Raw genomic sequence first — 71,491 nt, 5'->3', positions numbered from 1 at the left:
AACATCAGCTGGCTATAGGAGCATTGACCTCTATATGGAAAATGGATTAGGGGAGTCTTTTTCAAATGTTTTTTCTGGTCAGGACTGATAGTCAAGAAATATAGCTCAGATACAGTACAGTAGGCACTTACATATTTATATAGAACTTAACAAGAAGTTTTATGAAGCAATGCCACGTTTACTCTGTGCAATATGCTACCATATTTTTTATTTAATCCTGTTCTATTTCAAGTTCAAATTCTCATTATGGTCTGCTAAAATGATTTCATGCCCCTGAAATGTTTGCACCCTATGGCTTAGAAAGCACTGGGTTGCAATGACCTGTAGCAGTTTCTCCATTCCAGAAAGTCTGTTCCCAATGGTAGAATTCTAAGACACCACAAATAAGAATGTGTCACAGTGATGATGCATCTAGTGGGAGATGGCTTTATTGCCTTGAAAAGAACAAAGAAAATCGCCATTCTATCTTCAGTTTTTCACAGAATTCCTACTCAAAGTTGCCCTTTTTTAGGTTTAGCCTGATTTGGAGAATGTGGTGGGGAGCAGATTAGAGCTCCTAAAGCACTGATGTACAGGAGTGATTTTAAAATGAGGTTCATCACAGTCAGTGTTGGGACAACAGGCCTGAGCGCTCCAGAGCCAGCCTGAAGAGGAAAACCAGTCTCCTGTGCCTGCTGCAGATCTCTGGGCCTCTCCTCTGGGTCCTTGCTGCCACTAGCATCAACTTCTCATCCTCAGCAAAAGCATATCTTAGTGCCCTGGTTACATGCAGAGCTCAACCAAGGACACCCTGGGCCGGCCTCTATCTCCAGATGCCAGGCGTCACCGGGGCCATGCAATCCATTTGCAATTGGATTTTGTCTCACTGTTTCAAACTGAGTCTGAGTCTGTGGTCCTCCCCACCTCAAAACCTGTATGATTCTATTTTAAAAACTGAGTTCTGTGTTCTCTAAAATTATCTTTCCCCTCCCAGTTCACCATCTGTCATTCTCCTGGTATCTGAACTGCACAGCCAAGTTAGATGAGTAGAAGGTGGTAATCAATATAATTTAGCTGTGATTTGGAGTCAAATCCTCAAGCCCTGACTTCATCCAGACATCATCTTGCTATAAAATTCTTAAGAGTGATAAATGCCAAAAGACAAGCCCAGGTAGGTGGGCATGCAACCAGTGAGGGCTCCAAAGTGGAGGCTTGGAGAATATACAGGGAGCCATCATTTTCTTATTTATTCATTGTCATTCTTTCAAAAAATTCATATCAGCATCTATGGTATGTCAAGCAGGGAGGAGAGAAGAGTGAACAATGCAGAACCTCTGTCCTGGTGAAGGGTGTGTTCTGGTGGGGGAACCAGAAAATAAATGAGCAAATATATGAATACCAACAAAGGGAATGGTGGTGGGTGCTATGAGGGAAGTAAACCCAGCCCAGGCACCTCTCAGGCCGTTGTGTGTGCGTGTGCGTGTGTGTGTGTGTGTTTGTGTGTACATGGGAACACTATTTTAGTTAGTGGTGACAGTGAGGGCTCTTTGAGGAGGTGACATTTGAGGAGAAAGCTGAGTGGGTCTGAGCCAAGGAAATACCAGGAGGAAGCACCTGGTGAAAGGAAGGGTAGGCACAGGCCTCGAGCCTATGAGGGAGCCTCCATATGCCCGGGCTAGGTGCAGGCCTAGGGCCTCCAACCACAGCAAGAAGGCTGCCTCGTCTGCCCTCTACCCTTCTCCAGCCCAGCCCATGCCAAACCTTGGCCATCTTATTGACACAAAGACTCAGTGTTTTTTTTTTTTTTTGAGAGGGCATCTCTCATATTTATTGATCAAATGGTTGTTAACAACAATAAAATTCAGTATAGGGGGGTCAATGCTCAATGTACAATCATTAATCCATCTCAAGCCTAATTCTCGTCAAAAGACTCAGTGTTTTTTAAAAATTATTTTTAATTGTCATAAAATACATGTACCAGCTTGACCATTTTTAAGCATACAGTTCAGTGGCCTTAAGTGCTTTCACATTATTGTGCACTGAAGTCCAAAGAACTCTTTCTGTCTTGCAAAACTGAAACTCTATATACATTAAACAACTCTCCAGCCCACCTCCCCCAGCCCCTTCTAACCATCCTTCTGCTTCCTGTTTCTCTGAATTTGACTACTGTAGGTGCTGCATATAAGTGGACATATATGACAAATACTGTTCTACAGTATTTGTCCCTTTGTGACTGGCTTATTTCAATTTAGCATAACATCCTCAAGTTTCATCCATGTTGTAGCAGGTGTCAGAATTTCCTTCCTTTTTAAGGCTGAATAATATTCCAAATTGTATGCATATACCACTAGTATTCATCCACTCATCCACAGAGGGATGCTGGCATGCTTCCACTTACGGCTGTTGTGAATAACGTTCCCAAGAACCAGAGTCCCTGCTCTCAGTTCTTTTGGGTATACAGCTGGGAGCGTGCCTATGGCTTTAGCTCACTTTTGCCTCGAGTTACCCACTTTTCCTTGCCCAGGGCCCCTGATGCTCACACTGCCCGTGAATTAGGGAAACCAGGAGTTCGGCGGTTGGCTGTGTGCATGTCCTTCCCACTCTGGACTGTAAGCTCCGGGTGGGCAGGGAGCCCATGTTTACACTGCTGCTGTGGAAGCACACATCTGCACGCCAAGACGTCTATTAAATGAACAAATCTGGACAGGGCAGTTGCTGAGAGGAGGGTGAAGAGTGGTTTGGACTGAGCCTGTCCTGCCCCTATTTGCATGTCATTTTACCTATTGGGTTTCTCAGACTTCGTTTGAATGGAGGGCACTGCCCCTGAAATAAAAACTGATAAAATCCAACTCCCTATGGGAGAATTGGAAACCCGTAGAGGGAAAGTGGCCTGCCAGGTACCCTGGTGCAATCAGTGGCCTAGTCGGGGAGCAGGTCCAGGCTCCCCATTCTCTAGTTAGAGCTGCTGACACATGACCCCCACTAGGGAAGCAGACCGTCTTCTGTTTCTCCCTCCCTGGCCCTCAGCCCGCCTCTTCCTTCACCTCACAGGACAAAGCAGTGCCGAGGACAGAGGACAGAGCGGACGCCTCACCTACCCAGCCTCCGCCCTGCGCCCGGCCTCTGGTTGCGCCCCCGACGTGGAGTCAGCCAGTCAGCGCGGCTGCCACGTGCCTTGCAGGGAAGGGTGCTTTCGCTTGCCACGAGCTTTAGTGAAGTTCACGGTATCTCAGCACCAGGACCTCAGGGCTGATCTCCAGATGGCACAGCGAGAGGGAGGTGGGTGAAAGTCTTCGCGCCCCGAGGCGGCCTTCTTCCTGCGGATGCAGACTGGAGCATGTGACAGAAGCCCAAGGTGTGGGTGCGTGTGCGCGCGTGCATGTCAGAGGCAGCAAGAGAGGAGGTGGTAATGCAGAGAAGCAGAACCTTCCTCAGAGAGTGTTGGGTGTTAAATGACCTGAAAAGCAGGGGGAACGGTACCCCGCACACAGTAAGGGCAGGGTGGATGATCTTCACTACCACAGAGGCAGAGGCAAAGACTGGGGTGGATTTGGAGAGAGGGGTGGAGAGAAGGGAAGAGGGAGGCAGGGAGGAGCTGGTCCCTGAAACGCTGGCAATGTAAGAAAAGGTGGAAGTTGGCTGAGTTTCCCTGGCTGGTTGTGGTCTCCTAAGGCTGACTATGCTCATCATCCTCATCCGTTGTATTTTTTAATTTAAATATTAAATTTAACATAGTCTCCATTATGTAAAGGGCAACAATTTTCTGGATACCCTGAAGTACCTCAGCACACCCTGCATAGAGAACCAGCAGAATCTGCCTGGCAACAGCCATCTAGGTCCCAGGGACAGGGACGCCAGGGTCTGGTGGCCACACGCCGCCTGCCCCCCAACTAGTAAGGGCTCTGCTCTGGGACCTCTCTTCCCTGCCTGTCGCCACTCCCATAAATAATTTGGGTTTCAACCCATCTTGGCAGGAGGGAACTGCTTCCCAGATGCGTAGAATTAAGGGCAAATCCCACACAGTTTACAGCTCCCTGGAAGAAGATTCCGGCCCTGAAAAGGCTTCTCAGGGCAGCACCTGCGGAGACTGGTGGGGCGCCATCCCCTACCTGTGACTTGAAGGCACCCCCTCTTGTGATGGTTCTGAAGGGACAAGGAATGGGGGACCTCTGTAGGTTCTATTGATCTATAATCCAAGCCATCAAAAGGGCTTATTTGGTTTATGTTTAAAAAATCACTGCATTGTCACTGACCAGAGGCCTGCAGGAGGGGCCCTCCCCAGAAATGCCAGCTGCTGCTCCGCAGGTTGGGGGACGCTGCTGTCCCTGGAATTGTCCTTGGGCTTTGTGCCAATGGTGGCAGCCCTAACTATCCATCCTTTTTCTCCCGCTCTGTACCAAGGAAAGAGCAAATAAATAGCCAGAACAAATAACTCTCAGGCTGTGGGCAGACATCATTGAGAAACCTTCAGGGAGAGGAACAAAGGAAACAGGCTTCTCTGGGGAGAGAATGCAAGAGTTGGCTGGCTCGGGGAAGGAGGGCAGCGTGCAGCCTGGTGCGGGGCTGGGGAAGGACTCCAGGCACAGCAGGCGGAGCTTGAAGAGGCAATGCCGTGCAGCACCCCAAGCCCAGGGCGGGGAGCAGGAGCATCCTTAGGTCGAGAGCATCAGCTGCTCCTCCTTAGTGAGAGTGAGAGAGGCTTAAAGAGGCATCCGGGTGCGCGCTAGGGAAATGCTGTCAAGGTTGCTTCCTAGGGAAAGCATGAGCCCTCTCCGTGAAGGCTCAAAACTATTATAAGGGCTGGTCCTCACATTGCTGAGCAGTGGAGACTGTGTGCTGGCATCTTCTGGTCCCAGCTGCCAGGGCAGCAAGTCCCTTGCGCGGTGATTACATCAGTGACTTTCTCCTCCTAAGCTCCTGGGGAGCGGGGCCAGGTTGGAAAGCAGCAGGAACCTTTCCAACACAAATAAACATTGATTTCGGGTAGCATCGCTGATATTAGAAAACAGGGAGAGACATCTTATAGATTTCACTGGGAATGAAAGGGATTGGAGCCAAGCCCAGTCTGTTCAGGGCCGCAGGCCAACCTGAGAGACAGAGCTGGAGAGATGGCCCTTGAAATACAGGTTTGGTGACTTCTGACAGTGAATGGCCTTGATTCATAGGAACCTCCTGTTCCTGTGCCATCGTTTGCCTGTTAGCAGCTTTTGAGGTAAAACAGAAAGAAATACCAGCCAGGAACACCTGCTGTATAGACAGGGAACAAATGAAATGTTTTCCTACTGTGTAGAAAGCCCCCATTTTCCATAGTAGAACATGGAACAATGTCATCAACCTCCCCTCTTCATTTTCCCAGAAACCTTCCAGAAGAGAGCAAACGCCAGCTCTGTGGATGTATGTCTAATATACTCTGTGGATGTATGTCTAATATACAGATACATTTTGTGTTGCTGTCATATTTAAAGTCGTGTGTTGGCAGCCCCCTTGACCTCCTCAGGAGGAAAATTAGATTGTGTCCCAAGCACGGGGGGGAAGGGAGGGCTGCCGCAGGCTCCACAAGGGGACTCCATGCACTGGGGCCTTGAGGGGCTGAGTGCCCGGGAGGAGGTCAGCGGCACCCCGCATCCTGCCCTCTCTCTTCCTGAGCTCTGAAGACATACCCGTTCACCGGAATCGAGGGCCCTTTCCCATGTGTCTTACTCCCTGACAATCCTGTTCATGCCTTGTCACCAGAAATGTACCTTGATTCACTCTCCCACATCCCCTGCCACCGCCAGATCCAGCCTGAAGGTGCTTTATCAAAATGATCAGTCAGGTGAAAAACAGGAAAATAGCCCCTTTCTTATACAGAAATAAGACAGGTCTTGGAAGTGGACAAGTTTCCACCATCCAGCCTCCCTGCTGTAAGCACTTCCCCAGTGGTGTGGCTCTGAGAGTGGAGATGACAGCATGGGAGACCCTGTAACCTGGACCAGGCGACATGCATCTGGTGAAAAAATGAATCACTAATATGGCAGAAAATCCCCTCCCTCCATTTCCTTCTTCCTCCTTCCCTCACTTCTCTTTCTTTTCACCCCCATCCCCTTCCCATGTCTGTTCTGACTCCCCACTGTGTGTCCTGTCTCCACTCCCTTCAGGGGTAACACAGTAGGAGGTTTGAAGATACAAACATAATCCAAATGGAACCAGCACTTGGTCAGCCTCCTAACAGATACCAATGGACTTCCATAATCCAGATTAATTTGAATCTTGCCTAAACTCCACCTTCAGGAATCACTATAAGTAGCAATCATAATATAGAAAACCATGGCCCTGAAATGGAACCTTGAATCCTTGGCCCCCTCAGCTGGGCTGGACCGTGGCAATCACCCACACTTTCCTGAATGGGCATTTTTGCTGCTGAGAGCATGTTGAGGGGCCTGGTAGATGTAGGATTTTGAACGTGAAGCAAAGCTGTTATTTTTTTCATTTTTTTCTGAGCAGTCCCCACCTGTCCTCAGTAGCCATTATTATATTATTATATAATGCTCACATATATGATTGTATATGATAATATATACACAATCTGTATAGCATTTTATAGTCTTTTCAAAGTGATATAACATATACTATATCATTTGCTTCCCATGACAGCCCTGCAATGTGGGAAATATTCAAATGTATGGATGAGGAAGTCAGGGTTCAAGGAAAAAGTGATGAGCAGAAGCCAGGACAAGAACCCCAGGGCCTGATTTCTGCCCCTCCCATTTGATTCTGCCCTCCACCACCCCAGTCTCACTGAAACTAGGTACTCACCAAGAGGCTGTTATTTGTTGACTCATTAGCTCATTCGTTTCATGAGCTGTCATGGAGTTCCAGGCCCTGCTCTACGTCTTGGATATATAGCAGTGAGAATGAAAAACAAAACCAACTCTTTCTGTCAGTAGGACGGGGCCCTTGTTAAGGGTGGTGCAGTGGTGAAGAGGAAGCCAGCTTGGCTTTGAATCCCAGCTCACCTGCTGACCAGTAGCAAGTTTTTCAAACTTGTCTCTCAGTTTTTTCATCTGTACATCAGGGAAATTATAGTACCTACCTGAGGGGCATTTTGTGGGGATGCAATGAATCAACACTCATAAGTACCTGAATTGCCTCTGGTACACAGTGAGCCTTCCATAAGGGCCAGCTGTGGGTCTAACCTGTCTTACAGGGAAACTGAAAAAAAAAAAAAATCCCAAAGAGTATAAAATGCTGAAGAATCTTTGCAGCAAAACATGGGTGAAGGCTCTATGCTTATTTCTTTCTGGCCTTTTATTCTTAGCAGTAACTCATCTTCTCTTACCTGTACCCTATACCTCCATCCTGCTCCCACCAAGAAGAAATGGATTAGTTACAAAAATCTCCTGGCCAGTTTAAAAAATATTCACCTGGGCTTCTCTTCCAGAGCACTCTAAGACCTGCTCAGATTTCATTGTGTCTCTAATGCAGTTTTAAGGTTTGCATCGGTCAGAGCAAGATAAAATAGAAGTCTTTGTGCATACATTTGTGCCCTGGGGACAGTGCATGGTTGCTTTAACAGCTGGCATTTTGAATACTCAATGCTGGAATTCTCCAGTTACTTCACAGAGAGAGCTTGACTCCTGGTCCCCCACCCCTACTAAGGGGGTGGCTTTGCTTTACCTTTAAGGTCCCACCCTCGCACCTGGGCTCCTCACTCACACCAGGGCACTGATAGGATTGATATCCTTGGTATTCCTGAGAGATTTCCTCACAGCTTTGCCAAGGCGGGTGAATTACCTGTATCACTTTTATTATTTAGATTCTAGCTTTCTTCTTAGGAGAGTCGGCCTTATGCCTTGAACAAGGGGTTTGTGGAAGTGCAAAACTTTCCAACTTAATCCAGTGTCTTGAGTTGCAGGTTTGTACATCAACCCATGGCTAGGTTGGCTGATGTCCTGATTCTCCCTCAGGTCGGTCACAGTTTATGTTTGGTGTCCTGGTATAATTATTAATAATGCCCCTTTCATACTTAAAAGTTATCCTGGCTTGGGTGATAAGTCACATGGTCACCTACCTGTGGCACACAGCACGGCTTCTCTGGGTCTGTGAGCTGTGGCCACATGTGTTCCAGGGGCCTAAGGAATGTGGCAAGATTCAGACTCTAGGAAAAGGTGATGGCCAGAAGACTGACCACAACTAAACACTAACTCTCACAGTCCCACAACACGCTACAAACACAGTGAGCACTACGGCAGAAACAGAGTTCATCAACTATCCGTGTGCACCCTGCCATCTCCCCATCTTCCTTACAAGCAGTGGGGCAGTGCCACTAGCTGTGGCCAACACAGTGGCTGAGTGTCACTTTGGGGCCATGGCAGTGAGGAGCTGCTGTCCCTCCTCCATCTCCCTTTTATGCTGTGGCAACCTCATGTTGTAAGGGCAGCACAGCCTGGATCACCCAGATAGCCCTCGGAGGCTGGCAGATGGAAGCCTCCAGACTTGACGATTTCTTAAAGAAAGGGGCCTGTGGCCAAGTGCTATCAATCTGCTTTCGTAATTTGCAGCTGAAGCCTGATGAATACTTGTGCATGATAATGGACATCACACAAATGGTGTTTTGATTCCAAAGCTGTGGGGACCAAGTGTGCAACAGCTGTGGGAATATTATATTGGAATATTCTTGTGTCTGGGTAGGAAGAGAATTGTCTAATAGTAAAGTGCTGCCTCCGTGTCTGAGGGCACGTTTCCTTCCTTCCCTTCCGAGCCAGCAAGCACATGCATCCCTGTAACTGGCTTCGTGGAAATAGTGTTATCTGTCAGTGTGCCCTGGAGGGTGCAGCCCTAGGTAAAGCTCTCAGCCTTCCCACTGCACAGACCTCTTCCCTCCCACAGAGCAGGGGGAGTCAAGTATTAAGCACCTGTGCCTGGTCTGTGGTCTATTTGGAATGAAAAAGACACACAAGATCTGGAACAAAATAAGATACAGTGCATGGCTGCTGAGCTCTGTGGAGCACCCCAAATACTTATAGCATCAAAGGAGAGAGAAACTCCTATGATTAGTTGATGCAGTGTTAGGCTTGGGGGTGTTGCCTCTAGATCCCTGCTGTGGGCTAATTAAACTAAATACCTCTGCAAGAAGATTGGTTTCCAAAAGCTAACTGGTGGATGGGCAGCATCACAATCAATGAGGACATTTGAAAAAATACATATGTGCGAGTTTCCCCCGGAGACAGGGATTCTTAGCAGGCCAGAAGGTGGGTTCTTGCTTTAAATAGAGTCCAAGCCCCACCCCAAGTGACTGTGACAAACAGCAAGTGAATGCTGACAAACGGAATCTGGGCCTATTTCACACTGTTTCAGTGCTTCAAGGTGCTGCTAGAGCTCTCTTCGCAGGATCTGCCAGTGTGTTCAAAGAGCAGGCCCAAGTGCCCCCACTTTACTGATTGGCTGTGACCCACCCAGGCCCTGTCAGGTTCCCACCAGGATGCAAAGCGGGATTCAAATTTTCTTACCTCATGAGCCCTGCTTCCCTGTCTCCCAAAGAAAGGCCTGGTTTTCCACTGAGGAGCAGTATTTTTCAGAATGTAAGCTGGGAACCTATTCCTGGGTTACAAAATCAGTTGAGGAGGGTGCAACCAGTATTAAAAAAATTGAATAGCTGAGGAAAAATAACACAGAGTGCATGACACACATTAAGAATAATATAGTTATGCAAAACTTATTTCAGTGGGTGTGTTGTGTGTTGGGTTGCTGTGTATTTCTTACTATGTGTCATGGTGAAAAATGTTGAGAAGTCTCTGCTGTACAGCGTGAATCAGCCCCTGATTTGCTTAGGGCAGCTCCCATCCCCGCTTGCAGAGGACTGATGGAAGAAGTCACAGGGAAGGCAGACTGTCCTATACAAGTGCTTCACAGAGGCTACCTGGAAACGAATAGAAAACCAATCTGTGGATGCACACAAGGCCCGGGGAGATAAATCAATAATGGGACGTTTTATGGATGGCAGCTGGTGCAGCCCACCACGCCTGTCACCTGGGGACAGCTGGGTTTATCTGGAGCCCAATCTGGCCAAATCTCAGTTTCCCTTTCCTTAAAACAGAGATAATCACCCTATTGACTATTACCACTGTAATAGTAAAAAAATGACCAAATTAGGAGAGAAAAAGACTCTAATAAATGGTGAAGCACACGGGGCCTAGCGATGACCTTCCATGAGGGTTTGGCAGGTAAACTTTCATCAGCGTTAGGGAGGAAGAGGAAGGCCCATGCTCATATCAAGTCTAGGGAACGTGGGCGTGAGGGAGGGCATGTGGGAGCTCAGCCCAGGCAGCCCTTCCGTCAAGGGCCCTTTCTTGCCCCAGCCTTGTGGCAGGAGCCCGGCAGCACACTGCCCTTGCCCAGTGACCTAGGAGAGGACAGCTGGACAGGACAGGGGAGCAGCACGCCTGTTGTGTGCAGCCCTCAAGTGCTGGAAAATGTCTTCTGCTGGCTTGGGAAGGGCTGGGGAGTGGGAGGTGCAGGGAGCGTGACAGTGGCAGAGTGTCCTGACTTGGGTGCAGCCTTGCTACACTCTCCTCAATGGGACAGAGAGGAAGGAGGGGAGAAGAGTGCTTTTGCAGGGGCACTTGGAGGATGGGAGAAAAAAGGCCTTAAAGGCCACCACAGAAGGGTCTCGGGTGAGACTCCAGTGGACCAAAGCACCCGCCCTCTCTTTCCTATTTCCAAGTGTGCCACTTACAACAAAGCCCTGTGAGTGGTGCAGAGGGGCCCCGGCCACTACTGCTACTTCCATTTTTAAAGCTCTCACAATATTAAGGGATGAAAAAAATTGCCAGGAATGCAAAGATGGAATTTAAAAAAGCAATACGGCCTGTTCAAAGTTGCCCAGTGAACGTCTTTAATCCCGTCGCTGATCTGTCTGCGCTGTCCCTAGGACTTCCTTAGGAGATATCAGAAGTTGGAACAAAAGAGCAGAACAAATAGTCCTGGCCACGTTGTCCTGCCAGGCTGGCTTTGCTTCAGCGCAGTCTTCGTTTGCTTGGGAATGGGACAAAACCTCTTTCCCTCTGTAGCTGGGCTTCTGGGAATGTGGTTCTTGAGTTTAGTGGGCATGAGCTTCACCCAGGGAGCCTGTACGAAACATTTATTCTTAGCCCCACCTGTACTGATTCGAATTTAGAAGGCTCGAGGTGAAACTCAAGAGTGTGCATGTGGAGACACAGCTCCCCCACTCCCACACACCCAGATGCCAATGCGGGTGGGCCACACTCCTGGAGGCTGCGGGGGCGGGGTGGGAGGGTGGGGGGCTGGCCAGGGAGAGAAGGGTTTTGCCCCCAGCCCAAGGCAGGGCTGGGCCCTGAGGCTGGATGGTTTCCACAGAGAGGCCTCAGACATCTGCTCCTGGCCAAGCCCAGAGGCAGGCCAAAAAGGAGATAACAGCTAATCCAACCTTAACATGCACTGTGGGGGCCTTTTCTGGATTGAAAAGAACAAACAAATCCTAGATAGACCAAAAAAAAGAAGAGTAAAATGTGTGGAAAACTCAAGGTCAGTGGAAAACTCAAGGTCAGCGGAGATGCCCAGGGCTTCATTTCAGGCACAGACCCTGAGGGTCAGCCAGCTGGGTGAACTAGCTCTGGTTCGCCAGCTGCAGACCCCCTGAGCCCCCCACCCCAACCCAACCCCACAGAGCTACCTGACATTTTCTTCACTTCAGTTTTCTCACTGTAACTCACACATGCTGTAAGGTTGAACAAAGACATTTATTTGTAAAACAAATTCGCAATGGAGGAGAGACTATCCACTGACGGTGAACCGCTGATCATTCAGAGGCCACATGCATGCGTTAAGAAAGCCAAGAGAACCCCCGACAGTGGTGCTGCTGAAGACACCTGGGAGTTACCAATCCTGCCAACAGAAAAGCAAAATGTCCTTTCCGCTCGAGAGCATGGAGGTACCAAGGTGTCCCGTGAGAAGGCAGTGTGGTCTGACATCCACGATGAAGTGGTCAGGGGACAACTGAGGGAGACTTTCTTTACTCTGTGTGGCTTGCCCCTGGGTAAAAGCTTAAGTGGTCCTCCACCGTCCAGCAGGAGGGGCAGTGTCAAATCCCCGGGCCTTCTCACATGCCCATCCTTATGCTCTGAATAATCTGAAAGATAGCTGAAAGAGGAAAAGGAGACAGACAGCTCAGATACCAGACAGCACACAGCTGGAAACCCAACCCCACAGGGCCCTGCTTCTGCTGCTCCCTGGGCCCTTGACATGTTAGCACACAGCTGATTAGATATTTCCTAACAAGGAGTTAAGTTAACAAGAGGTCAGTGAACTTCTTTAAAAAAGCAGCCTTGCTCTGTCTGCTGATGGATGCCTCAGGGATTTATAGATAGTTTTGCTAATTCCTCCAGGAGTGAAGGCCAGAAATCCCTTAGGCACTGTGAGGTTTGGCCCCCTTCCCCAGCACTGATCTGCTGCAGCTGGGGAGCGGGGTCCAGGGCTTTCATGCAGACCACTGCACTCATTTCACAGGTCAGTGAGGCCACATGTTCAAAATGACAGGGACCTGGGAAACCAGCAGCTCCTGAGCTGGGAAGAAAGGCCAGGTGCTTGTGAGACAGGGACCGTGGGTGTAGTGAGAGTAGGGTGAGGGCCTCCAGGAAAAGCAAGGCAGGATATTTGCAGTCAGAGCAATGTAACTACACGCAAGGAAACCCCCTACCAAAACTCTGTTAAACATTCAGCTCTGGAGTTATTCTTCAGTGAGATCAGTTGGTGAACCCCAGATAAAGAGTAGTACATGTTTATTTTATGCTAATCATTTATAATCACGTGTAAGATTCACTTTAACATGCTAAAAGGCCAAGGCCTATGTGCTGTCTTTCCTCCTTCGGAAGTGCTTTTACAAACTGGGCAAACTAATTTAGCATGCAAGGCCAGCCATAGCACAGAAACAGGCGAGAAGGATTCCACCTTAAAGATAAGATTGCACTTAACTTACTCTTTAGCAAACAATGCCTCAGCCCACCTTGGGGGCTGAGCAGGTGGCCTTGTTTCATATGCCCCCAGACCAAGATGCTGGTATCTCAGGGAGAAATTAACAGAGCAGGAGGTTACTTGTATCAAGTTAATTGTAAATACCTGGGACCACTTAAGTCCACACCCCTAAGCTTTTTTTTCACATTCTTCGAAATGTCTTCAACTGCCTATAAAATCCCCTAGACAACCCACCACTGTGGACTCTTTTGTCCCCTCCTGGTATGAGTTGAGAGCTCCGTCCTTTCACTTCATCTCTAAATAAAAGCCTGTACGTTGCTCTCCTACCTTGAGTGTTTGTGAAGCTCATTTTTCGGCTTCTTACACAAGAACCCCGGCATCACTTGCAGGCAGGTGCATGATGCCCGGTCTCTGGATGCCGATAACCTTCCATGCAAGGGGACCTTTGGCCTCCTGTAACTTTCTGAATGGTGGCTCTCTGTCATCTGGAGCAACACTGACCCATTCAGGGCTCAGTCTTCACTAAAGGGACCTCTTCCGGATACACCCAGTGCGGGGAGCCTCTAAGTCCACAGAGAGTTCCTGGAACCCTAGTTTATTTTGGTAAGAACTGGTTATATAGCTCCCCACCTGGCTCTAGCTATTGGGTTTAAATGTGTCCCAGGAAAGGAAGGCCCCAACTTCCTTTTTATATACTCTCAGCGGGCGATATTGGTCAATCTCTATGAAGATGATTATAATGATGATAATAGCATCTACTATGTACTGAGTGAACTCCAACTTGAGGGGAGGCTGAGTATCACCTCATTTAATCATGTGTAAAAAGGAAATAAACAGGAATGCAGCTTCCTAAGTGACCACAGTAAAACAGGCTATCCAGAAGCCCCAGGAAATTATCTGACATTTTATCATTTAGCCTTAGTGAGCACATGCTGTGTGCCCGGCATTGTGCCTCGGGGAATCAAAGGTAAGTGACAGGGGGGCCTGGGAAATCTTTCTCGGGCAGCTAGATCTGAAAGGAGGGCAAAGCACCAAGGCGTGGCGTTTTATTTTTTTTCTAAAAATAACTTGCACAAAGGTCATCACTACTTTCCTAAATTGGATATACACCAAACATGATGTAATGTTGATTTTTCATGAATGTTCAGTAAGACCATAATGAAAAATAATTGATAAGACTCCACTGTTACAATATTGTTATGGAGAATGCACATTGTTTGATCTGACACCAAAATAGCTCAGACCGGCTCTATTTCTGGGCTGTCATTTCCATATCTTACTGTTCTTTGGTCTCAATTATTATTATCTTTACTTACATCTGGTGTTCTCCACCAGTCTGCTGTGGGCCCTCTTCTATTTGTAATGGAGTGCAGAGAGCATCAAGAGTCAGGAAAAAGAACTAATGACACTTAACCTGACTGCCTAGAGCAAGAGCCACCCAGTCTTTTCTTGTGTAAATTACCCGAGGCTTCTGAGAAATGCGCTTACCCTAAGTTAGATAACTAGAAGTGGACAACAGCCTGGGAACGCCTGGGGATGTAACCCGTGATAAGTCACATAGACATGCTTGGGTAAGCAAGAGATAACAATTGAAGCCGGCAGGCAACTGGCGAGTTCCCTAAAAAGGTTACAATGTTTCCCATTGGTTACAATATAGAGTGTGTTTTAAACCTATTAGTTGTAGAATTGTGCGAGTGTGTTTTAAACCTATTAGTTGTAGAATTGCGCGGGCTTTGGTGTAACAGCTGTGAAGATCCTATATAATCAGTACCCAAAGTTGCTTCTGGGTCGGCAGCTCGGACTCGGCCTGCGTGTCAGGGGAGGTGCTGTCAACCCCAGCTTGCTGGCTGAATAAAGACTTTGCTTTGATTTTCATCTCCGTGTCTGTGTGTCTTGTTCTTTGGGAAACCCCGTAGTCCTAGACCCTAACATTTGGGGGCTCGTCCAGGATTCGTGCGGCTTCCCTGAGAACAAAGGATGGCTGGAGGCAAGGTCTAATTGTCCGGACGGGGCAGTGTAATTCGAGGGTCACCCCCTCGTGTCTGCATAAATCCATTATAAAGCGGGAGTCGCCAATCCGTGTATGGTTTCGGGTTAGTGACCCCAAGTGAGAGAGTCCGGGTTGGTAGTCCCGGCCCCCGGGTTAGTGACCCTGGGTGAAGTCCAGGTGACTAATCCTGGCCCTATGGTCTGAGTGACTTGGCCTTAGGAAAGCAAGTCCAATCGGCAGGAACCTGGCGCCCGAGGAGGAAAGGATCGAGCTCGTCACCCTGCAGCAGACCGAGTGGACGCCTTTAGGGAGAATCACGAGAGTTTTTGAGGATCCTGAAAGTGGTGAGGGTGGTGTGCACCACAGTGAAAGAAGGACCAGTCCGAACGAGTGCGATCAGATGTGGTGTGTGTGCTTGGTGTTATCATTGATTGTTTTATTGTGTTTTGGTTTCGGTTTATATTTTTTTTTGCGCTTTTCATTTTAAGTTTCCTTGCTCTAAGGTTCTCCTGATCTGTCCGTTCCTCCTTTCTGCCACTACATCATTCCCCGCGGGCACAGGTAGGGCAATTAAGAGCCATTAGGGCGCCTGCCACTAGAAGACTCCCGTGACAGGATAAGGGGGTCAAGCCGCGAATCCCAGATAAATTCGCGTCCCCCGCAGAAGAAAAACTGTGCAACGACAAGCACCCGTTCACAAGCACATACAACAGTCATCTTGTTTGAAGTGGCATCTTCATCCTTCGCCTTTGTCTCCCTCATATTCTTTTTCTTCTTCTTTCTCACTATGGGTCAGACTCAGGCTACTCCTAAGAGTCTGATCCTTTCCCATTTCCCGAAAGTCAAGGAACAGGCCTTAAATATGAGCCTTGGCATCAAGAAGGGTAAGCTCGACACCTTTTGCTTGGTCGAGTGGCCTTCCTTTGGAGTAGGCTGGCCGACCCAGGGGTCTCTTTCCCTGGACCTTATCGGCAAAGTCAAAACCATTATCTCCCGACCAGACCCTGAGGGCCACCCTGACCAACTCCCCTATATCTTGGTCTGGGAAAATCTAGCCGAGAATCCTCCATCCTGGCTGAGGCCCTTTTTGGTGGGGAAACCTCATACTGACCCACTAAACACCTCCGTCCTAGTTGCTCAGGAAAAATTAAAGCCCTCTGATCGCAGGGCCAGAAATCCTGTGCGCCCGAGTGCGCCGCCTGTCCTCCCCAACAGTTCTCCTCTCTACCCCCTTCTGCCGATTGAGCAGCCACCCCCGTATGCAGAGGAGAGGGGTGAAGCTGCCGGGAGGATAGAAAACGAGGTTGGGGAATCCAGCGGGAACTAGGCGGCTGCAGCTTCCCCAGACTCTTCAGCAGAGGGAGGCAGGAGGCCGGAAAGAGCTTCCCCACACTCCCCCACCCTGGCCCCACGCTAGGCACCAGGTAGAACAGGAGGAATGCAGTTAAGGCCTCGGGGGGCCAGGGAACAAGAAGGGGAGGCTCCCTCCTCCACCTCAGAAGGAGCAGTGCCGGTTCTGCCTGTGCGTGCCATCGGTACAGGCATCGCTCAACAATATCAATACTGGCCCTTTTCATCTAGTGACCTCTATAATTGGAGGACTCAGAACCCTCCCTTCTCAGAGGACCCCAAGTGTCTTATAGGTCTAGTGGAGTCCATTATGTTTACCCATTGTCCCACATGGGACGACTGCCAGCAATTGCTCCGCACTCTCTTCACGACGGAGAAGCGAGAGCGTATCCTCAATGAGGCCAGGAAAAATGTCCTCGGAGAGAATGGAAGACCAACTACCCTCCAGCCCATCATCGACGAGGCGTTCCCACTTACGCGCCCGGATTGGAACTTCGGGACTGCAGAAAGTAGGGAGTGTCTCCAGGTCTACCGCCAGACTCTGATGACCGGTCTCCGGGTGGCCGCCAGATGGCCCACTAACCTGGCTAAGGTGAAAACTATTGTTCAGGGGGAAATGGAAAACCCAGCCGCGTATCTGGAAAGGCTGTTTGATGCTTACAGGCAGTATGCCCCCATAAACCCGGAAGCAGAGGAACATAGATCAGCTGTAGTCCTCTCATTCATCAATCAGGCAGCCCCTGATATCCGGAGAAAACTCCACAAGCGGGAGGACCTGGGGGAGATCTCTGTTAGGGAACTGCTGCAGCAGGCGGAGAAGGTCTTCAATGCTAGGGAAACTCTGGAGGATACAGAGGAAAGGCTGAGGAAAGAGAAATGGGTAATGCAGGAGAAAAATAGGAAGGAAGACAGAGAATTTCAGAAGAGGGAGAACAAGGAGCAGAGGGAGGAGATGGCCAGGATATTCCTGGCCGGGGTGAAGGAGGGCCCTAGGCCACCTCGAGGAACAGGACCCCGCCAATCCCGACTAGGACAAGATTAATGCGCCCTGTGTAAGAGATATGGACATTGGAAGAGGGAGTGCCCCCAAAGGGGGAACAAGGAAGAAGGAACCCTTTTAAGACCCTGCACCTAGGAGAGGAGGATTGATGGGGACAGGGCTCGGTACCCCTCCCTGAGTCCTGGGTAACCCTGTGCATAGAGGGGACTCCCATTGAGTTCATGGTAGATACTGGGGCACAATATTCAGTTCTTAACCAGGCCCACGATCCCCTGAACCCAGGACGCACAAGTGTAGTCCAGGGAGTGACAGGGTCCAAGAAATGTGCCTGGACCACTAGCAGAAAAGTGAACCTAGGAAGGCATCAGGTCTCTCACTCATTTCTGGTCGTACCTGAGAGCCCTGCACCGTTGTTAGGTAGAGACTTACTAACCAAGGTTGGGGCGCGCATTCATTTTGAACCCGAAGAGATAAAAATCATGGACAAAGAAAGGCAGCCCCTATAACCGGCGCATGTGTTAACTCTGTCCCTAGCCGATGAACATCGTCTGTTTCAGGCGGATCAAGAAAAGGGGGGCTGGGGAGAAATGGACTCTTGGTTGCAGAGGTTCCCTTCTGCATGGGCCGAGACCGGAGGAATTGGTCTTGCTAAACACCTACCCCCGGTTGTTGTTCAACTCAAAGCCGCGGCTCTACCCATCTGGGTCTGGCAATATCCAATGCCGGAAGAGGCTAGGAAAGGGATAGCACCCCATATCCATAGACTGTTGGAGACAGGAATCCTTAAAACCTGCCAATCTGCATGGAATATGCCCCTGCTTCCAGTGAGGAAGCCTGGCAGTAGAGATTACACACCAGTGCAGGACTTGCATAAAGTCAATGAGAGGATAGAAGACATCCATCCTACAGTGCCCAACCCTTACACCCTACTCAGCCACCTGCCACCCACGCATGTGCGGTATACTACTCTGGACCTGAAAGATGCCTTCTTTAGTATCCCACTCTCTGAAGTTAGTCAGCCTTTTTTTGCCTCTGAGTGGCAAGAGCCGGAGGGGGAGGGGAAGAAAAGGGCAGCTTACCTGGACTAGACTACCACAGGGCTTCAAGAACTCTCCCACCTTATTCAATGAAGCCCTAAGCCAGGACCTAGAGCCCTTTTGCAGGAGCCACCCCCGTGTGACACTGCTGCAGTATGTGGATGACCTGTTGCTGGCCACGGAAACCCGTGAAGAGTGTGAAGAAGCCACGGGGAACTTGCTGGCTGAACTGGGCGAACTGGGATATCGAGCCAGCGCCAAGAAAGCCCACATCTGTCAGAGTTCAGCAGTCTACTTGGGGTACAAAATATCTAATGGGGCCAGGTGGCTAACGCAGGCCATGAAACAAACTGTCCTGGCTATCCCCGTCCCTTCCTCACCCCAGGGAGTGAGAGAATTTCTTAGCTCAGCCGGGTTTTGCAGGCTCTAGATTCCAGGGTACGCAGAAATAGCCCGACTGCTATATGAAGCGACCAAAGAAGGGCCGGGCTGGCAATAGACTCAGGAACAACAAGAAGCTTTTGACAGACTAAAAGAAGCTCTCCTCCGGGCCCCCGTCCTATCTCTGCCAGACCCAGAAAAACCCTTTATCCTGTTTATAGATGAAAAGAAGGGAGTGGCTAAAGGAGTCCTGGCTCAGCAGCTGGGCCCGTAGAAAAGACCTGTGGCGTATTTGTCCAAGCGGCTAGACCCAGTGGCCTCCGGGTGGCCACCTTGTCTGCGTATCCTAGCAGCTATCGCTCTACTGGTAAAGGAGGCAGACAAGCTGACTTTTGGCCAGAACCTGAGAGTAACAGCCCCACATACTGTAGAGGGGATCCTCAAGCATCCTCCAGGAAAATGGATGACGAATGCAAGACTCACCCACTACCAAGGGCTCCTACTAGATTCTCCACGAATCGCCTTCTCTGACCTGGTAACCCTAAATCCTGCCACCCTTCTGCCAGACCCAGATCTGACGACCCCCATCCATGACTGTAGAGACATCCTTTCTGAAATTATCCAGATGCGAGCAGACCTGAAAGACACACCGTTACCAAACTGTGAGCTAAATTGGTATACAGATGGGAGCAGCTTTGTGCAGGAGGGAGTCAAGAGAGCAGGGGCAGCAGTAGTAACCCACGAAGGGGAAGTTCTCTGGAGCGCAGCTCTGCCCCCTGGCACCTCAGCACAGAAGGCGGAACTTATTGCTCTCACTGAGGCCCTGGAAAGAGCAGAAGGCAAGCGGGCCAACATTTACACAGATAGCAAATATGCCTTTGGCACTGTCCATGTCCACGGTGCCATCTACCGAGAAAGAAGATTGCGTTCCACGAAAGGGAAGGGACTGAGGAATCTGCAAGAAGTCCAAAGACTACTAGCTGCTGTCGAAAAACCCAAAGCGGTAGCAGTTATATATGTACCGGGCCACCAATCAAAGAAGACACCTGAGGCCATCGGCAACAGCCATGCTGATGCGGAAGCTAAGAGGGCAGCCCGCTTGGACTCCCTTGTACTTGCAGCCCTCGAAATATCCATACCTGAACTGCCTGCCTTGCCACCCAAACCTGAGTATTCCCCCCAGGATCTTGAGTGGATTAAGAAACAAGTCTTGGGGAAAGTGTTTGGGGAGGGAAATTGGAGTAGGGACCAAGAAGGTAGATTGATGCTGCCAGAAGCATTGGGGCAGTTCATGCTTGCTAATCTGCATAAGTCCACCCATCTAGGCTGGAAAAAGCTGCTCAGCCTTTTCCAGTCCGTGCAGTTAGTGTTTCCCCACCAGAATGAAGCAGCTCGTCAGATCACGAAAGAATGCAGTAGCTGTGCAATGCTAAGACCAGCCCCAAGAGAGCTGCACCCGGCAGGTACCCTGGAAAGGGGGAGAGCTCCAGGGAAGAATTGGGAAATAGACTTCACTGAAATAAAACCAGGGAAGTATAGATACAAGTATTTGCTAGTTATGGTAGATACTTTCTCTAGGTAGGTAGAAGCCTTTCCAACCAAGCATGAGACTAGCCAGGTAGTAGCAAAAAGATTAATTGGGGAAATCATCCCCAGATATGGGGTCCCTATAGCAATAAGTTCCGATAACGGCCCGGCTTTCGTTAGCAAAATCCTGCAAGGACTAGCCCTAGCTTTGGGAGTAGATTGGAAGTTACATTGTGCTTATAACCCACAAAGCTCTGGGCAGGTAGAAAGAATGAATCAGACCCTGAAGGAGACCCTTTCTAAATTGGTATTGGAGATTGGCGGGGACTGGGTGACCCTCCTTCCCTTAGCCATCTTCCACGCTCGGAACTCCCCCTATGTACATAGTTTAACTCCATTTGAGATAATGTATGGGGCCCCTCCACCCATAACCTGGCGAGTGCAGCTTCCCGGTGCAGAGGACCCGTCCCCTGACTATCTGAATGTGTTGCAAGCTCTTGCTAAAGTGCAGCAGGAAATCTGGCCCCTGATCAGAGCATATTACGAGGGCGGGAAAATTCCGAGCCCGGAACATGGCATAGTCCCAGGAAATATAGTATGGGTCAAAAGACACCAAGTGAAGACTCTCAAGCCCAGGTGGAAAGGACCTTACGTTGTATTGTTTACTACCCCCACTGCTCTCAAAGTTAATAGTATTGCTCCATGAGTGCACCACACCCATGTTTGAATCCTACCTCGTAACGATCCAAAGAACCGAAAAGAAGAGTGGAAGGTACAGCAGCATCCTGTCAATCCCCTAAAACTACACTTAAGCAGAAGATGAAAGAGATCCTGCTAATAAGCTCCTTAGTATAGATCTTCACGGGAGCCACATCTGTGGAGATCAGAGGCACCAACCCCCATCAACCAAGGAACCTGACCTGGATGCTGATTGATAGCGACAATGGGGAAGTCATCAACTCCACACAACACAGTGCGCCAATTGGAACCTGGTGGCCTGACCTGTATTTCTGCTTTCGGCAGATCAACCCCGTTTACCGATCCGTCCCTCCAAATTTGGCTTGCTCCCATGGGTTTTATGCTTGCCCAGGAACAGGTAAAGGAAGGCACTGTGGGTGGGGGCATGACTTCTTTTGTGCCAGCTGGGACTGTGTAACCTCGAACGATGGGGATTGGAGATGGACAGTTACAAAAATCGATTCTGTCAAATTTACTTATGTCAACAAGGGCATCCCTCGTCACCAGCCTATGACCCTTTACAAAACCAAGGCTTGTGACAAAACAGACCAGGATTGGGTAAGAGTTCAATTCACCGAGACGGGCAAAAACACTGAGGTATCGCGCTAGATAAACGGACTAACATAGAGAATGGTGTATTATAAATATAGGGGGCATGCCGGCTCGACCCTCATCATTAAATTAACTGTGTCAACTCCCACTGCCGCCGTAGGTCCCAACCCAGTTATAAATCCCCAGAAACCTTCAATCCAGGACAAGGGCCTGAGCAAAAAGGATGAGAAAATGCCGACCAGAACGCTTGCTCCAGAGCCCACGAGAGGACCGGGTCCATCGACCTCTGGGTTATGGGCCCAGCACACTCCCTCCGGGTTAGATAATCCCATGTGGGAAATGGTGCAGGCAGTAGTAGAGACTCTTAACCACACCACTTCCTCCCTCACCAATCCCTGTTAGCTATGCTACCCAGGTTCACCCCCCTTCTATGAGGCAATCAGGATAAATGGCTCCTACACTATCAACAACTCCCATCCCACTTACTGGGAGAGACCGTGGTACAATCGCTCAAGTCTCAGTCGTTGGTACATGTGTAGGCACAGTCCTGACGACCCAGAGCCAGTTATGCTCCTCCTATAATAACACTATGTGGGAGCAGGGAAAGTAGATTATACCCTCCTCGGGCTGGTGGCTCTGCTCAAAGACAGGCCTCACTCTGACCCTATCCACCTCTGTGTTCAATGCTAACAGTGAGTTTTGTGTGCTGGTGGCCATTCTACCTCGCCTAATGTATCATTCTCATGAATCTCTCCTTTCTTATTGGGAAGAAAGGCCAAGCCCCCACCGGAGCAAGAGGGAAGTTGTTACCGCCCTGACCATTGAGACCCTCTTCTCCCTAGGGATAGCAGGGGCAGGCACTGGGGTCGCAGCCCTTGTGACGTGGGAAAAAGGGCTCACAGCCCTGAGGCTGGCAGTCGACAGGGACCTAGAACAGCTCCGACAGTCAGTATCAAACCTGGAGCAATCCCTCACCTCCTTGTCAGAGGTAGTCCTACAGAACCGAAGAGGCCTGGACCTCTTGTTCTTAAAAGAAGGTGGGCTATGCGCAGCCCTAAAAGAAGAATGCTGTTTCTATGTAGATAAGACAGGTGCAGTAAGAGATTCCTTAGCCAAACTAAAAAAAGATCTTGACAGGCGGCGTAAAGAATATGAAAGCAGCAGCAGAGAAGGCTGGTTTGAGTCTTGGTTCAAGCACAAGCCATGGTTTGCTACCCTCCTCTCGGCCGTTGCAGGGCCACTGGTCATCCTGCTGTTTTTGCTTACCATCGGCCCGTGTATAATAAACAGGCTGCTTAAGTTTGTGCGGGAGAGGTTTGACACCGTCCAACTCCTGGTCCTTCGCCAAAAATATCAGGCCCTAGACACCGCTGCGGAAGATTCCTTAGTCTGATCAAGAAAAGGGGGGAAATGTAACGGAGTGCAGAGAGCATCAAGAGTCAGGAAAAAGAACTAATGACACTTAACCTGACTGCCTAGAGCAAGAGCCACCCAGTCTTTTCTTGTGTAAATTACCCGAGGCTTCTGAGAAATGCGCCTACCCTAAGTTAGATAACTAGAAGTGGGCAACAGCCTGGGAACGCCTGGGGATGTAACCCGTGATAAGTCACATAGACATGCTTGGGTAAGCAAGAGATAACAATTGAAGCGGGCAAACAACTGGCGCATTCCCTAAAAAGGTTACAATGTTTCCCATTGGTTACAATATAGAGTGTGTTTTAAACCTATTAGTTGTAGAACTGCGCGGGCTTTGGTGTAACAACTGTGAAGATCCTATATAATCAGTACCCAAAGTTGCTTCGGGGTCGGCAGCTCGGACTCAGCCTGCATGTCAGGGGAGGTGCTGTCGACCCCAGCTTGCTGGCTGAATAAAGACTTTGCTTAGATTTTCATCTCCGTGTCTGTGTGTCTTGTTCTCTGGGAAACCCCGGAGTCCTAGACCCTAACACTATTATGTTGCTATAGACTAAGCTGAGAACACTATTAGAAACATGTGGAAAAAAGAGTGAACAGTTCTGTGTGAAGATCAGAGGGCCTCTTCTCTAGGTACAGTCAAGAGGTTGACGACATATGTCACTCCAGTTGTGCTCAGAGGTTTTCTTGGCGTATTCTGAGTTTTGGGTGAGTATTGGCAGAAGTTCCTCAATGGATGAGAAAGTACCTTAGCAAAATGCATAAGCTGCAGAAATAGCTGGTGCTCCTGTCCTCCCCTCCCAAGGCTGCCGGGGAAGAACAATTAAATAAACATTCTGGATTCTGGTCCAGCAGGAGTGCTGGGAGGCAGCAGTATATCCAACAACATTAGGAAAAAATATTTACATTTTCCATGCCTCAGGCTTTGTTCTTGGGATCAGGGAAACATCCGAATCTTGACAAACAAGCTTACTTTAGAGCAAACGTTAGGGTTGAATGGAACTGGGTTTGAACTCCAGTGCTTCATTTTAGGGCTGGGGGACAGGATGAGTCACAGAGCCTACTTAAGCCTGTTTCTTCTGTGAAGTGAGGACCATGGTCCTTGCAGAGCTGTTATAGGGCTTAAACGGTGAGGCGTATGTGAAGCCCTCTCACACGCTGAGCCTTGGGCTTGTGGGCCCCGCTGCTGACATGCGAGCACCACAGTAAGGACGCTGCTCGTCTTGTCCAAGCATGAAGTCTGGGGCACCGGAGCTCACTCTCCGCCCTCACTAGAGGTGGGGAACGACAGGCAGTTCTGAGCCCTGATTCCTCTACTGGTAAAATGGTCGGTCGTATGTACCTCAAAGGATTGTATGGAATAAGTATGACATAAATAAAAGATCTGCCCATAATAGATGCTCAAAAATGTTATTTCTCCCTTAATTTTATCCTTAGATGAGAAATCATATCAACAGGATGTAAGTCACCAGAGAGGAAACGGTCTGCACCTTAGTCCATCACACCCTATTAAGTTAATTCACGGCTTCAAAAGTGCTTGGTAAGGATAAAACCACTCAATTGTTTTTAAGGAACTGTTGCAAATTTCTCTAAAGAATCTTAGAGAAAATTTTGTCTGAGGAGAGCAACATGTATTAAAACAACTTACCTATTAGTGAGTCTGCTTTAAAACGAAAGGTCATTCCTGACCTTACCTGAATTCATGAGTTGACATGTAATATATCTGAATCCATGAGTTAACATTTGACGGTCCTTAACATGTTTACAAGTGACCCTTGATAACTGAACCCTCTAGGAGAAATTACTTTGAATAAAGTCTACTTTAAGTTCACTATTTGCTGCCATATCTAAGATAATGGAGGGTTAGTTGTGTTTATTATTCCTTTTTCAGTTGTATCAATGTCTTTAAGAAGCCTTCCACATCCCAGCCAATTATACTGTAATTCTGTGTACCTGCCAGTAATGACCCTCAGAGAGGCCCTGGCCTCCCAGATGCCGGCTTTCCAAGGCAGTGGACAGGAAGAGAGCCAATGGTGGCTTCCAAGTGGGAAAGGAAGTGGGGAGTCTAGACCCTGACAAGTTAATAACTTAGCAGTGGGTGAACAAAGTTGAGAAAACAGCTGAGCAGGCTGCAGGAAAGGGGCCATGGGCAGGCGAGACAGCAGGGAGGAGAGATGCCAAGAGAGGGGGCAGCAGGCATTCCAGAGCAGGGGATCCGGCTTTGGGCAGGGCAGAGGGCCAGGGAAACCCAAGCTGTAAGGTAGCGAGGAATCACGAGCCCCTGTGCTCTTCCTCCTGGGTTAGGATTCTGGTCCTCGGCAACCTCAGGGGTCACATGTCTCTTTAGTTCAACCACTCCCTCTCAATGAAATCCTTAGGCTTTAACATGCCGAAAAGTGAACACACCCAACAATCCTCCTGATGCCGCATGTCCCCCAAATAGCTGCCCCTCTTCCTCTTTACAACCACTTCCAAAAAGCTGTCTATACCCACTTCTCTCCATTTCCTTACCTTCAATTCTCACCTCATCCACTTCCTGCTCCCTTCACTCCACTGAACTCTCTCTTGCTAAAGCCACAGAGGCCCTCCACACCACTCACTCACGCTGAGCCGCCTCCGGCCTTCCTCCCCTCCACGCCACCGCCGAGCCTCCCTCCTTGGAACTGTCTCTTCCTTTGGCCTCTGAGACACCGTATTCTCCTGGTTTCTAGTCTTGCTCCCTCACTTTGGCTCTCTACACTAAGCATGTTCTGTGGAGGGAATCCGCACCCCACCGAGCAGTACACAAGAACACGAAGGTTCTTGGCGAACACGTGCCTTCTTCTCTCCGTTGTATCCTTTCTCTCTGAGTGACCTCGTCCTGGCCCAGTGTCAGCTGCCACTCAGCTTTTGATGACGAGGTCATGTGTGCTGCTGGCTCTGACCTCTCCTCGGAGCTCCAGACCCACACCCTCCACCAGCTACACTCAGGGGGCTCAAAGGGACGTCAGCCTCAACAGGGCCATCTCATGATCTCTTCCCAACTTGACACTGTTATACTCCATTTTGCGCATAAACCAAAAATACCAGCATCATCCTTGACACCTCCAATTGATGACCAAGACCTGTAGACCTAAGAGTCTTGTGACTATGCACTTTCCCCTCCACCCCTCCAGAAACCACCGGAGTCCAGGTTCTCATCTTTCCCATGCCCCTCTGATGACCTCCAACTAGTGTATTCTTGCTCCTCATCAAGCCTTTCTCCATACTGTAGATAGAATTATTCCTTAAATAAAAACAAATAAGGTGGCGTCATGCCTGTGTTTAGAGCCCATCAAAAATTTCTATTGCCCGATCCTTGACGAGGCCTCTGTGACCTGAATATCCCGGCCCCTGTCAACCTGTTTAAATTCATCTTGCACTTACTCCTCTTGTCTCTTGGGTAATGTTTTTTTTCAAAAACTCTCTGCTCTTGCTATAGGCCTTTTACACAGACCATTCTTTCTGTCTGAAAGACTTCTCCCACCCTTCATTTTCCCACCCTGCCTGGTTTTCTTTTGTAATTCAAAACTCATTTCTTCAGGGAAGCCTTCGTTGCCCATCTGAAGCAAGAGTCCTCCACCTGGAGTGCATGCCAGTCTCCTGAGGAGGTGTGAAAGCACACACGCTGGACCTACCCCAGAGGTCCTGGTCCAGTGGGTCTGAGCTGGGAAACGAGCATGTGTCTTTCTCCCCAGTTCACAGGTGTGACGCGGACGCTGCTGGCCTGGAGAACCACTAACCCGGAGTACACCAGTCTTTTGCATTACATGCTCTCATAGCCCTACATGCCTCTCCTTTAATTACTTCCATGGTTGAAATTTTTTAATGTGATTACTTGATTGACTCATCCTGCTTCCTCACCAAACTGTAAACTCCAGGGGAGAGGGACCTTGGATTTTGTTTACAACTCTGCCCTTGGCCCTAGCTTAGCACAGGGCACATAGTAGATCCTCAGAAATATTTACTGAAGGAATGAAAGGTAAATAATTGCAAAGAGCATGGAGGAAAATACATGTTAAAAAGTCAAATGATTACTTGTAAACCAGGAGTCAGCATCAAATGGCTACTTTTTGAATCAAATGTCCCAAGAGTTAGTCCTTGGAAGGGAACCAAAATTATGGCAGAGCACAAACTCCCTGAGGCCTGGGAGTGTCACTCTAACCCACTCTAATCCTGGGTGGGGGCCGACCTACCCCAGCTCACTGCGAGTGCGGGGAGGACACAGGGATGGCAGGAGTGGATCCCCTAGGCAACTGTCAGAAAGCTGGACAAGATGAAGCTGCCAGAATGGTGTCCCGCCACACAATAGGAAGCTTCGCAAAGCCGCTTTTACAGCAAACAAATAGTTGATAGTAAGAGATATCAGTGTATTGGCTGAGAAGAGTGGTTAAAACAGGCCAGAGGAATATCCTGTAGGAGGGTAAGAGAACTCTGGAAATTATAAAATGTGATTATTTTCCATTTAAAAAGAAAGGGCTAGTAGGAAAAGTTGGGGATGAGATGAGCAGAAATGTTAGAAGATGAGAGAATGCAAAGGTGGGCCATTTACTCTCAAAGGAATCAGCACAAAGAGAGTCAAAGGCAAGAGGCTGGTCGTAGTAGCATTTCCCGTAGCTGCTCCAGAGATAGACAAGAAGGAAGAGAGAGAGATGCCAGGGACAAGTGCGGGTAGGAGGCACTATTAAAGAAAAGATAGTATTAGCTGATCATGTGCCCTCTATCCACATTAGAACGGAGACAGCGGAAACTCTCTGAGGAGAACACACACTAACCCAAGTGCTCCGCGGGGCATGGGGCACAGGGTGGCACATGACAAGGGAGACTGGTCACCTTGAGGGAGCCGATGGCTGATGAGACACCTTCCCCAGATCGTCCATCTCAGTTCAGCTTCCAGGGCAGGAATTCCAGAGTAGATGCAGGTCCTCAGTCTTTCCTCTGTTGGTGGAACAGAAAGGGTTCTCCAGGGCTGCTCAGGGCCTCAAACATCCCACTTGCCAGTCTCAGGGGTGGGACTCGCCCTGGGTGTCACAGTTTGGAGATAGTGCTGGTTCTCTCCAGAAAAGCTCAGTGGTTAAATGGTCTACCTGCAAACACAATGAGTTCAGCTCTGGGCTGGAGCAAGGCCTAGACAAGAGTAAGGTGACTGGGCACCCGGTGGTCCAGTCAAGAAGTGGCCCATGGCTGGCTCAAGGCTTTCCCTCCTGGGAGCAGACCCAGGATGGCGGTACATGTGGGTCCTGTGGACGCTGTACCTTCGCTGGCAGGGCAAGTCGGGGATGTTTTAACGGGAGTTTCTGTCACTGTGCAGTCATATGCTAAAGGCCTAAGTGGGTGGGAGCTTGCTGTTCCATTGTGAATGTGGGGGAAATGGTAAGAGAGAAGGAATTCGGGGTAAGAGAAAGTGGATGGGTTTGGAGTTAGGTACGGGGACGAGCTCTCTCACTTTCTGGCTCTGGGATGCTGGCTGATGTCCTTGATGTGCCTCAGTTTTGTGATCTGGAAAAATGAGTACAGTAGCTTCTTTGTAGGAATTGGGTGACTAGAAGACAAAATGTGTGTGTAGGGCCTGGCATTATAGTAAGTAGCTGCTCAAGAAATGGTAGCCACATAGTTATATGAACAGATTCTGCTCAACCTCATAGGCTAGTTTATAAAGAGTTCTTTCTAGAAATAGAGAAGAGGCTCCAGCTGCCCTTGCAAAGGGGACACCACTGACCTCTCGTCTGCAAACCCTGCTCTCTACCTGTCTCAGGGCAGCTGGGGCTCCGGAAGCTTCCTCAGCATCTCAGAGCTGTGCTTCCCACTTCAAGTTTTCTCACCATCACAATTAAAGTCACCAGAAAGATAGAAACGTTATCTTTCTTTCCTCGTAAGCATTCAGAATCTTGGGCAGAACGTTGCGAGGGAGGTTTAGAGGTGGGGAGGCAGTGTTGACCAAGGGCTGCCAATATGATGACAGTGACAACAAGCATTTATAAAACTGTTACCGTGACTCCACTAAATACAGGCATGCATTGTCTTATTTCACCCTCAGGATTAATTTTCATGAAGACCCTTGGCATTAGGAACAAGCACCATCCCTTTTAAGAATGGGAGACCTGAGGCTTGGAGTGGGTCCGAGTAACCTGGACAAGGCCACACAGCTAGTGGGTAGTAGAGCTAGGTGTCAAACCCTGGAGCTGGCACACATGGGACGCCCTCCTTTCCTTCCGCCACACTGCTCTTGGCAGAACAGCCAGTCCTCAGGAGGGTTGCTGGGGCATCTGCCCTTCCAGGAACAGAGAGGCCGCAGGCGCACACGCAAGGGGAGACAGCTGGACCTCCTGGAAAGGAGGCTGGGAGGAAGGAAGGCGTCCGGGCCCAGCCAAGAACATCTCAGGGAGTCACTTCCTCATATCCGCTCTGAACAGGTCGCCCTGAGGCAGGACCTGCTGGGACAGGGATTCTTGCTCCCCTCCCCCACCCCGAAGAGGCAGAGCCCCTGCAGGATACAGAAGAGCACAGTCTGCTGACCGATGGACAAACGGAACGTGTCTGCCAGGAAGAGGGCAGCTACTCACAACTGGCGGTGCCGAATAAACCCGGCAGGCTCTTTGCTGAAGGCGTTAGCTCTGTAGTAACAGAGGCTCTGGGCCAGACACAATTTCCTCTTTGATGGGCCAAAAGGGTCCAGATGTGTGTATTCCTTTCTGGGGATGAAAAAACTCAAGAATATCCAGCAACACAGGAGGTCCCCTCTACACACACACACACACACAGGCACATGCACACAAACACATACACACAGGTCAACTGTTTCAGCTGCTTTCATTTGTTTCCCTCTAAGATTTGAACAGAGTTCTGTTGCTTTAAAAAAAGAGAAAAGCCTAAAAAATCATGAGTCTGGATGTTTTGTTCTTAAAATATACTTACTTTTTTTCTGATTACAAAAGTAATACATGCTTATTGACAAAATTGAAAAATACAGAAAACTGTAAAGAAAACAACAGTGACCAGCTAATACTATTACCTTAGAGGTTTCCCTCTGATAGCGGATATAAGCTCATCAACTTCACAAATACCCAGGCTTCAGTAACCATTGAAATTCTCATAATCTCTAATTAGAAAATGAGTATCAGGCTTGGCCAGAGAGAGAGGAATAAAATTGAAATTAGGAAAACATGAGGGAGAAACAGCCTGAGGGAGGGGCCTGCGGCATGGCTGATATATAAGAGTTTCCCTCTGAGCATCAAAGGATAATGGGAATTAAATGGAGACTCCATTAATCCCAGTTGACACCTCAAGAAGGGGCAAAAGCAGAGAAGGATACAACCATGTTGCAGAGAGTGCTGTCTCAGACTCTTGCTTGCTGTCAATAGCCACAGCATCACACCAGGGCTCAGGAAAGGTAACACTACTGCAGGCTCACAAGAGACACATACATGCTGACTAAACAGCCAAACTGTCTGAACAACTAATATGTTAAAGGAAAGATTTAATTTCATTGAGACCAGGAGGCATTCTAGTCAGAGAAGAAAGCTGAAAATGCTAAAGACAGCTGTCTTGTGAACACTGGCACTAAGGTTATAGAAAGGTTAGGCAGGGATAGCAAAGATGAGCACAGGACCCTGCTGTCAAGACTAGGTTCATGACAGACATAACTAATCAACTGCAGCATACTCTCCCACAGAGCTTTGATAGCAGCTTCAGAATCCTTCTCAGTAAGGTTCTTAAAAGAGCTGAGGACAGAGGGAGAGAAAAAACCAGAGGCAAGGGCTCTGGGCCTGTGGAAGTGCATCAAGACTGCAAGTGTCTTATGATGATAGCAGTTGGCATATCTGGCAGCATCTCTGCTGTCTCAGACAGACATTCAGGGTCATGCTTGTCTCTGAGTCTCTAGATAAAAACAAGCACTCTTCAGAAGCTATCAGACAGTTCCCCAAAGAGGCAGGTTTTGAAACTGGGGACTGAGAGAGGGAATGAGCTTCTTATCTGGGAAGAGGCCCCACTCCTGCAGAAATGGAGGATAATGTTTTTATAAAAAGGGGAGAGAAAACAAAAAAGTCTGTTAAGTGAGGGGCAGGCTTAAGTCCTTTGGGCTTCGATGTGAATCTGGACTCCTGGGAGATCATGGAAAAATAAATGCACCCAGTTAAAAAAGCTCAAGCTAAACAAAGTCCCAAGCCAAGACTTGAAAAAGAAAAGTCTCTGGCCAATTTGCGCAAATCATCTGAGGGGACTCAGGACAGTTAACTGAGAAACAGGTTTTTGACTCCTGATGACACACTGTATTATAACAATAAAGCTCGTTACCAAATGAAACAAGCAAAGCATGCTATGGCCCTGAGATGTCCTATCTGGATAATATGTGTCTCAAAAGAACACACTGTTCCCAAAGCTTTTGTATCTAACAAAGAAAACTTTAAGAGCAAAACAGTGGTGTATTCAGGTTGCTTTGAGGAAATGAAACTTACATTTTATTTCTGATATTCAGCTGAAAGTACACACCCCTATTCATTGATTTGAGTCTGCAGGTGGGTGCTTCCTTTTTGCTGGGAGGGGACGGCTGAAAGATTTGATACTTTATCAAAGGGAAAACAGTCTCATGCATCCAGAGTGCTATCACTTAAATTGCTCAACTCATCCTTGGAGTGAAGAAGCAGGGCCTATTGCTTTCTGAAAGACTGAAACCAGTATGAGAAGCTGAGCCTGCCCATAAAGGCAGAGCCTGGGGGGATGAAAGACGAATGGGAGCCTGAGCACCCCTGCACACCAGTCCCGTCCATGGTGCCATTATCTGCCATGATGAACACAGGGACAGAGGTGGTGGTACCCGGAGCTGCAGGTTTCCAGCTTGCTGTGGGCCAGCACTTACATCCCTAGAAATACTCAATGCTGGGACAACCCTTGCAGGGTCTCCCATTATCCCTATTTGATTGATAAAGGAATCAATACAAAACAAGTAAATAACTTGTCTGACGTTATTCAGACACACAGTAAATACAGGCTTTGAGCCCACATCTGGCTGATCCCCACGCTGTCCTCCCCTTGCGCCTCTTATCCCGTTACTGTCAAACGATCAAGTTTCAGAAAAGCGTCTTGTCTAAGAGAACTTTTGCAATGATGGAAAGTGGAAATTTACTTATTCTGGAAAGGGGTGTATGTAGATAAGCTATTCCCACTGTCCCCCCACAGGGCAGCCCCAAGAGGCCTGGTGAGTCCCTGAGTGGGTGTCGGTGCTTGGTGCCCGTGCTCTGCACCCTCCACTCTCCCGGCTCCTCTCCCACCCTTCCATCATCTCGCCCTTATCAGCGGCTTAGGCACAACAGGCGTGTGTGGAGAATGAGGAAGGCCACAGGGAAGAAGCTGAGAAGCAAGGGGTCCGGCATATGCTGTGACTCCTCACTCCCCATAATAAAGGGGTCCTGTAACCTCTTGGAGGCTTAACTTGTTTTTCGACATAAAATGGAGTAAGGGTGGCCATTAAGTGAGCATATACTGAAATGCCAACATTTTACTAGCCTTAATTCTTCCCTAGAACATAGCTGGGAAAACGGGTAAAATGTGCATTTCTTATTCCTTGCCTGACCTGGGTATTTATTTACCCTAGGTGCACTGACACTATTTCTAGAAAGAGCACTCTACCCAAGCAATTGAGCAATTGACCATTAGAAAAATGGGTTAATAAAGTAAGATAATGAAAGCAAATGAGTCTTTCAAGAGAATCAGATCAATGATCAACATCTCATTAATCTGAAAAGACTCCTTATTTTTTCTGTCTGTATAAAAATATATAAAATATGAATAACCAACCACATGAACTCAGGCAAATGACATCAGGGGTATCGCCAGGGCTTGGTGAAATGGAGCGCAAGTCTGGCATGTGGGTTTATCTTGTTCGAAGGAAAGAGACCTAACAGACAGGGACAAGAGTGGGTGTCTGTCTGTAGAGGTATGGAGATCTGCTGAAAAGTCCAGTGAATATGTGTGTGTGTAACAGGCAAGAGCAGGAGCGAGGGAGGTGAACATGCGATGTGTTGAACATGAGATGTGGAGGTCTTTCCTACTCTGAATTACAAAACTGGAATAGAGGCAAGTAAGAATAGTGATAAGGGGCGTTAGTCATCCTAACACCAGGAAGGCTGATGACATAATGCAGAGGAACTGAGAGATGGAATGGCTAGATGTGAGGAAATCATTCTTTGAAATGCAAAGAAAGGACAGGTATGAGCCTACGGCTTGTGACCCTAAAAGGGAAACTCCAGAGGAGCAGTCGGCTCTGCAACATGAACTCAGTGGTGACTCAGCCTAGAGAGGTGGCAATGGGGACAGAGCTAAAGGAGCTATTTTGTTTTTCATGACATGTTTGGTTTAGAAAAGGACATGTACAAAGATAGAAGGGAGGGCACAGTACCAAGGACAAATTGAGAAAAGTGACACATTTCTGTGAGAACACTGCCTGACTTGATCTGAGGCTTGCAAAAAAACTGCTAAAGTTGGCAAAGGAAAAGAAAAAAGGGTACTGGTAGTAGACTATTTTTACTTATGATTGAGAAAGGGATGAGGCCCGTTGTTTAGGGACTACAGAGCATGCTAACAGAGGACAGTGGCAGTGAAACAGCCCAACTCCATGCCATGTGGAGCCTCTCCACAAAAGCGAGATGCGCTTAACTAGAAAGATTTAAAGCAGCATCGTTAGAAGAGAAGTGGCATTCTTCTCAGCCATGGTAAATCCAAATCTCCGGGCCCTGCAGGCTCCCACCCCAGGCACCCAGACAGACGTACAGACAGGATCACGGAGCCAATGCACATGATCCCTAAGAAATGAATGGAGATGTGGAGGACTCCCAAAGACTGGTGTGAGCAAATGTCCCAATTTATCCAAGGGGGACAGATGCAGTTCCTATTATATGGACCAATAAGCCTGGCAAATTTTAATTAAAATGTAATTTAGAGAAGGTTTTTAAGCCCTTTGAAAAGGATAGATATTGAGAACTAGCACAGATTTGAGAAAAACAAGCCAGACCAAATAATTATCAGTTTTTTCTCCCATATGCTTTCTAAGTGCAGACTGTGGAGGGCCCCAGGTACTGCGTACCTTGAAGCCAAAACGAGATAATACCAGCTCTGTATCTGTTTATGCCCTGACCACGTGGGCTGCATGCTGACTGGGTCCCAGGTCCCTGTGACTAAGTCTGGCTGTGCTTGACCCCAGCACACTATCTCAAGCTGCTGTGCCTCTGTCCCTTAGTGTACCTCCTGGGAAACGACCCACCCTTTGTTTGTCCTTCGAGACTCGGCTCAAGGGCACCTCCCTCTGGGAAACTTTCTCTTCTGTTCAGTATGGTTTAGAAGACCCTGTTATTGTGTGATTGCTGTTTTCCCAAATTCACATGCTGGAATCCTAATGCCCAGTGTGATGGTGCTAGAAGGTGGGTCTTTGCAAGGTGATTAGGTCATGAGGGCTGGGGCCTCAATGATTGGATTAGCAATCTTATCAAGAGCCCCCTATGAGGTCCCTAGCCCCTTCCACAGGGGAGGACACAAGAAGTCTATGAACAGGCCAACCATGCTGGCACCCTAATCTGATTTCCAATCTCCAAAACTGTGAGCAATAAATTTATGCTGTTTGTAAATTACCCAGTCTGTGGTATTTTGTTATAGCAGCCTGAGTGGACTAAGACAGGCCCTTATCCTGCCCACCAAGCACTTTGGGCACCCCACTATCAGAGTGCTCTTTCCCTGGGCCACAACCGACAACTTCCTTATCTGCCTCCCCCAGCGCCCACAGGCTCCTAAAGCAGTTTGCATTCCAAAGCCAGGCACAGTGGCAGGTGCACAGGGGACCCTCAAGACATGATGACTGCTTGTCTGAGTTTAGCTGAGAGATTCAAGGTTAACCTGAAGGGAGTTGTCTCTAATTGTGTCCCATGGGCTTCTCCAAGTCTAGACTTTTATCAGTGACTTGAAGGAATAACATAATTTCAGAGATTATAAAGCTGGGAAAGAAAGATGTTTAGATTAAAAGGCTCAAGGTTCCAGATCTAGTGATCGACAGGCTGGCCATAAAGCCTGAAAATGTAGGTAACTTTTTAATATAGATTGATTTTTATTGATTTTCCTATAGCATGCTAAAGGCACAGGGTTTTTGTTTGCTTTGTTTTTGGGTGAAAATCAGAGACAGAACTTCTGAGGCAAAGCATCACAGATGAGTATGTGGGCCCTGATGACCACACCGCATTAATATGCCATATTCACTGCAATTTGAACCGTGCTCTGAACTATGCACTGCCAATGAAGGACAGTACACCAAATATATTACATTATGTCACTGACCGTATTGTACATTACAATGTAATATCAGCAAGCCATTTATTATGTATGCTCTTCTATGTTTCCAGACTTTATGGCTACTCTGCAGAAAGAGAACTGACAACAATAACATTTTAATAGAAATATTAGTGAAGTTTTCTATGAGGTCTCAAAAAAAATCAATTGGATTTTGGGGAATCCAAAGTATTGGGAATATCTGGCTTTATTCATCTGTCCATCCACCCATCCCATTAACTATACTGAACACCTTCTATGTGTTCAGTACTGTGTTAGCATCTGCAAAATGGTGGAAAATAAACACTACCTTCCCTGAGCTTATATCCTAGCAGAAAGAAATGGATATTAAAATAAGCAAACTAAATAATTTTTTAAATGTTGATGAAGGCCATGAATAAAGCAAAACAATGTGTGAGGGGATAGGGCCCAAGTTTGGATAGGTGACATGTAGATGCATCCCTGAAGCTTGCAGGAAGTTTATGTGAAGAAGAGCTTGATGGGGCCTGGCTGACTATTAGCTTGATGTGCATCTAGGATGTGCTGTGTCATATTAATAAAAGCCCTGTGTCATATTAATAAAAGCCCTGTGTCGTATTAATAAAAGCAGAGCAATGACAGTCACAGCACTTCCAGACCAACTTCTTGTAGCTGCAAATGCTATACTTTAAGAGTCATGGAGTATATCCAAAAGAGGGATCTAGAAACCACATCTTACAGGGCAAAGTTGAGATGGGTTTGGTTTGCAGAAGGAACCACTAGGCAGTCATCTTTAAAATATTTGAGGATTCAAGATGTTAAGAAGGTACTGAGTCCCTGCTGTGTGATTTTAGGAGGCCATACCTGAACTATCGAGAAGACAGCACAGTGTAGTTCAAAAGAGGGAACCTGCCTCTAATGGAATTAGAGCTACACAGAAATGAGGCAGGCTTCTGAGGAAGTGAGTGCTGCGCCCTCAGAAATATTCTAGCAGAGGCGGCACAGGCTGTTAAAGATAAGGGGTCGCCATATTGGGCAAAGATTCCCTTTGAGGACACACCTTCCAGAAAAGATTCAGCTTCATCTCTCTCAGGGGACGATCTTCTCATCTTTAAAATATTTGAGCCTCAAGCAACAATAATGCCTTTGGGTCGCTCCTTCCTCCAAAGAGATTCTGTTCCCTTGTAAGAGTGGTCTCTTGAAGATCAGAGGCACTGGGCGTCTCTTGCCACTGGGCAGGATGATACCTTCCTGGAGGCGTAAACATCTGCAGGAAGAGCTGGACTCTTCGCCTTTCCTACCCTCAGCCATGGCAAGGTGATGGAGGAAGTAGCCTCTGAAGGTCTACCTGTTGCTAGAAGTGATCTCCACTCCCCAGTATTTCAGAGATCCAACCCATGGGGACCAGGAATTATGTCAAGGCTCCCAAAAGAATTCTACTAGAAACAACTTCATGAGCTTTTGCTCAAGTCTCCTTTGCGTATGTGCGTGTCTGCAGGTGAGTGTAAGAAAGTTCTCTGAACTTGGCACCTTCCAGTATCAGGGAGGCAACTGTACCTTGAAGCTCCGGTCAAGGCTCAGAGCTACCTAGGTGCTCTGTAGAGCTTCCTCTAAGGTAAAAGGCCTCTCCCTTTCTACGGAATGCGGACCTATCTGGTGTAGACAGGTGTTTGACTTTCTGTTCTAAATGCCCTTTTTAGGCTACGTCTTCATAGAAAGGTTTAATGAACTCTAAAGTGTACATAGCCAATCTACTTGCTCAATGTCATCATTTTATGATTATGATTGGATAATATGTCAATTCTGTCTCTACTCATATTTAGTTTGCTGAAATAGAAATCATTAAGATTAAGGCTTTAGTCAGTGATTAACTTGAATCCCAGACCAACATATTTTTTGTCTATTTACCTTGCAAATTGAACATGCATTTTAGAAGACAGAGGAGAAGATGGGATATAAGGTCAGTGAAAAACACATACCTGAGCCACAAACAACAAAAACAAACAGTGCCAACAGCCATGGCCCCACAGGATATTTCTCTTCTTGTGGCCTCTAAAAGGGAATGGGAGAAAGTAAGATTAGGGCATTCATTCAGGAGACATTTATTGAGTCCTATTAGTCATTGTACTAGGGGCAGGCGATATCACTGCTAGTGAGACAGATCCATTCTCAATGCCCAGTGGGCAGATGTAGATGAATAGTCAATTGTAAAGGATCCAGATAGGTCTGGAAACATTCATCAATAACCTTATTTACATCCCTGTAAGTCAATGAACATGGTGGTCTTAAACAGTCCGGAGACAGGTGGGGTATAAATGCATAAACCAATACAGTGATTTGGCAGCCCCAAATTGTATTACTAATAATTGCCTCCATTTGTTGAAAGCACAGTCCAGGCCAGGCATTATACAGTGTACACACACTGTTTTTAGCACTCAGCTCTATGTGAGGCAAGTATTATTATTATTGGCATTTTGTACTTGAGAAACTGCTGCTCAATGTTTGTTAACTTGAACCAGAGCTGGGATTCAACTTTAGGTGTACTTCATTACAGAGCCTGGCTTTTTCCTACTGGTTAATAAGATATTCATCTTAATTTCCACCTCTGTGAATTCCAAATAGGGTCACAGAGCACAGCCATTTTCTCAAAACCTTTGTACCCCCAAGTTTGGGAAGGCAGTGCAGTGGGAATCATCAGAACAGCAGAAGCACCACAGCAACTGTGAATGGACGTGAGGGAAGCAGCATTTTGTAATAAGGTTCCTGAGCCTTAGTGATGCTTAAACCCTGGAGAAATCTTTGCCTTCCCTGGGAAGCCGCAGGAGCCTGCTGCACCTGTGCCATTCTCACCCTGTGTACTTCCTGCTCTTCTCACACCAAAGTGCAGACATCATAACAACGTCCCTCTGCAACCCCTCTAGGTCGATTTTCAGGCAGGGTTTGGTCCTTAAAAGTAGATCAGTGGAAAAACATATTTTCTGACAGAGACAGAGTGGTGAATTTCTCAAATAAAAAGGGAGAAGGTAGAGTGAAAAAAGTAAAGAGCTCACTAAACACTTCCTCATTAGCATGAGCCAAAAATAGGATATAGTCAATGTAAGTCAAAGAACTCACTTATTATAGACAAAGCAATGACTGGTTCTCGGCTCACCTACTACATTCTCAGACAGCCTTCTCTCCCACCTCAGCTGGGTTCACTTTTCATTAATGTTGCAGGTACTTTTCTTGATAGTATTTACCACAGTTTGAATCTCTATGTTTATTCTTGTGATAACGTGTTTAGCGTCTTTCTCGCCACTAGAACATAGGCCCAACAAGGGCAGCTGTTGTGTCTTTTTCTTGTATCAATGTATATCAATGCCTGGCACAGACCTTCAACATTGTAGATGCTCAATAAATGTTCATTGAAGGATGAATAAGCATATAAGCTTCATTAAATACGATTTTTTTAGGTTAGGTAGAATAAAAGGAGACTGTCTTTTTTTACTGATACTTCCTAATTGGTGATAGAGTTAGTTTTCCCTGCATTTCTCTTACCAGGGAAGTACAGATTAAAGTGCCAGTGGAAGGTGGACTCTGACCAAGCATTAAAACCGTTCACCTCTCTGTCCTTGCCAAGCTTGCCTACTCCCCTTCTTGCATGATGGCAAATCACATGACAAAGGAAGAGGTGGTTGCTCTTGACCAAACAAGGGCAAAATCCCACTTAAATAATTGCATAAGATAACTTGAACCAGCATTTTGACTATGTCATTCTTTGGCACTTAAGCCCAGGTCAAGGTCAGATCAAGTAACTAACAGAGATATTAAATAAAGCTATCTGAACCCAGTGTGATATTTATCCCTCCCCACTCTCTTTCACCAGCTTCCTAACAATTTGTCATACTAGCCCAGAAACCAATTCTGTTACTGCCATCCCACTAATGCTATATAAAAAATTCATTTAGCTCTCTCTCTAGCAAAGCCAACAAGTGAATTCAAGGGTGTATAAATGAATTACTGGACTAATGCTAATATCAAACGGAGTCCTTTATTTTGCCTTCATAGAAAAGCAGGAATTATCAGCATGCAGAACTTGGAGTATATAACCCAAACACCTTTTTGATGACATTTCCCACTGAATCTATTATTTGGGGATATTCAGAGCTCAAGAGCACCTGGCTGATGACAATTCCAATATATTATCTTTTGAGAGTTTTGAGTTCCTTTGTTTTGGAAGCAGTGCCCAGCACAATGCCACTGAGACAACTCACCCAAGTCTGAAGCCACTGCTGAGAAAGGCAAGCAAAGCAGTAGAATCTTGCAAATGACAGTTCATTTCAGACAGGAATTTGTCACTTCCTAAGGCTCCAAAATGACAGGGGATGGCTTTCTTCCTAAGATACTCAGAACTCTGAAATTTAAATCCCACTTTCATTCTGTATAATCATGAAATGATTATATTATTATATTATATTTTCATTATACAAATGAAATCCATTTCTCTGTTTCTTGGATTTATCTGCTATCTGGGAGAATAATATTGATTCACTCCATAGCTATTATCTAATAATGAAATACTGAAGCACTTGCATACAATTAAAGGACCTTATTTCTGAATGATTAGTCTGAAATTTCAGTGAGAATCTCTTCATATGTCCCCATTTATTGAATTTCATCCTGAACAAGTTATCCCTTGCAGTTATTCCCTCCAAAGCATAATCATCTTTTACCCGTAATTAGTAAAATGAGATTTAGGATTTAAAGAGTTTCTTTCTGAAAGAGAGTTCATTTTTCTTTTTGGATGCTGAACCATTTACAGGAAAGTTAATCAAAAACCCTTCTAATCAACTGAAAATAAACATACATTGTGGCTTGGTTTGGAAAGCTTACATTATGAATTTAGTAAGGCCATTTAAAGACCCTCATAGGCACCAGGTAATTCTGAAGGGCACACTCCATGATGTATAAGAAGCTATGAAAATTCACTCACACTGCACATTAAACATAATTTGAATGTAGCTCTGAAGGTTGAGTTGTGTTGAATTACAGGTGGCTGTACTGTCTAATTAAAGTTTTTTTCATCCAGTTTTTCCATCTTATTGTGTTATTTTGGAGCCAACAACTTTTGTTTCAGGTTCCAAACATTTTTAGTGTCTTGAAAAGCAGGGGTGGCAGACACGGAGTTTACCATGACTGATGGATACAACAGCTCTGCAAATTACTTCCTGTTTTCTTGTTACTTTTGCAGTCAGATAAGCTGTCAACTGAGTTAACAACTGAACTCTTGGTTCCCTAGTTCATTAAAAAGAACTGCAGACTAGAGATTTTCAGTACATCAGCTAGTCCGTATGATATCCTGGGAAGAACTGATCTCCTAGGGATAAAAAACCCTGAATGCTTAATATCATTTACAAATTGCTTTTCAGTGTCAATTTGGATAGCAAGTTTTTTTTTCTAAGTAAAAGTAAATATAGAAGATACAATTTATGTAAAAAATGGTTGCAATTCAACAGCACAATAGCATTTTGCTACCCAATCACAACTATATGATCTTAACACCCAAATGAGAGAATTTCAAGTATAACTTAAGCCTGGAGTTGTGCATAAAGCTCTGAGTAGAGTTGTGTGATTTTAAGGTTTCTCTGCCATAGTAATGCTTGGTTTTCCAAGAATTCTGTAATGACTCTGTACAGATACAGCTTTTTGCTCAAGTCAATCAAACCAACATCATTTCTTTGGCTAAGGGGATCACCTCATGAAGTCTGCAAGCTTTTCCAGCCAAACCCCGAGCATCAGCTGGACTTTCACTTAAGTGTCTGGGCTAATAGATCCCAGGCGCCTTTGCTCATGGACTTGGAGATCAACCCTGACCAGCTGCATGCCTCTGAATGTACAAATCACAGGCCTGGCATTTTCTTTTGAAGATCATCTGCTTTGCTAAAAGACACCCCTGTGCATAAGGCACAGATTTTAAGTAAAAGTCCAGTTACAAAGTTTTAATCTATAGTTTGGGAGCATAGAACACCTGGCAATAACTATAGACTCTAAAGTTCCGGCTCATCAGAATGAGCCTGAAGTCACAGGATGAACAAGACTAATGTTGCACTTCAACTTTAGTCCAGTGGTGAAAGACTCGCTGGAGCAGAAGCGAAAGAGAAAAAAGAAAGTGGAGAGAAGTGTGGGTCTGCATCTCATTCCGCACTTTGAGCCCTTCCAGTTTATATAAGGAGACCATACATAGGGGATGGAAGGAAAACCAAAAGGTGATGCGTGTCGGTGGCTAACGAAGGACAGGGGGTGGAGCTTGGGAGGGAGAAACTATAAATGGCCTCAATTTACCCGTTCATTCATTCATTCAACAAACGTTCTAGTACCCACAAGGTTCGAGGCCCTGTGTCAAGCAGTTGGTTCAACTGTTTGAAGGATGACTTTCCGTCATTCCCAGGGACAAAGGCCCAATTCTCTCCAGGAAGGGTTCTTCCGCGCCCCGGTGGTCGCCTCAGGGGCCACTCCCAGCGGGGCCCCGACCAACCAGGCCCCTCTCCGCACACCAGCGCACCGAGAAGTCCCGCTGCCCCGAGCCCAGCCCCCAGGGCCTGCTCGTTGGACCCCGCCGGGAGCCGAGGGGCGGGGAGGCCGAGCCGGGCACCCGCGGCCGCCTGCCCGGCCCCGCCCCGGCCCGCCCCGCCCCGGCCGTCCTGCCCCGCTCTGCCCGGCCGGCGCCGCCCCCGCCTTACCAGGGTTTTGGCTACGTTCCCCCTCTGGGTTATGTTTTTGCTGTGCTTCTCATTGGCCATCCGGATCCGCTGTTTGGCCACCATGGCTTGGCGCTGGGAAATGCTGTCGAGTCCCACCTGCAAGGATCCCCCCCGCGTTAGCCCCCGACAGGGCCGAGCGCGTCCCGCCGCCCCGGCGCTGCAGGTGGCAAGGCGCGGCCGCGAGCCCCGCGCACCCTGTCCCCAACCCCCAACGAGCCCTCCAAAGAGAGGCCGGAGCGCGGACGGAAGTAATCTTTCATCTCAGGAAACCCTCTCCGACTTCCTCGCCATCCTTCCGGTCCCGCAGCTACCTAACCGGCGCGGCCTTCCCGCACTGGCGGCCGGGGCGCAGAGCGCCGGGCCTCGCGCCCGGAGCCCCCCGCTGCCGGCTCGGAATCCTGCTGCCAGCGCGGCCGGGCGGCGGGTGGCGGCGGCCGCGGGCTCTGGGCGCGCCGGAGGGGGAGCGCCCCGCGGCCGGGAAGGGACCGGGGCCGCCGCGCCTCAAGCAGGTCGCGCGGTCTCGTCTCGCAGCACCGCTGGTCGCGGCTGAGGGCTGGACTGGAGGTGGCGGCCCGGGAGGCCTAACAAGACTGGTAGAACAGGGACAGGGCTGGCTCCTGCTGTTGGGGGACAGCCCAGAGGCATTCCCCGTACGGGCCTGGGGAAGGGCCCCGCTCGCGGGAAGGCCACCGCAGGCCCTTGCTCAGATGCTGCAAAGAGGACCCGATCCCCCCGGGGAGCAGACAGGCGGGTCTGAGGCCGGAGTTGGGGTGGGCCCCTGCTTTGGTAGGTGCGGCGGTTACACGGGAGATGGTGACCGGCGGCCCATCCAAATGAGAATGGACGAAGGTTTTAGGCCTTCAGCCCAGGTGGGCTTTAGGGGCCACTGCCCGGACGGGGGGCTCTGCCCAGCTTTGGCTCCCCACTGGCCAGGAGCAACTCGGACTTCCTTCAAGCACCTTGTCCCCAAGGTCTGACTAGGGGTTTCCCTGTGTAGAGAGACAAAAACGGAAGAGTTTATGGACTCGCAGCGGCTGGTATTAGGGCCCCGCCTAGCCCAGGGGCAGTGTTAAAGGGGCTCAGGCCCTCACATCTCCATGTGCTGAATGGACTGGAGTGAGCTCCCAGAAGCTCGAAGAGTTGAGGAGGAGAAGGGGAAGTTCAGCCTGGCAGATGTGGGGCAGGAGGAGGTGGTGGGTCAGGAGAGCAGAGGTGTTAGACGGACTTCGGCTAATACACCCCGGCCCCCAGAAAATAGGCATCTGTAGCTGGGTTTTCTTAGGGTTTTGTGTGGGTAGAATTGCTCTGTGTCAGTGGGAAGCTTGGGAGAGCTTGTTCTCTTTTGGGGGACTCTTTACTGAGCTCACCCTTACCCTCTCTGCATTTCTGGTCATTTAAGCTTTAATGTAGACTGTTTTGGGGGCTGCTTTTGGTAATCCAGAAAATGACAGAATCTGCCTAGCATTATTAGTAAAGTCTGGTCATTCTTTTTTCTATTCTAAAAGTTAAGTTTCCAAACTATTTCCATTGGCTTCTTAACTATCATCACCACCATCACCACCATTATTACAGGACTACAGGCAGGCCCGACCCTGGCCCATGCTTTTACTGACAACTGCCTGTTTTTGGTGGGAGGGGAAGGAGGGCCATCTCTGCCTCAGGGACAGTTGGTGAGCCTGGCTTTGGTGTGAGGCCCAAAACATGCCTCCTGCTGGCTCACCCCTTAGATCTCATCCAAATGCCTATGGAGAAGCAGAAGGTAGGTTCCCACCTAAGTTGAATACAGACCTGGCTCTAAAGAATATTAAGGGAAATATACAGAGATATTTTCTCCATGGTCCTGTAAGCAGAAAACTGTTCTTAACTGAGAGAAGTCTGCCTTCCCACAGGCTCAGATGAGCCCCCTTGTTTGGGAAAAATTATTTCTTGACCTCTTACTCCTGCTTGATACCAGCCAATTTCACTCCTCTTTCTTGCTGTGTTTCACTTTTACAACATTTTAAAGTAATTTAATTAAAAGTAGACAGCACACTAACAATATACATGCAAACAAATAGGATATAAAGTGAATAAGAAAGGTCTTCCTACCCTCCCTTCCCCTCCCCACCAATTCCCATGGTTTCTAAGTTACTTGCCCTTCAGTATTTTTCATTCCTATACAAGCCGACCTGTATATTCCTGTTCAAAAGTTAACACTATAGACTGTTCTGCCACTTGCTCTTCTCAATTTATTGACATTAATATCACATCTACTTATATATAATTTTTTTCCAATGTGCATCATATCTTATAGTTTGATTTCACAGTAATATATTGAACTATCGGTGGAAAGTTAATTCCAGTTTTTTGTGGTTGTCAACAATGCTTCAGTGAACATCTCTGTACGTCTATGTATTTGTGCAGGTATGTATGTGGAATAGGTAGCTGGAAGTGATCTCGCTGCACCTTTTCACGTCCTTCAGTAGAGTTACTGCTGTTTTTGGATGAGCAGTCTCCTGCTATGACTTCCTCTGTACCCACCCATACCCACCCTTTGCCCTGTACTCAAGCCTGCTTCTAAGCAGGCCTCGGTCCTCTTTATCGTCTTGAGAATCACCATCATTTCCTACAAAAAGTGTGTCCTTTAAGCTAGATTTTGCCCCTTCCTCTACTTGGTCTCTAGCCTGCCATAAACTAGAGGTTGAACTGGCTCATCCCAGATGCCCATCTGCATGGGAGCTGGGGCTGAGGCCCAAAGCTGTGTCCCTGGAGCTCCAGAGTAACCGCTGGGCTTCGAAGGAGCAAGGCCTGGAGTCGTCTTGCTCTTTTAAGGTGAGAGGACTTAAGAAAGGAATGGAAACTTGAACAAGAGTTGAAAGTTCCCTCGGGCTAATCTGTGCCTAAAGCGGGAATTTTATGACATACCATAGCATGCCATGCTTAGCTGCAGCTTCTGCCTTGGGTAAAGTAGCAGGAAACTGCTAATTGATTAAAATTTAATTTTGGCAGGTGATTTTTTTCAACCTTTAGAGCAAGAATTCCTAACAAGCCTATGTACAATAATTGTGGGTCTGCCTACTTAGAGCACTAAGCTAGGACAGTAGAGGTTAGATTTAGCTATCTTTATAAATGATATGCATTAAAGAGCACAGATGCTATACCACTGAGCTGTGATGTAGTGGACACCTGTCATTCTTTGTGGCTGCCCAGCATGCAACCCTCTTTTCTATTTGGGGGATGCCCCAATGTGTGAGAGTTACCACTTTCCCACAATGGGAGCCCACTGGGGAGAGTTACTTGGAGACAGACACAGTTTGGCCATTCCAATGTTCCTGTTTGGAACTTTGAATCTTGAACAGGCTGTGCAAAGGTGAAGGGAGAAATCAAAGCTCCCTCTGGTAGCGGGATACCCAAGAGGCAGGCAGTATTCAGCAGTGAGGGTTGTGGCAGAGGAAGCAGTGGTGGTATCCCTCTTATTTTGTGGTACCTGACATTCTTAAAACAAATTGCTCTTCTGCTTCCATTGGCCAATATTTGTGTTGTTTACATCGAAGAATGCTGACTAATGCACGTGAAAACAAACTAGAATATCCTGCTTGGTCATTTCCCCTCCCAGATCTGGAATGATTGTCATGTCGCTTGAAGCCTTCAGACATTGTCAGCTAGCGGCCTCTCTTCAATTTACCACAGGGAACTGAGTCTGGAGGCCTTTAATGACAGGTGCTGTGGTTAGCCAGCTCTTGATTTGGATGGAAGTGATTGACAGGCACAGTCTGCATATATAAAACCACCAGATTACTAACACCTCAAATTAATACCTTCAATTTCTTTCTTATCCAAACCTTTTCTAATAGTGCAGGAGAAGAGGACAATTTGGCAGATCTCAACATCTCATTTTGTACATGTTACTGATAGTCCAGTGGAAATGTTCACCACGATGTCTTAATAGGGGGCAGAGAAAAATGAGAGCTAACAGCCAATGTTATCTGCTGCATGTGTTGGAATCAATTCAATGCACTAGATTATAATTTCATGGGCTCATGCCATGCTGTAACTGGAAAGAAACTCAAGAGTCATTTGTGCAGTGTTTATTGAATGTCTGCTACATGCCAGACTCTATTTTAGATCCTGAGAATTCAATGATTGATACGCAATTTCTGCCTTTAGGGAGCTCTCAGTTATGTGGGGGAGAGACAAAGAAGTAAACACTGGGAAACTTCCCTAATTTTACAAGTGAGCAAAAGCCTAGGAATTGCAAAGGGAATTGTAGCAGAGCTGAAAGCAGAATTGAGGCCTTGCGTGACTTCCTGTTTTCTCAAAAGGAACATTTACCAGGCAAACCTGAGTGGAAGCCAGAGAGACAGAGCTCTCCCAAGGTTGAGCTTTGGAGCAAATTATACATACACAGAAAATAAATACACATGCATGCACACTCGTGCATGCACATATGCATACTGCAGATCAAAGATAAACTACACTTCAGACTTCTAAGGCTTGAACTTTGGTCCATAAATGGTGGCACAAGACAGACTTTAACCATTATGATAACTATGTAATTCCATGATCCTAAAGGTGATCAGATTAAGCCTTAAATTGAAGATGTGATTACCCATCTCCAGTCTATAACTGTCTGGGCACATCTGTTAATAATAGCAGTAAAATCGTCATATCCCAGGGTGGAAAATAAATACCCTACTGCAGTACTTTCCCCAGTGACCTCCCATTGCAATCCCATGGCCAAAGAGATGTGAGGTGTTCAGATTGGGGCTGTTTATCACCCATTAGCATGTCCCTGCTAAAATTTCAACAGTGATTTCAGGACAAAGCCACCTTGTTTCTGTTCAGTAGGGTGCATGTTTTAATGGCTCTAAGAGTTTCCTGGCAGGGAAGAAATAACATCAGTAATGATATGTAATGTTTCCTTAGCACTTCCTGAGGGCCAGACATTGCTAAATACTTCCCTGTTTTTTCTCACTTCTTATACAACCATGTAAATACATGAATTTCTGGAAACAGACAAATCTGAGCCCTTTCACTTAATCATTAGGTGATATCAGTCCCTTTCCTTAACTATAAAATGTGAACATAGCAATAGTGCTTATTAGACAGGGCTGTTTTGAGATTAGATGAAGTATTCCATGTTAAAAGTGCTAAGCACAGAGGTTGGACCTGAGATTATCACTTAAAGTTAGCTGCCACTATTATTTTTCCCATATGCCACTGAGGAAACAGGCTTACAGAAATTAGGACACTTGCCCAAGGGAGGTAGAGACAATGGCTATAGACCTCACTCTCAGGTAGTTTGGAGTCTACCTGAGTTACTTCAACACTACTGAATGCTGTAGGCTGGGATAAGTACAAGAAGCCATTGAATATAGAAAGACGACATATGGACAATCCTTCCAGGTCACTTCTTTCTTTTTAATTACTTTTAAAGTTTGGGGGAAAAAAATCAAGCATTGCTATAGTATACCAAAGGGATATGGAGAAAGTCAGTCTTTCTCATCCCTGGTCCTAAGTTCAAAGCAACCTCTATGTGTTTTTCTGTCTATTCAAGCAGGTATGTATAATACCTTTTTATATGTGTACATATATTATGTATGCTAATTTATGTCTATTTTAAAAAGCTTTTGCAAAATCTATTTAACCCCTCTCTCAAGATCTCAGTATCATATTCTTCAATACCTTATTTTTGGTTTTTCATTTGATAATATATCATGGAGGTTGAGCCTTAATTATATCTAGATTTATTTCATTCTTTAAAAATGGCTGCATGGTATTCCACTATATGGACATATCATAATCGATTAAACTGATCCCCTGTTGATGGATATTCAGATTGTTTGTTTCCATTTTTTTGCTATGAATCGATGAGTGGCCTTGTGTATGTATTTTTGCAAATACACATGCATGTATTTGTTGGGAAACTTCCTAGAAGTGTGATTACTAGGCCAAAATTATGTGTATAAAAGTGTAATGGATATTGCCAAATTATCCTCCAGAAAGGTTAAGGTTATCAAGTTATACTCCACTGGACAAGCAATCTTAGGTAATAGCATCACTTCTTTTTTTTCTTTATATTTACTAATTAGATTGAGTTTTACATTAATGAGAACAAGATCATTAATTTGTCTACTAAATAGTCAACTAGTTTTGCTGTCTCTTTAATCAAGGTTAGTGTCTCTTTAACCATGGCCTGTAAGCGCAATAGGGATTAAAGGAGAAAGTGGACAGATAGTCAATATTCCTGACCATTTCTGAATTTACTTAGAGTCTACCTTTCCAATACCGAATTATCAAAAAATTTTAATTTAAAAAAGATGATAATGATATTGCTGTTTTTCAAGCTTCATTAGAGTAGCAGGACCTATTTATATCTAGTATAGAGATTTAGAGAACTTACATTTACGAGTAGTCCTTATTACTTTTTAGAAATTGCTTTTACTAGACTGTTAGCTCTTTCAAGTTACAGACCATAGATATTCGTCATGGTATTCCCAGAGGCTGTCATGATGACATATATTAGGCATTAAGTGAAGATGGAGTGAAAGAATAGTGGAAAACTGAAAAGATTTGGGGGATTCAGAATTTAATTATAATAAAACCTATTCAGTGTTTTATGTAGTTAGTATTTCCTTCATTCAGAGTGCATGTCAACTTATACTGAGTACACAGAGCAGGCTCACACTCCATATTGTGACCGAGGCATCTAAAATAGGTAATTTAAGCCCTAATTGAATTGCCTTGGTTATTTTCCTTTGATCTAAATTAAAAGTTAAATTACCATTTGGAATAACATACATGTTTTACTTACCCAATTCACTCATTCCTCATTAGAATTGTTAGTTTTATCTGTTATGTCAAATGTAATGAAAAGTCCAGTGCCTTCAGTAACTGCACAAAGTCACTTGAAAGGAGCTTTGCAGATGATCAGGAAAGCTCTTAGACTTTCTGCATGTCAGCACATTAAACCTTAGATCCCAGCTTCTGGAAACCTGTCACATCTGATATACTTTAAAAGGATTTTGTGAAGAGCTTATTCAAATGAAATGTATGGATTGGTAAACCATCTGCAGAGACTCAGATGTGTGCACGAATTGTCTTTGCTGAACCCACAGCAGCTTTTTAATCACACCACATCATCGCCATGTGTTTTGTATGTGGAGAGCTCTGGTTCACTCCCGTTTCCTCAGCTTCATCCAGGTGGAACTGTGTGCTGCCCTATGTTTGTTACCTATCAAAATGAAACCTGAAGATCAGGAAATAGGTGAGGGAAAAGGAAGATGAGGCTTTGAAGGGAGTCCCTATTAGGGGCACTGTAGAAGCATTAGAACCCCCACGTCACCTGGAAGTGTAAGCCTGGGGTCAGAGGCACGGTCCCTCTCCCACACCCACACCCATTTCATCAAGGGGCAGAAATCAGGAAAACACCAATCTGTGGGAGGAAAGGAAGTGATTCAGAGCGCTTGGCAATTGCTCAGCACTAAGCTAATTCCCAGGAATTCCTCTGAGCATGATATTGGGTGTGTGGTTTAAGTTGCCCTGTGACTCCAGAGCCCTTTGTTCAAGTGTCACAAAATCCCAGCAGAGGGTGACAAGTGCTACAGCATCCTCCCCGGGTTAGGCCTGAGGGAATGGCATGAATTCTTTCTGACTGATAGGCAGACTGTTCTATTGTCCATTTTCCAAGGCATTTTACAGGGCTTAATAAGTCAATCCCCACACCACTACAGGGAGAAGGGTCAATGTTGTTATTCCAGGTTTCAGCTGAGAAACTAGCACACAGAGGGGGGCCACTACAGAATTTCTATACAGGAGGAGGGCCTTAGGGGCAAGAACCTGGGGGATGGGGCGGAAGTGGTGGGAATGTGTCTTGCAGTGGTGTTTGCACAGAATTTTGTTGACAATTGAGAAAAGCTCAAACATGCCCAGTCTCTATGCCTGGCACTGTCTCCGTGGCCCCACCACTGTCCATAGTGACAGAAATGGCTTTGCTGGTGTTGGGGGGGCTGTTCTCATATATACCTCAGGGGTGGCATTAGGTGGGGGTTCAGTTTGCTTAGCCCCTCTGTTCTCTGTCAGAACTCCCCATTTAACAATCATGATTCCACCTCCTGCGTAGATTCATAGGACTTCGGGAAAAGGACCTCAGAGATTACCCAGTCCAACACCCCAATTAAAGGTGATGCAGAGCAAATGCCAAAAGATAGAAAAATTCATCATGATGGGTGCTCAGTAACTAAGAGTGATAATTTAGTATGCAAAACCTGCACCGAGTGTGTGAGTCTACACTGGTGTGTGTGTGTGTGTCGGTGGGGGGTTGCTCCGTTTTCTGCTGCTTTCTCATTTTGATAATGTATAAGACATGTAGTTAAAATAAATGTCTCCATTTAATAATGATATAACAATAATTATATCATTCTCTAGTAAAAGTCATAAACAGAGTTTGGCAGTTACAGGAACAAAGTCTAGAAGGAGGAAAATATGACTGGTTTGTGGACTTTTTATTCCTTTGCTCTGACGAGCAAAAATATATTTCTTTCAGATTAATTGTGGTTAATGTTAATGCTGTTATTTATTTATTTATTTTTTATTTTGGCATCATTAATGTATAATTACATGAGCAACATATGGTTACTAGACTCCCCCCCATTAAGTGCTGTTGTTTTTACAGTAAAAGTTCACAATTTCCCAGGCAGGCCTGGCTCTCCAGAAGCTCCGTGAGATTCCCTCTAAACGTTCCCCATGGCCAGGCAGGGCTTGGTGCTCCTTCTGCACATCGGTCCTGTGTGATGATTGATATTCCGTGAGTGTGTTCACCTGGCTCATATTTGCATGATCTGTTTTCTCTTTCCTGGTCACCTTCCCTACAGTGCTTTCACAGCATTTCAAAGGCACTGACATTCAGGCACGTGGACTTTGGAATGGCAAATTTGCTCTATATTGAAAACAGTATTTTGTCTGAATGCATATCCAACATTTTGACTGCATGCGATAGGGAAGAGCTGAACGTTTGTACTGCTATCTCCCAGGAGGTTAGATTTGATTTACAAACAATTCATCTAGCTCATTCTGCAGCTTTATTAATCTGACTGGGAAAGCAAGGCTTTAATCAACTCCTTCTACAGCAAACCACAATGGATTTTTTTAAAGGCCCTTGTTGCCTTTGTACTCACAACTCCGTTAAGAGCTCATGGAAAGAAAGGCAATGTCCATCTGGTGTCTCTCTGTGCCCTGACGGCTAAGAGTGCCTTAGAAGCATGGCCTGTTCTCCTGCCTACGATCCACATCTCCTCCTGCTTCTCCATCCTTCCTGAGATGCTCAGACCTGGGCAGCCCAACCTCTCGGTGGCTGGCTGTGTGTCTTTGTGATCTCTGTGCTTGGTTTGGTCCAGCTCTTTCTGCTCTACTTTAGTGAGAGTTGGGGAGAAGGTGCCCTGCCATGACTGGTGTTTTTTCCTTTCTCCTCCTCTGCCCAACCCCTTCAGAGTCTAATCAGTACCCAGGAAGCTTTATTACAGACGTGGCTTGCTAGTGACAACTTAATGAAAACGGACCTTACCTCCCCTGCTTGTTTCTCCCCATCCATTCCCTTAGCTTCCACTCCACCCCATCTGAACTCACTCCTAAAAAATGGTATGGTTTGTTCTCTCTATTCCTGGCCTGTGGAGATATGGAAATAATTGACTCATCTGAGACTTCTTTCCATAGCTACATTTGTCAGAGTGTAACTGGGGTCTCTCCTGCTTCATGGGCTATTCATTTTCTTAACTCTGAAATGTGCTTCTGTTTCACCAACCCCCTCCATCCTGTGTATTTTGTTTATCCAGCATGGGCAGTTGCCAATATAAAAGAAAGAAAATGACAGGTTAGGGCTCTGAATAGTTTAGGAGGAGGGGCAGAAGGGGGCAGAAGGCCGGGAGAGGAGGGGCTGGGCCACTGGGGAAACCTCTGGCTGAAGGGGCCCTGCCAGCCGAAGACCAGGGGGCTGCCTGCACACGTGGCAGGCTAGGTGCTGCCTCACGCCAAAAGCAGCCCTTCTTGTGAAATAAAGTTTTTCCCTGCCAGTCAGTTACCTACTGATTCTTTATCAGTTTTTTTCCTTGGGATTCAGTTCTTTTGTGTATGTGGAAAGGATCTTCATTTTATTTTTTCAACTGTCTGAGATGGTCTAACTTTTTTTTGTGATAGGATATATATAATATAAAATTTACCTGTTTTAAGGTGTACAGCTCAGTGGCACTAAGTGCAGTGTTATGTAACTATCACCACTATTTCCAGACAGTTCTCATCATCTCAAATGGAAACTCTGGTATTAAACAATAAAGCCTCCCCATTCCCCCTCTCCCCAGCCCCTGGAAACCTCTATTCTATTTCTGTCTCTATGAATTTGCCTATTCTAGGACTGAAATATAGTCTTGAAGTCTTAGCTTCCTTAAATGGATAATTGGCTCGAAGACTCAATGCCCTTCTATTAGATGGCTGGATGACCATCTAGTGGACAGAGTCGTTCCTTAAGTGATCCAGGAAACAAAACAAGCATAGTTCACCTGATTTACTCATGCTATGGCTCCTAGCAAACAGTTTGACTTTTCCTCATATTACGCTCCTCAAAAGGCTTATTTTCTTCCTTCCCTTCATTTATGGTATTAAAAAATTTTTTTAAATTCCCCTACGCTATATTTCCATCCCTGTGACTAATTCATTCCACAATTAGAAGTTCACACTTCTCCATTCCCTTCACCTTCTTCACCCCTCCCTCCCTCCCCTATGGTGCTTAAAAAATATTTACTAACTACTGGTTAAGAGGAAAGAGGTGGCAATTGCCCTGGTTGCTGTTATTAGGAGATGATTCTACAAAGTGACTTTTAAACAAATTTCCTTTATTCCTTTTTCATTTTTAAATTGTGATAAAATATACATAATACAGAATGTACCACTTTACTTTTAAATGTATAGTTCTGCGGCAGTAAGTACATTCACACTGTTGTGCAACCATCACCACTATTCATCTCCAGAGCGTTTTTTCATCGTCCAGAGCTGAAGCTCGGTGCCCACTGAACACTAACTCCCCGTTTCCGCCTCCTCCAGCCTCTGCAAGCACCACCATTCTGCTTTCTGTCTTTATGATTTGCCTATTTTGGGTGCCACATGTAGTTCCTTTTACTGAACTCGATGTCTGTAAATCCCCTCAACAGCCTAAATGGAATCCCACATCCAGAGGAAAGGGACTTGTTAACTTGTGGGAATTTATTTCAGTCTATTTTGACATAGCTGGACTTGTAGAGATTTACAGCTATGGATCAGCTTTTTGAGATTCCTTTACTGGTGGTAAGGAAACCACTTTACCAAATGTTTTTCATAGTGGGTTAGCTCGTTCTTAGGAAATAAGAATCACATGGGATCTATTTCTCTGTAGAGGTGGGGTTCACTGACTTCTAGAAGGGAGCTCATCTCCTCGCCAGATTGTTGCCTTAGTTAATGGCTGGAGGGCGGACCCTTGAGCACACTCCAAGCCCTTAAAACTCCTTTGTGATGGGAATGTAAATAAAACTGACTCCTGCCAGGGGAAGGAAGGATAGCTGCACCTGCCCGTCCTCCAGGGAACCACCTTGGTGCTGTTTTTACAGATTTGCCTAAATTTCCTATTTTGGAGAGTGAGAGGTAGGCTGGAGGAAAGGATTTTTGTTTTCTCCCATTTTGGTTAAGAAAGACTCAAGATAGATATGCAGACATATTTAAAAATAGAAGAACAAGAGCACAAAATGACTCAATAGAATACTCAGGTCACATCTTCCCTTATGTTTTCTAATAATTCTGCCTGTAACTCTGGCCTTCTCTGAAATTCTCTGCTCTTTTCTGAGTCACTCAACCAACAAATCAGAAACCATTTGTAGTCATGGAAAATTTTTTATCTGTGTTTTTGGTCTGACTTCCCTAACAAGATTGCAAGCTCATTAAGGACAAGAATCTGGTCTTCTACGAGTTGTTTACCATTGCAACTGCCCTTGGGAAAATTTTCATTAAACACCAAACATAGCACTTTGCCCACAGAAGATGGTCGGTCACAATTTGGTGACATTGTTACTAGAAGGGAAAATATCTGTATTTGGCTTCTGGGCTTTTTGTGTTTTTGGTTTTCTAACTTTCTGTTCTTTACCTTCCCCTTTCCCTCCTTTCTCCTCAACACCGGTGGCAATTCCCTCTTTCCCCTTTGTGGTACCTAAAGCAGGAGGTGCTCATGAGCTCTCTAGGGCAGTTGTGATAGAGCAGAAAAAGTACTGAATTTGGAAGTGGAAGACATGGGTTTGAGTTCTGGAACCTATGATCTGGGTAGGTCTTTATGTTTCCATCTGTAAAAATAAGCAGAACAGTACTTCCTCTGTAGGATTGCCATGGGGATTAAGCAGGAAAACATGTCCAAGTGAATTATAAACTGTATTACTATGTAGGGAAACATTAGTGGTTAAGAGTGTGGCCTTGGGGGCCAGCTTGCCTGGGTTTGAACCTGGACAGCATTACACTGGATGTACTTAAACTGGTCTCAAATTCCTGATCTGTAAAATGGGAATGATGATAATGCCTACCTCACAGGCTTGTTCTAAGACTTCAGCAGTTAATATGTTGTATAGACATGTAGGAGGGGACATATGAAATGATGATTATTATGGAATCATAAAGAGTTACTACTACTAAAGGCAGACAAATTCGAGTCTTAGTCTCAGTTTTATAATTTGTTCTTAGCTTTTTCGTTCTCCCAGTCTTCAAGGTGTTTTCACATGGATATTTTACCACATTAAACCTCTGTGCCTAAATTGGAAAATACTGTTGTAACCTAAGCGTCTCTAAGCCTTAAGGAGGAGCCCTCTGATGGAGGGCTCAGTGCTTAGTTACTTATGTTTATGTATTTTCATAGCCATCCTTGACTCTCCACTATCCTCCATGTCCAAGTCATCAGCAGAATGTGCTATTGCTGTGCCCCATTTCCTTGAGTTCCCCGTGTGGAGCCGCAGTCACCAGGCTCAGTCGCGAGAGGTAAGAGCAAAACAGGTCTTCATTGCTAGTTCGAACTAGGGTCTCAGTGGCCCGTCAAAACACAAGACTCGGTCTGAGACCCAGAACAAGTTCCCTTTTTGCTTTTATACTGCAGCAGAAAACAGGTAGGGGCTTTTAAGGGGGGTGGTTTATTGTGACCTTAGCTGATTGGCTGAGGAGGGTCAGGGTCTTGTTGCGCCAGTTGCTGGGCATGGTTTCCATAGGAATGGGTGTGACTTGAGCGGGAAACTTCTTACTCAAGATGGAGGACATAGAACAAAATGGAGGCGGTCTGGTTGGCTAGGAGTCATGTAGGGGACATAGTTATTCAAGATGGAGGACACAAAATGGAGGCAGGGGGTCCCACACTATTTCAACCATACTTCAACTCAAACAACTGGAGACAGTGTCCTTTGCTCTAGGAGAAAACTACAGAATCAAGTTAGGAGGAGGCAGGTAAGATTCAGTTCCGAAGCACTGACCACCAGACTCCATTGGATATCCCGACTGTTTTTATTGCTGTTGTTGCCTCAACTTTAGAAGCAAAAACCAAGTGCTGTGCTTTGTGGATTTTGACTCTTAACATTTCCTACTCTGAAACCTGTCATACATAACCTCTGGGCCTCGGGCAGGTCTGCCTGAACAGGTACCACGTATCTCCTTCATAGGATTAAATGTGGTATAGGATGATCAAGTGTAGCATTACATTTATTTGTGTGTTTAATCAGTGTTGGTGTTCCCTCTGGACTGTGAACTCCATGAGGACAGATACCACACCTGCTATTGCTATTTTATCTCAGGACCAAGAAGAGTGAAGGAAAAGGGAATCAGTTGACTGACATGAAAATCAAAATATACTTATATAAATAGGGTTATTTCAAGAGCTACTCAAACCCCAGTGAAAATTCCAGATTCTCAAATCTTCAAGCCCCATTTTAGAAACAAAACTTCAGGTCAAATTAAACTCCATGTCAGAGTCATTAAGGGCATAGGCTTTGAGCTCAAATCTCGACTTTCCACTTACAAGCTGCATGAACCTAAGGCAAGTTATATAACTTCTCTACTCCTGAACTCCATCACTTGTAAAGCCAGTTTAACAGTATTTAATTCCCTTAAGTACTGTATAACACTTGGTACATAATAGGGATTCAGTGAAAAGTAGTAATTATTAATAACCAACTGTTTTGTCTGGAGTTTCCACAAAATACAAATTAATGTTTTTGTGTCATTCCTGTATATGAAAATAATGGATAACTGACAAGCAATGGGCCATAACTTTTATTAAAGATCAAAATCACCACTTTATTCACTTTCCTGGTTTGAAAATAAAACATAAATGTATTCTTGATTATGTATATCCAATCCCATCTGAAGTGTATTATAAAAATCTACCACATGATAAACCTGACACATGTTTATAACAGCATTTTCTAGGAGTAATTTCCATTTGATGGCATTGTTTCATAGATTGTGTTACTAGTGAGTTAGGCAGGATGGAAAATAAGACATCAAGTTGACATCTTGGATAGCTGAAGCCACTAATGTGGCAGGGGAATTCACTCAGGGCTGCAAGGAAGTTCACCATAAGTTGAGCAGTCATTTCATCAGAATATGCCAGAAGACACAGGCAATCTGCCAGGTTGGGATATGACAGCAGTGAATACATTGGTTTTTCCTGTCATGACATACTGCCAAATGCTTTTAAAGAAATGTCTGTATGGGTTCATAACTCGGAAGGAAAGAAAAACAAAAGTAACTCAGCTGAATTGCTTAAGAAATAGGTTGAAAAGGGAATCAGAAGAGCAAGTATTTGGCATGCGAGCCCATTATAAGATACCACAGAATAAAATCTTCCTAAGTGGTTTCTTCTGGGTTGCTTTTAGAGTAAACCAAACTGAAGTTCAATTGAGAATTTGAGCATCTCAGTTCTACTCCTATTTCTATGAGCTACGGGATCTTGGCAAACCACTTATTTCCAAGATCATTTGTCTGATTTGTAAAATGAGAATAATGTCATGATATTTATTTTCTTAATTCATGAAGCTGTTGTAATGATCATATTAAATGGGTGAAAAATCTTTGAAAACTATAAAGCATGTGTTCTTATTGTACACATTCCCTCAGAATTTATACTTTATTTCCTCATTACATTTTTCCTAATGTTTCAGAAGTTACCCATTCATTTCTCAGAAATGCTTAGCGAATACTTACGTTGTTTATTAAGAAGATGAGCTTGGTGCTTGTTTACAGCTGCTACTGAGCATGTAATACATTCTTTGGAAATGCCTCCCTCCTCCCAGCAACCCTGCAGAACCATAAACTGTAAAGCTGGCTGATTTTAGGGATACATCCTATCTAGAAGGGAACCCCATTTTTTCCTAAGGAGGCTGGGATGACTGATTAGAATGGAGGAAAGTTCTTATCAGTATTTTTCTTAGAGTTGGCAATACAGATTAGGTAAAAGCCTAAGAATTTATCTTGATTTACACATAGTTACTATTTGAAACAGAAAGGCCAGAAACTACTACAATAGACTCTAAGCCCCATTACTTATAACATATCTTTATGTTGTATGCTTAAGAATTGACAAAAAAATACCACCTGTTATAATTTTAAGATATTAGTGATTGCAAGCAGGCTCTGATTTCAGAGATTTTCAAAGGGGGACACAAGTGACTCAGAGTTGGTGAACTATAGTTATGTTTCTGAGTGCCTCTCATGCCTGAGGGCTGCAGAAGGACATACCTTATTTGTTTACTTAGTCCCCACAAAAGACTCATGAGAAAGGCATTCCTTTATACCCCTTACAGATAAGGAGACTGAGACACAGATAAGTTAACTCTGCCAAATGATTCAAAACTGGTAAATGATGATCCTGAAATTTAGACCCTGGTCTGTCTGACTCCAAAGCCATTTTTGCCATGTTGGGTTTTATGTTCTACTGACCTATCAGGAACTGGACTCTTTCTCTGTGGTGTAGGGTCAGAAGATGTTTATGTGGCAATGATGTGTGTCCAAGCTAGTAGTTCCTCCTATTAAAATCAAGATGACTGAGCCCAGGATTGTTGTAGACTCAGGAGACCAACTTGCTCAGGTCCCTGCCTGGAGCCAGGCTGCACATACTGCCCTGCTGGAGAGGCCACTGGACCTCAGCTGGGTGGAGGCACCATGGTGGCACAGCTGGGGGTGGGCTCCTTCTGAGAGAAGAGCCTGCTCGTGACCCATTCCCTGTTCAAGTTTGGACCCGAAGTTTGTAGTTCTGAAACAATGGAGAATACAACAAACACCCTGTGCCCACTTAGCCAGAAGGAACAGATGGACACATTTTATCCTATTTGCTTCAGAGGGGTTGAAGTCCCTTCTGGTTCCCTTTCCAGTCCCATCTGTCCCCCTTCCCATAGACACCACCACCATCATGAAAATACTGTGCATCTTCCCACTCACGCCTTTTTGCTTTCCTTACATATCATTGTAGTGTATTTTTAAAGCGTTTGCAGAGAGATGGTGACATGTTACATTTATCATGCTTGTGCTTTCCTTTGCTCACTTCACGTTATGTTCCTCAGATGTAGCCATGTTGACTTATAGGAACCTAGTTCATTCATTGCAACCTCTGCATTGTGTTTCATTGTGAACATACCAAGAGATCCTTTAATTCCCTGTTTTTGGCTATCACACAGAATGTTACAGTAAACCTTCTTGGACATAGCTCCTTAAGCACATAAGGGATATTCTCCCAGGGGTTTATACCTGAAACGGTCATAGGCCATGAGCATTTTCAATATCACCAATGTTTTGAATTGATTTACCCTCCTATCAACTGTGTATGAGGATCCCATTTTCCCTATTTTCAGCAACACCTGGCACTGTCAGACTTTTCAATTTTGCCAATTTGATGAGTAGGAAGTGACAACTGTTTTTCAATGTATTGGTGGTACTTTGTTTCTGACATGTATTAACGCTCACTGAAACGCAGGTCTCCACTGCCCAGGATGAGTTGCACTGCACCAACTATGCTCTATCCTGGCCTGAGTGCCGGAAGCAGACAAAGAGGTGATGGGCAGGCCAGGGCGTGGCCAGCGGTATGTGGGAGATGTGTCCTTTGAGACTGATGACTGTTTCTGTACCCACATTCTGTCAGTCTGCAGGACAGCGAGGCCATAACAAATATTGCCCCCAATTTTCTTAAGTGTAGGCTTCTTTGTATTTCTTGGTTGGATGCATTTAGGAGCCATTCTTCTTGATAAGCTTGTGAAGTAGAAAATGCCTCTAGACACAGGTCCTTGGCAGAAAACATTGCTTCTGATGTTTCTTAAAGAAATCTATGCCAAGTAAACATGGTGACCAAGTACAGACATGGTGGCAATAACCTGTTGCCTAAGATTCTCCCTCGGCCTTTCTCCCATAACTCTTCAAGTTCACTTAAGCATTAGACCTTGTGTAGCATTGGGGAAACGGGGTTTGGGGTACACCTGAGCTGATCTTAGCTCCACCTCTTAATAAAAAGATGATCTTGGGAAAGTTATCTCTAAGCCACATTTTTCTCATCTGCAAAATGGTGATCATTACACATACCCTATAGGATTGTTATGAGGTAAGAGTTCATTAAATGTAAGAGATTTGTGGTAATAAGTATCTGATCTATGTCTGGGATTATAGGTCACAGTAAATGACACAAGTGCCACAAGATTTGCATTGGTTTTTAAGTTCAGTCCACCATATAATGTATTGTGCCATTTGCATTTGTACATTGTAATGAGATTACAAACTGGGGGCCCATAGGAAGGTCTCTTATTTGACTTACAAAATAGTATTTTAAATTTTAACTTGATTCAACTTAAAAAAATTGGAAACTGTCAAATATCTTGATTTCTTGCTTCTCTTAAAAAAAAACTGAAGATCTGGTAACATTGGGCAGGATACATGTGTATTTAAGATAATCCAGAGGCCTTATCGCTGAGGCATGTTTCCTCATATTTTTGTATTTATTTACATCTCCTTCCTGGCCCTGGTAGGCATCTGAATCTGAGGCTCCTCTGTCATGATTACCAGTCATCATGGGTCCATGATGATTAAGCTCTCATTCTCTGAGCAGGTCCTTATAATTCTTGTCTATATCTTCCAGGGACAAAGGGAAAAAGACGGAAGAAAACTGTTTGGTGACAGGCCAGCTGTACTTTTCACACCCTGTATTATTTAATCTTCACAATAGCTATGAGGTAAATACTGTTTCCCTCAAATACAAATTACAAAATACCTATTACAAATAGTGAAGCAAGCTTGGTAAATTGAATAACTTGCTCCAGGTCACACCGCTACAAAGGAGCAGAGCTGGTATTTGAATCTGGCCCTTTAGAACTCCTAACTCATTTTCTACTCATTACATTTTTCCAAAGGATTAAAATTTAGCTTATCAGAGATTTTTGTGTCCATCACTGTTAAGGCTCTCCACTGCAATGTTCTGCTAGTTGTTATTGGCGTTTAGGTCTGCTTCTGCGGAAAGGTGGGGCCAGGATAGCTGGAGGAAGCTCACAGGTGTGGGCCCCGGGTATTATTTACTAGGCCCTGACTGGAGCCACCTCCTTCTTCAATGGCCATCTTCTTGGAGGACCATGGACCTCCTGAATTGAGGTCTGTGTCCCTTTTCAGGGATGGCTTTAAGTTAGGCTGTGCCCCAAGAGGCTATGAGGCAGTGGTTTCGAGCTTAGAGTCAGGCTTCTGCTTTACCTGTCTGAGAAGTCACAACCAGTTCTGGAAAAAGAGAAAATGTGAGTCTGAGAGTTTGAGCAAGCAGAAACAGGATGTGTTCTATACAGAAGGTAATTACATGGCTGGTGTAGTAAATGGTAATGAAGTAGGTGAAATCACACTGCAGAAAGGCCTCTGATTGGATGAGGCATGTTTCCTTTACCTGGATAAATATTTTGCAGCAGGTACCAGCATGAAGATCAGCTTCCGGTAAAGGGTTGATTAAAATAAAAAAGAGAGACTTTTGTGGGATGAGTGCTCTTTACTATGTAATTATTTCCCAACTAATGATACCAACTCAACTTTATGCAAAGAGAAGTTTCTAAAACAATTTTCATTGGCCAAGGAATATTCCAAAGTGTGTAACTATTGCTTCATAGCTTCATAGGGAAGAACCACTTGTTCCCTTCTTCAGACAGAATTCACAGCTATAAGTAACCTCCTTAAATTAAAAAAAAAAGAAGCCATTTAATTTAACACAATTTAGAAGCAAGTCCTGTGTGTGGCCTGAGGGGCCAAGAGATTTAGCTCTGCAATTGTTGGTCTGGGAACTTAATTTCTTTAAGCCTTTGTTTTCACTTCTATAAATGAGATAATAATATGTCAATTCCTACTTGGTGCTCTGAAGTTCAAGTGAGATTATGTTCATTTCAGCCAACAAACATTTTTTGAGTATTGACTTTGTGCCAGGCATCATGCCAGATGCTAGGAACAAAAGATGAAAGGGTCTTTGAGCCTCAAACACTCCCAGTAAACTGGGGACAGACTCTTTAGTGAGTGACCTGTTCCATACTAAAAGATGGCCGCAATGCAGAAATTTGTTCTGTGTGACTGGAGACCAGGGAAGGTCATTGCCCCCCCTCTGGGATGGCATGGTGGGTAGGTGGGGCCATGCTGGGTCTTGAAGGCATATGGGGTCCACCAGAAACAGAAAGGAATGATGAGGAGAACAGCATGTGGGTGTGAAACAGTATGGGGGGCACCTGCAAGCCCTCTGGGGTTCCTCAGAGTTAAGTGGGACACCAGAAAGGGTGGGGGCAGGGAGATGAGACTGGAGAGGTGGGTGGGCAACTTAGGACAGGTCTAGCAGGAGGCCCACGTGTGGTGAGGGTCCACCACTGGAGGAAGGGATACTGGTGAATGTTAGCAGGTGGAACAGGCGAGTGAGGGTGTTGGAGGTTAACCATTACCCATCACCAGGTAATAAAAAGCCAGTCAACAGCCACCCAGGCTATAAAGCAAACCTCCTCTGGGCCTGGATCCCTCCAAAGTCTGCTCTTTGTGCAGTCATGCACCTATCGGAAATGATTTCTCACAGCCTTCCACCTGTCTTTCAAATTGTATGCCCTTGCCCGGCCTTGGGCTTGTCCTCAGCCAGGATCTCTGCATGTGTTGGGCCACACATCCTCCTTTCCAGCATGACACGTGCACATTTCCTTCCACCTATTCCCAGGACAGTCCAGGCCCCAGCCAAGGCCTACCTCTTTGAGCATCCGAGGACCCAGACGGCTTTATCCTTGGGATTCTGCAGCCTCTTAATCAGTTGCTTGCCTTGACTTTGCCTTTTCATCATAACCTTGGGAGGTCTCTGGTCTTAAAATGGGATGAGAGCCAGACTCCCCTGTCAACAAAGGCAGAAAGGATCCTTGGTCCCTCTCTGTCTCTTCCTCTCCCTTCAGGGGTGACAGCGCATCAAGCCCACAAGCTCTTGCTCACCTTGGTTTTTCAGACCATTCAGGCAGGCCTGACCCTGACAGCTGCTGGCCCAGAGCAAGAATTCTAACAGAGAACCACAGCCTGCGCATCTGTGTCCTGAAAATTCATAACTGAAGCTAGCGAACTGGTGAAAAAAATACATCATTTCTGTCTAAAACATGAAGAGCAACAAAATAAAAAAATATGTGTAAGGCTCTATATAGTTTTGACTTGACTGATAGTTGGTAAAATATTAGAGAGGACTGAATTTAATTGTTATCATACATATTTGGGTAATCTTTTGATTAGCAATGTTAGAAATAATGATAAATAAAAGCTTTATTAATAATAAATTATTATATGATTATTATATACATTTTGCTTTTCTTGCCTTATTTCTGCTTAATCATTAAATTATAATCAAGATTTATGCTTCCTTGATAATAAAGATATAAAGGGCAAAAATACATTATAATTACTTAGAGGTAACAAAATGTAAATATATTTTTATTTAAAACGAAATTAAGTTAAATGTGAAAATTTGTCATTATTTTTATATACATTTTCAAATAATTATTTTTCTTCTAAAATAGTCAAAATTACCTTTTAAGATTAAAGTGCAAATTAGATTATAAATAATAAACTTTTAAGTCAAAATGATTTAAATAGAACTGAATTTTAAATTTAATTTTTTGAATATTTTAATCCTACAAATATTTATAAAATATATTTTTTCAATTCGTAGCATTAAATGTCTTTATTGCTAACATAAAGAATTGCAATCAATTATTATGTATGTCATCCATTTACAAATATTCAAATTTTTAAAAATTTTAGTATCATTAATCTACAGTTACATGAGGAACATTATGTTTATTAGACTCCCCCCATCACCAAGTCCCCCCCACAAATTCCATTACAGTCACTGTCCATCAGCATAGTAAGATGCTGTAGAATCACTTGTCTTCTCTGTGTTGCACAGCCCTCCCCGTGCCCGCCCCCCACATTGTACATGCTAATCATAAAGCCCCCTTTCTCCCCCACCCCTTATCCCTCCCTTCCCAGCCATCCTCCCCAGTCCCTTTCCCTTTGGTAACTGTTAGTCCATTCTTGAGTTCTGTGCAAATATTCAAATTTAAGAGTAATATTTTATACTATGAAACATTTTTCTGTCACCATGTTTGAATGCCCTGCTAATTTGCAAATACCTCCAGAACCATGCACTGGAGCACAAGTTAGTCATCTGGCACAACTGTGAATCAATATTTTATTTTGCAAGAGTCTTTGTCATCCATGCTATCTGAAAGGAAGATTTTGGCAAGTTAATTAATTTGTCTTTTACCTCGGTGCTTCTGTCACTCAAAAATTCCCAGTACTTTGAAGCACTTGGCAGTGGCCCAAAATACAAACCTTCACAGCATTTAGATGCAATTGTCTTTTATTTCCAGAACAAAGGAGCAAGAGAAAAGGACAAGTAATTCCCTGGGGCCTGTGTGGTGTTCGCTGCAAGAATGGCTTAGTAATGAGAGAGATGTTTATGGTTACAGGTTATGCTGTACCACCTATGAACACTAGACCTGCTTAGCAAGTGGCAGAGATGTCCTTGTATTTATTTACTACATTTTTTGTTTGTTAAGTGTGTTAAGTATGTAAGGCTTTCTAAAACATGGAACAGATTAAATACAGGACATGCAATTACATTTAAATTTCAGATGAATAATGACTAATTTTGTAGTATAAGTATGTCTCCCAAATTGCCTGGGACATACTTATGATGCCGGGGTTCTGGTTCACAAAGCTGAAGAATGAGCTTCACAGTCAAGGTAGGAGAGCAAGGTACAGGCTTTTATTTAGAGATAAAGTGAAAGGATAGAGACAAGAGAGCCCGTAGTGGTGGGTTGTCTAGGGGGTTTTATAGGCAGTTGAACATTTTTCGAGAACATGGAAAAAACTTAGGGGTGTGGACTTGTTAAGTGGTCCCTGAATATTTAGAATTAACTTAACACAAGCACTTCCTCTGATGATTTCTCTCTGAGATACCAGTATCTTGGTCTGGGGGCATACGAAACAAGGCCACCTGCTCAGCCTGAGGTATTGCTCAGCCTCAGAAGGTGGGCTGAGGTATTGTTTGCTAAAGAGTAAGTTAAGAATTTCCACAGTCTTTACTTCTTGGGTATTAAAATGCAATCTTATCTTTAAGGTGGAATTTTTCTTGCCTTTTACTGTGTTGTTTATGCCTGGGCTTACTTGCTAAATTAGTTGCCTGGTTTGCAAAATCACTTCATCAGATCTGAAGGAGGAAAGACAGCACACAGGCTTGAGCCTTTTAGTATGCTAAAGTGAATCTTACACATGATTATAAATGGTTAGCATAATAAAACATTGCTACTCTTCTTTATCTGGGGAACATTAACTGACCTCACTGAAGAGTGATCCTAGAGCTTAATGTTTAACACAGAGTTTTAGTAGGGAGGTTTCCTTGCATGTAGTTACATTGCTCCAACTGCAAATATCCTGCCCTGCCCCCTCCAGCAGACCTCACTCTACTCTGACTACATTTACGGCCCCTGTCTCACTTAATTAAAAAATTGGTCATTATGTAAGTATAGGCACTGAAGAAAAACTTTTAGAAGAGAAATCTGCAGCCTTGGATTGCCCTCCATTCCAGCTGCAGTCGCAAGCCCCAGGCTATTCCCTGTATTTCTGATGTACTGGATACACATTGGAAGTTCCAAGGACCTCGGGTTTCATTAATTTGCTGTAGCAGCTCCCAGGACTCAGGAAAACATGAATGTTCACCAGCTTAATAAAGGATACAGGTTAAAAGCCAGATGAAGAGAAACATAGGGCAAGGTCTCAAAGGAGCTGCTGCTTCTATTCTCATGGAGCTTGGGGCCTCGCTCAGTAGCAGCGTGCAGAAGCACTCTGGTTCCCCGTGCACGGAAGCGCTCTCTCTAGGGCAGGGAAGCAGGATTCAGATGAGAGAGCAAAATACTCTTCTCATGGATTTTTGTGAGGGTTTCACTGCACAGTCAGGATTGACTAAGCATTGGTCATTGGCTGATTCAATCTCAGTCCCTCTAACCCTCTCCCTTCCCAGGGCTCGGGGACTGGGGATTGAGCAGTTCCACCTTCTAATCCCACGGCTGCCCCCCTGGCCATCAGCCCTACTCTCCAGTGGAGTCCAAAAGTCTCTCATGAACATAACAAGACACCCATTTCACCTTTTTACAGCTGTGAAGCATTTTCAGTAATTGTGGATGAAGAACAAATATATCTGAGAAATACATATTTGGTCATTCAGATGACCAAATATGTATTTTTTTGTAACTCATTATATTGTAAGAGTCAAGTAAAATTGTAAATGACTTAGAAATGGGCAAAGGTGTTTACTGGGTGTCTTGTCTGTTGTACCCTCTGTGTTATTTGTGCTTTTCATTGTATCTGAATAATTTCCAACACTGCAAGTTGTAAAACACTTACATATAAAAAATGTATGTAGTACCCCAAATCCTTGTAAATAGGAAGGCAAATGAATTTTACATGATGGGTTTTATTATTGCCCTGTTTATATCGAGCAGTTTTGTATCTACCTGTAAATGCATCTCAGCACTCCTTTTTATATGTCTCTTCACATGTGTATTATTTGAGTTCTCCTTGGTTGTAGTATCTTACTAGTTCACTTATTAATTAAAATAAGATCTTTGACACCTTTTTATTCTATATTTGTATGAAACTCATAATTTTATCTTTTAAAAAATTATCCTTGACAAATACAATTTCCTATTCTAAGTAGGTATTGATGCTTCCCAACATTTCTAAGCTTGATACTAGGCCTCTGTTTGGTAAAAATGGAGATGAACACATTTTTAGACAGGTGTTCATTCATTCATTGATTCAGCCAATATTTTTTGAATACCTGTTGTTCATTTTAAAAGCTGAGAGTTCAGTAATGAAGAAAATGTCACAAGTCTGTGCCCTTAATGAGTTTATATTCTAGGGAGGATAGACAGATACTAAACAAGGAAGCGTAAAAATTACATAATATTAGTTCGTGTTAAGTGCTGTTGAGAAAACAAATCAGAGGAGAGGTTATGAAGGGGTCATAATTTTAGGTAGCTGGTGTCAGGGAGGGCATCACTGGGAAGAGCATTCCAGGCAGAGCAAGTGCAAAGGTCCTGGGGTTCAGGGAACAGCAAGGAGGCTAGTGTTGCTGCAGAAGAGTACATGAGGGAAGGTTGTTGTAGGTCTGGTAGCCCAATGAAAGGACTTGGGCTGTTATTCCAAGTGAGGTAAGGAGCATCACCAGAGACTTCCTCCTTGATGGAATTAAAAGTTTTAAAAGAAAAATGTTAAAAGAATATGTTTTCACTACTTGATTAGACATAATTTCCAAAGTCCCTTGGCATAAATACACTGGTCCTCAGCCACTCTTGGGGAAATACTCATTGATAGGAATCAGTATAAGCTCCTGAGCATGATCACCAATGATGTTCAGCCTGAATCTCTTTAAAAATGAACTCATGTTGTATAATTACACACACACTAGACTGCTCACAATTCCCCAGACCCTTTCATTCAATTCAATGTCACCTTCACTGTAAATGTTTCTTTTGTTTCACCAAGATTCCTCTCTGTTCTCAAAGCACTCAGTAGATAACTGAAATAGTTGGAAGAGGGGATAACAAACACTCAATGTTTCAAGTCTAAACCAACCAGCAGGCACTTCTAGCTGATGCACTTTGCTCTAGGCTTGGGGGCCTCTCCTGGGTAGCTGACCTCAAGTGTTGGCTCAGTGTTGCACTTGATTTCAACTCACAGTTCTGTAATCATCAAGATATCAGATATAAGTTTTGTAGAGTCTCACACTGGCAGTTAAATGTTTCTGCCCATATCATTTTCTCTAACATTTATTGACCAACACAAAACTTGTCCCTGCCTAGAAGGGGGACTAGAAATACTGGTAGATGGCATTCATGTTGCCATAGCACCTCTTTAGGAGTGTATGTGTTTATATGTGTGTCTCCCCCACCCCATCACACTGGGAGTGTCCCTAGAGAAGGTACTACCACCCATCTTGATCAATCTTGGCCTAGCCCAGCACTGTACCTGGACCTTAGTAGGTTCTGAAAAAAAATTTTTTTTTGAACAAATAAACGTTCATCATGGAAAGTTCAAAGGTGTGGCTCGGAGACACTGTGTGTTCTCTATTTCTGCATTTTACTTTTTAGTAAAAAGCAGCCCAAATCCTTAAGTTTCCATTTGTTAGCCCTTCAGTCTGAGGATGATCAGCTGTTTGTTTCACAACTTGGCTGGCTCAAATCATGAGGGACATTTCTCACAACTTGGCTGGATCAAAAATTGTGGTTTATGATTTTTAATAAATTACAGAGAAGGACCATGCGTTTCTCACTATTACTGGAATATTCACAGCAGTATAACTTTTGCTCATACCCACTCTCCAGGGAACAGAGTGCAGTTCCAGGCAGCACCTAGTGCAGTCGGCTCTGGGAAGGTAAGTGGAGGGGGAATAACCTCCACTGCCTATGGGGAAAGCTCAGGAGGCTTCAGGGATTTGCACAAGTACACACGGCAGCTGACAGGCCTTGATTTCCTGACTTTGGTTCATGCCTATCTCCATCACCCCTGGTTCTGTTTTCAATGTTCCAATCCAAACTGTGTATGACAGTTGCCAATTTTAATTGGCTTCTTTTAAGGTGAACATTTTTCTTTTACTATGTCTCCTTCATGTTCTAAACAACTTGGGTTCAAATTAATTAATACAGTAACAGATCTGCCAAAATAGCAAGCAATATTGCTCTGAAGCCAAGGTCACTCTTTTGGTTGGGCTGGATAAACTCAGAGCATGAAATTTAATGACCTGGCAGGCCCCATCCTCTTCTAAGATTTCATGACTCCAGACTTTAGAACATCTCCAAGTGAAATCTATCTTGATTTAAACAAATGTATTCAACCTTCTTTCTAATGGCTGTCTCATGATGTTTGCCCAGCAGACTGATGGTCTTGTATGGTCAGTCGGCCACTCTGGCTTCTATTCTTTTGGAAAAAATGGTTCAATGTTAAAAAAAAAAAACCCCACCATATGATGTTTGCAAGATACTTGGCTTGCTCAACAGCTTTTCCTCCAGCTTTATTTGTTGGTTCATTCATTTCTTATTCCCTTCATGCAGCATTTACTGAGTACCTGCTCTGTTCTGGACATTTGGCTTACAGCAGAGCATGGGAAAACACCTGTTTCTGCCTTCTGAGGTCTCACCACTCACTGGGTAGATAATTCACAATCCAGGATGGTAAATGCAATAATACGCCTAGAGTATTTCAAAAGTCCTGAGGACAGTAACTTATTCAGTCTTGGGGTGGCCTGGGAAAAGGTCACGGAGGCTCTTCCAGTAAGAGGTGGTGGCTCAAGGTCAGTGATCAGGTATGAAATATGCATCCAGGGGAATGAGAGAACGAATGGAGGGGAATGTGGTAGGATTGCCTGGTGCCACAGAGGGTCGTCTTGAGACTATTAGTCATAAATTTAAACTATGACTGAGTTGCTTGCCAAAGTGTTTTCCTCTAGCTGTGTTCGCGTGCTTGGGTACAGCTACAGAGTAGTTGGCGGTTAGATCTTTCCAGGGCTGGGGTTTTCCACATGAATCCAAAGGAGGGACAGAAGAGCAAAGATGATGAGGGTGCACGTAAGAGGTGATTATATTTATGGCCAGTGGCACCTTGGCAAGGAAGAGAGTGAGGGTAAGACAGTACAGTGAAGGTCTTTGGGAGTCTGGGTTCAGGCCCTAAGGGAGTGGGGTAGCCAGACAGGCATGGAGACTGCAGAGTGTGGAGCTGCAGGGTGAGATTACAGGAAGGTTATGCAGTTAGAGGCAATGACAAGGCCGCTGGAATGGGGCCTGAGGGAGTATGCAGGATGGGGCCTTTGCAGGAGAGACTCAAGGAAATGCGGGACTGGTGGATAATGCGTGGATTATCTCTTCTGCATAGATACTAAAACTACTAAGGTTTATGACAAGAGTCATATTAGTTTCCTATTGTTTCTGCAACAAGTTATCACAAATGTAGTGGTTTAAGCAATGCAAATTGATTATCTTACTTTTCTGTAGGCTAGAAGACCAACCCAGGTCTCATGGGCTAAAGTCAAGATGTTGGCAGGGCTGTATTCCTTTCTTGAGGCTCCAGAGGAGAATCTGGTTCCTTGCCCAGCTTCTAGAGGCCACCTGAATTCCTCGGCTTGTGGCCCTGTATTTTTTCCTGCACAGCAGTAGTACAACTCCTTTCCAATTCATGCATATGTGTGTGTATGAATGTGGGGTCTTCCCACACATAACACCAAGCAATTCTGAAACATCAGCAGGGTGTCTAAGAACACAACTCAGTTCTGATGCTATCTGTGTGGAGACAGCACCAGATTCCCTAGGTTAAGGGCTCTGTCCCAGAAGACTGCCGTTCACTCTCCACTCCAGAGGCCAGTCACAAGCCCCAGGCTGTGACCTGTGCTTCTGACCAAGGGCTACAGATTGGAAGTTCCATTGACCTCCCCCTTAGGTTCAATTAATTTGCTAGAGGGGTTCACAGAACTCAGGAAAACACCTTCATCAGTTTAATAAAGGATACAAGTTAATAGCTGGATGAAGAGATACACAGGGCAGGGTCCCAAACAAAGGAGCTTCTACCCTTGTGTAGCTTGGGGCCTGGCTCAGTGGCAAGTGGAAGCTTTCTGGTTCTGCCAAGTGTATAAGCTTTCTTCAACAAAGAAGCAGGGTTCAAGAGAAAGATATGCTCTTCTCATGGTTTTTTGGGAGGGCTTCATTGCATAGTCATTAATGACTAAGTCATTGGCCATTGGCTGATTCAACCTCCAGTCCCAGTCCTTGGGTGGGTCCAAAAGTCTCATTAACATGACAAGACACCCATTTCATCTTTAAGGCTCTGAAGTGTTTGCAGGAACTGCAGAAGCAGACCAAATGTACCTTGGAAATATATATTTGGTCATCTGAATGGCCAAATATGTATTTCTAATGACTCATTATATAGCAGGCCCCTTTCTCCAACTTCAAAGCCAGCAGTACTAAGTCAAGTCCTCCTCTGATTGTATCATTCTGCCTTCCTCTTCCACTTTTAAGGATGCTTATGATTACATTGGGCCCATCTGGATAATCTAAGATAATCTCTCTGTTTTAAGGTCAGCTCATTAGCAATCTTCATTTTATTTACAACCTCGGTTTCCCTTTGCCATGTGTATTAGTTAGCTAGGACTGCTGGTAAGGAAAATATTCAACACAGCCCTCAAGGTGAGCAAACCGCTTTTTTCCTCCAGTTGGCAAAGCACCCCCAGCTCCCCTCTCCCCTCCTCCAGGTTCCCCTTTTGTCCTGCGCATGCCAAAATGCCACATATCAAAATAATATAAACTGCTCCCCTTGCTTGTGCTCAGGGCTCAGACCTTGGGAGATTACTCCCCTCTGAGCCCGCCGGGGTAAAATAAACCTCAACACTCCAAGACCTCTGAGTGCTGCTTAGTTCTTCTGTCAGCGATCCAGTCCAGGTTTTCCAGTATTTTCCATAATACTGCCTTAACAAAGAGCACAGATTGGGTGCTTTAAACAGCAGACATTTATTTCCCAGAGTTCTGCAGGCTAGCAGCCCAAGATCTAGGTGTTTGGTGTTCCCTGAAGCTTCTCTCCCAGCCTTGAAGAGGGCTTCCTTCTTCCTGTGTCCTCCCAGGGTCCTTAGTGCATGCTTACCTTTCTTTGTGTGTCCAAGTTTCCTCCTCTTGTAAGGATGCCATCAGATTGGATTAGGGCCCACCCTAAGGGCCTCATTTAACTTATTCTCCTCTTTAAAGACTCTTTCTCCAAATACTGTCACATTCTGTGGTACTGAGGTTCAGGGCTTCAGCATATGAATTTGAGGGGGGCTATAACTCAGCCCATATCAGCATGTAACATATTCAAAAATTCCAGGGATTAGGGCACATACAGTGTTCTGTCAAGCACAGGAGAGCTCCAGAGGAGAGTAATGATTATCCCA

The 71,491-nt window shown here is 45.4% G+C and overlaps 1 protein-coding gene and 1 long non-coding RNA gene across 7 annotated transcripts; one reads left to right on the top strand and one right to left on the bottom strand.

The window, feature by feature from the left end:
• Positions 1–11,700: 11,700 nt before the first annotated feature.
• Positions 11,701–43,374, bottom strand: SERP2 (stress associated endoplasmic reticulum protein family member 2). 6 transcript variants are annotated; one of them, XR_005056945.2, is made up of 6 exons: positions 42,227–43,374; positions 41,962–42,078; positions 37,222–37,294; positions 29,518–29,646; positions 27,788–28,041; positions 12,014–12,117 (listed from the first exon to the last, which is right to left on the bottom strand). XR_005056945.2 is itself a non-coding variant. In XM_037002136.2 (5 exons), the coding sequence occupies exons 2-5, from the start codon at positions 42,043–42,045 to the stop codon at positions 12,077–12,079; spliced, it is 303 nt and encodes a 100-aa protein (XP_036858031.2). In that variant the 5' UTR covers positions 42,046–42,078; positions 42,294–42,680; the 3' UTR covers positions 11,701–12,076. The 6 variants fall into 6 exon arrangements, 2 of the variants coding, with proteins under 2 accessions (XP_036858031.2, XP_036858033.1); XR_005056944.2 differs by having other exon boundaries at positions 42,294–43,121; XR_012121069.1 differs by having other exon boundaries at positions 12,100–12,117; positions 27,788–27,892; positions 42,294–43,117.
• Positions 43,375–54,891: 11,517 nt separating this feature from the next.
• LOC140843521 (uncharacterized) lies at positions 54,892–62,696 on the top strand. The gene is made up of 3 exons (XR_012121364.1): positions 54,892–54,996; positions 60,122–60,215; positions 62,424–62,696. It is a non-coding gene; the product is annotated as an uncharacterized lncRNA (long non-coding RNA).
• Positions 62,697–71,491: the final 8,795 nt, after the last annotated feature.

The sequence above is a fragment of the Manis javanica genome, chromosome 9, assembly GCF_040802235.1.
Source record: "Manis javanica isolate MJ-LG chromosome 9, MJ_LKY, whole genome shotgun sequence".
NCBI classification, from domain to species: domain Eukaryota; kingdom Metazoa; phylum Chordata; class Mammalia; order Pholidota; family Manidae; genus Manis; species Manis javanica.
This window is presented reverse-complemented; position numbering and strand designations above follow the sequence as displayed.

Excerpts from the sequence above, each read along its gene's own strand:
- SERP2 (XM_037002136.2), bottom strand. The coding sequence starts at position 42,045 with ATGGTGGCCAAACAGCGGATCCGGATGGCCAATGAGAAGCACAGCAAA. Across the intron at positions 37,295-41,961 it reads GGAACGTAGCCAAAACCCTG|AGGCCACAAGAAGAGAAATA; the intron begins GTAAGGCGGGGG and ends ATTCCCTTTTAG. Across the intron at positions 27,893-37,221 it reads TTTTGTTGTTTGTGGCTCAG|AGGAAAGACTGAGGACCTGC; the intron begins GTATGTGTTTTT and ends TTCCACCAACAG.